The 68,428-nt window shown below is 28.5% G+C and overlaps 3 protein-coding genes and 1 long non-coding RNA gene across 5 annotated transcripts; all 4 read right to left on the reverse strand.

Annotated features, from left to right (window-relative positions):
* Positions 1-5,997: 5,997 nt before the first annotated feature.
* Positions 5,998-6,927, reverse strand: LOC129316854 (21 kDa protein-like). The gene has a single exon (XM_054961223.1). It carries the CDS (start codon positions 6,893-6,895, stop codon positions 6,248-6,250), a length of 648 nt encoding a protein of 215 aa, XP_054817198.1. The 5' UTR covers positions 6,896-6,927; the 3' UTR covers positions 5,998-6,247.
* Positions 6,928-11,899: 4,972 nt separating this feature from the next.
* On the reverse strand, positions 11,900-12,746 carry LOC129314858 (21 kDa protein-like). Its single transcript, XM_054958342.1, has one exon. The coding sequence runs from the start codon at positions 12,741-12,743 to the stop codon at positions 12,084-12,086; it is 660 nt and encodes a 219-aa protein (XP_054814317.1). The 5' UTR covers positions 12,744-12,746; the 3' UTR covers positions 11,900-12,083.
* Positions 12,747-21,343: 8,597 nt separating this feature from the next.
* LOC129314879 (pectinesterase inhibitor 4-like) lies at positions 21,344-22,352 on the reverse strand. The gene has a single exon (XM_054958365.1). It carries the CDS (start codon positions 22,324-22,326, stop codon positions 21,601-21,603), a length of 726 nt encoding a protein of 241 aa, XP_054814340.1. The 5' UTR covers positions 22,327-22,352; the 3' UTR covers positions 21,344-21,600.
* A 24,281-nt stretch (positions 22,353-46,633) lies between these two features.
* Positions 46,634-50,364, reverse strand: LOC129315016 (uncharacterized). Of its 2 annotated transcripts, XR_008594361.1 has the most exons (7): positions 49,956-50,364; positions 49,510-49,593; positions 48,885-49,008; positions 48,518-48,608; positions 47,407-47,466; positions 47,084-47,295; positions 46,634-46,993 (listed from the first exon to the last, which is right to left on the reverse strand). It is a non-coding gene; the product is annotated as an uncharacterized LOC129315016 (long non-coding RNA). The 2 variants fall into 2 exon arrangements; XR_008594362.1 differs by lacking the exons at positions 46,634-46,993; positions 47,084-47,295; positions 47,407-47,466 and adding an exon at positions 47,694-47,749.
* Between the last annotated feature and the right edge of the window lie 18,064 nt (positions 50,365-68,428).

Genomic DNA, 68,428 nt, shown 5'->3' on the forward strand with positions numbered 1-68,428 from the left:
GATAATTGAAGAGTTTGTCGAAGTGGAAGACCAGGTGGAACACAGTGCCTTTCACCAGTCATATCTTGGGTCTCCGATGGACTTTCTGATGAAGAGGGAAATCGTGTGAGGGATAACGAAGCTCAAAATGAGAACGAAAATGGAGATAGACATTAAGCTTCTGCAATACTGGGGTCTTGCAGAGGAGCGGAAGAAGAAGGGGCTAGAGTCAAAAATATCTCTGGTCAAATCCGGTCAACGTTTTCAAATTTAGCGATAGGGTGAAAAGGCACATTTTTTAAGTTTTAAATAAAAATTTAAAATATTAGATTCCCAAAGAAAAAAAATTTCAAGGTTTTTTTCCCCTTCAACCCATTAATTAATAGTAAAATTTTAATTAGTCAAATAATTGTGTCTCATGCAATGTCTTGTACTCTCTTTATCCCAAATTATAAAATACCTTTTTTGGTTCTAATTATAAATTATTTTTAATATTTTTTTATCCTATTAAATATATATACTTTAGAAATAAAATACTTTAATACTTAATAATATTTTTGACATTTAATGGGGGCAAAAAGATAAAAATAAACACAATAATAATTGAAGTACTATATAAATAGGATCAAAACAAACTCTCTTTGCTTTATAAATAGAATTAGAAGAGTGACTTTGGAGGTATTTCATTATTTTAAGATATAAGTTAATTTAAAAAAATAAGGTTTCATTAATATGATGCTTTTCTAATATTAGTGGAAAGAGGATTAACATAATTTAAATATTATATTAAATGAATGATATTTTTAAAATTTTATTTTTTTGAAAAATATAATTATAAATTGTTATTCTTGAGTTTTATTTTTCTTTGATGAAAGAAAACAAAATTTATTACTAATGAATAAAGACTGCAAAGGGCAAGCGAGAAAAGAAAACACCAATGTCATGTTGCAAAAGTTGCAACTGCCATGGTGCCAGTAATTAAGTGTCCGTTAATAAACTGCTAAAAGGAGCACTTAAGTGGACGAAGGAGTTAATAAAGGTTTGAGAAGACAAGAAACACAATGCCTGCTGCACGAAATTTCCAAACATGGACCAAACCAGTATTCCGTGTAATGTTGATCCATAAAGCTATACAAGAACCCTCGGGGTGTTAGAACCATCAATTTAGATGGGCTAGACTTATTCAAGTTAAGTTAGCTCAATTCAAGCCTGATTTATTCAAGTCAAATTTAAAGTATTTTATTGTATAAAAAAAAGTTTATATAACTAAGTTTGACTCTAATTCCTTGTGTTTTCAAACTTATTTAAACTGGCCCAAATACCCAAGCTATGAACTATTATTTTATTTTTTATTTTGTTGTCTAAGTGTGTGTTTGGATAGCAAAAGGAATCAATTTTTGATCTAAAAAATCAATTTTCTACAAAATTATCCAAACATCCACTTTTTTGATTAATCAATTTTTGGGCTAAAAAATGATTATTTTCGGAAGTTGAGAATCGAAGCTTCTATGGAAAAGCTTGTCAAAAATGTTGAGGACAATTACAAAGAAAAACCCAAAAAAAATTACAAATAAAGCACATAATTTAATAAAAATAAAATCAAACTCTCTTCTTTTCTTTTTTTTCTTAATAAAATTTAAACTTTGTATCTTCAAAAAATTAATATCTGGTATTTAAAAATTAAATTATCTAGTAATTTATATAGCTAAAAATTAATTTTGATTAAATTATCCAAACATCTTCAATTCTATTAAAATTAATTTAAGAAAAACAGTATTCAAACACATTACGTTATAACATAACAATTATGATTAAAATTTATCATTTAATTAATTATTTTCATAATCTATTATACCCAACTGAAATTCAAACGGGCACTAAATTCAATTTTTATGAAAAAAATTAATATTTTTAATTTTTATATTATTTATTAATAATAAAAAAATTTGATATTTGAGTTAAGTCCATTTGAGTTTGAGCATTGCCTGAATTTTTTTGAATTATTTAGAGTTAAAAAAAAAAGCTTTTACATTTTTTAGACTTGGTCCTAAAAATTTTCGGGCTTGCTTGTAGGCTTGACTCATTATCGCTTCTGCTTGCTGTATGTTACCAAAATCCACCAACCAAAAATTAGGATATCACAACAACGTACGTGGTGGAACTGGTGACTCCTTAAAAGATCCTGATAATCAACGTTGAGAGTGCTTAAGAGACATTGGACTTCGAGAATTGAACATACAAGTCATTGCACGTGGATTCGCTGTTGATATTGCTTCTGTCGGCATAAACTCTTTCCCTGCAACTTTAAACAAATTTTGGTTTCGGAAAGACCAGATTGCCTCCAACATATAAAATGGGAGAAGATCAGATACACCAACATCAATTTGAGCTGATTGAACAATCAAGTATTGATTAATCCAACACATATCAGCCATGCTTGTATAGTCCATTCAGGATGATCATTAATTTGTAAGTTCAATAAACCGCCAAACCAACAAAGGCCCTGCAAATGGACAATGCAAGAAGACGTGGGAAAGAGTCTCTGAGTCAAAATAACAAAACAAAGGGGGGGGGGGAATTTCAAACTATAATTTGAGACGGAAAGAATATGTAACTAGATAAGTACAAAGGGTGGGGGGAAGGTTTATTTGGGGATTTGTGAACTAAAAACACTTCTAATTCTATTTATAAGTTACTTATATCATTAATTTTTGATCATAAATTTTCTTTTACCTTTCATTAAATGTTAGAGAGAGAAAGTATATTTTGTTAAAATATGTATATTTAATAAGAGCAAAGTTGATAACTTGCTCACTCTAATTTTATATATAAGGTATTTTTGATAGAATCATATATACCAATAAATGTTTGTTATTTAGTTGAACTCACATAAAAACATAATGATTTTTTTCAGTTTTACCCCTAATAATATCATAATTAATATCATGATGGTAGTAGGAAAAACATACATTAATTATCTATTCCATTTTCCAAGACAAGGGTAAAATTATCTAATTATTCAAAAATTTCATTGCCACCCTTATATTTAGGGACAAAATAAGTTTTTAAAAAATACTTTATATATGGGGATGGAGGGAGTATTCAATTTTTAGATAAGAGTTTTAAGGTTTTTCTTAATTTTAATAAAATATATTTTAAATAATTCATAAACAAAACTGGACGAGTAAATTAATAAAACTAATAGGGGATTGGATAAAGTGATAACAAAAACAAGGAAAAATGTGAATCGAATTCAGTGCTTTATAATCATATGCTTTGCCGTTAAGTTCTCTTCCTTTCTGCTACGATATTGCATTTATTGCCCACAGATCTTTTCTTTGTAGTGTTTTTTTAAGAACATTGCCCACATCTTTTCTCATGAACTTCAAAGATATGCGCCTTCAATTTTGATCAACTGTTACGTCAGATCATGTGAATATATTCTTCTGCAATTATTTATAAATCACTTTTAAATATATTTCATCATAATTGAAAAAAATTTTAAAATTTATCAACTGTATTTAAAATTTTTAATTATACTTCTATTAAATATACATCATTTAATAATAAATTTTCTCGAGTTCCTAGGACAAAGCGTCTTCTAGAAGGTTTGGTCCTTAATATATTAATTAAGTCCATAAAAGACTTGGGTACTCAGGGACTTATGTACTTAATTAATATACTTTTATCTAATTATTAAATCAAGACAAGTATATTTTAATATGTTAATAATATCAATAAGAGTATGATATAAAATCCATCATGACTTATGAATGATACACATGTACTGATTTAATTTGCCAATCCTCACAATAATAACTAAATTTGTAAGTCATGATGGAATTTAATCCTCCCCCTTCCGCATCCAATGTGAACTCAAAATTCCACTTTAATTTGTGATTAAATTCGCGGTAGAATAGCGTTAAAGTCTCATCAAAAGATCAAATTAATGACAATTGGACCATCCTCAATAAAAATTTCTGAAAAATGAGTGGTGGATGTTGATTTACATAGTTGTAATAAAAGAGAGTTATATTTAGAATTTAAATGTTTCATTTGTAATTAGAATTTCTGAGTTTGTAATTATTTAAACCGATATTTATAATTTTTTTAAAAATTTTTATTTAAAACTTAACTGTAATTAATTTTTTTTAAAAAATTTCACTGTGATTTTCTCTAAATTCTTCCAGTTCTGACTGTCATGTTTGAGGACGTATGGCCAGTGTTCTCTTCTTTGTGTTTAGATATATATAAATATATATATATATATAGAGAGAGAGAGAGAGAGAGAGAGAGAGGTGATTTTATTTTTTGGTCAACAAGAGGTGATTATTTATTAATGTTGGATGGTTCAAATACATTGATCTGCACACTGTTATCACTAGAAATCAAATTCGATCACAGGATAGGTGTCTACAGCAAAGAAAATTAAATTCATGATTCATAAAAATTGGTGTTTAATATTCTAATGAAATATTTGATAGATTGAAAAATATTTGAGAGAAAAAAAAAAAAGAGAAGCGCATCAATCTGATTTTCTTTCTGGGTACATCTATCATTTCCTTTTTGGAAAAATAACTCCCTGTGTACTAGATATGTTATTAATTAATAAATTTGTGTAAAATGTTTGACTCTTCAATTCTATCAAATATGATATGATACTTAGAAAGCACCAAGTCTCACTTCTCATATTAGATCAGATTAGATCGCAAAACAAATTCATGGCTGTTATGAATTTTTGGAGGAGACAACATGCATGAGGAGTGTTCTAATTGTAAGTGTTATTATAAAATTTTACAAGAAAATGTATTTTAATGATATTCAAGTGTTGATGAAATATAATAACTATATTTGAGACATTTTATTAAGTAAGTGAATTTGTCAACATTGATGCAAATCCCATCCCACGATCATCATGTAGATTGTTTTATACAGCTCTCTCGTATCTAGTACTAATTAATGAGTAAAATTTGAGTGTGTATTTATTGTCAACTTACTTAATAATTTTTTGGCCAAAATAGTCAAACTTAATTTAAAACAGATCTCCAAATTTGCAATATGATTTTTTTCTTTCCACAATTTAAAATAGTCCCAATATGTTTGTTTTTTGCTACTGGTAAAATTCCAAACCCTTCACCTTATACTAACCAACCCCACCACTACTGGTTTATATTTTCAACATGCTCCAATTTAATATAATTAAGAATAATGAGTATAATGCTCATCCACCAAATCTGCACTCGCCTTGCCACTAAGCTAGAATTTTAATATATAATAAATTGCTGGAATTTCAGCACTTTCATATTTAATATTTAAATTAAACTTTGGGGTCTCCAATACCATATATCATGGACTCTGGCTTATATATGTACAGTAAGAATGATACATAAAGCTTAATTATCTGCGTATATGGAGCAGCAAAGCACGTGTATAGAGATCCATCCGAATATTGAAGGAATTCAAGGGTATGGGGATCTGATTTTCCTTTTTTTAATTTAAATCATTTAAAACGTAATCTGGACAGAAAATAATTTTAGGAAAGTTATAATTTTTTATTCTTATAATTTCAATCAGTTTTACATTCCCCCCTTATATTTTGTATATCTTGTAATTAGTCCCTGTAAATTAATATTATATTTAGGTAAAACATAACTCACATCAATAAAATTTAACAGGATACTTTAATAAAAGAAATTAATGTAGTGTTTGGATTTATTATAATTTCTTTACAATTTTAAATTCCCTATGTACTCTATTTATTTAAAATTTTAGTCACTCTAACAATCATTTTGTTCATGTTTTCATTTTTTGGTGTCTCTATCACTTTTGCCTCTTCTCTTGATGTTCTCACTCTGGTCTCTCGCCTCTTCTCTCAATTTTTTTATTTTTGTTTCAAATCTCAATTCATCTATTTTTTCTTTTAAATTTTTTATGCTATCCAAACAAATGCCTTTAAATATATGAATTTTAAAGGTGAAATTTTAAATCTAAAATCCAAATCTGAACCATCAATCCAAATTCCACCAAGCAAGATATTGAGAGAGCTTTTTTTTTGTGTGATGATATTGACAAAGTTTTAACTTGAAGAAAAACTACATATAAGTACTTAATTTCAAATTCATAATTTATGAAGACCAAAATAAAACTCAATGAAGCCACAATGATCACAAGTTATATGATCAAAAATAATAAATAAACATCACAAGGATACTTTCCCATTAGCTTTTCAGTCCTGTAATCAGCTGTATCACAAGATCAGGATTCAAGTTCAATAGTTGGTGAACTTATTGACGACAGAGAGAGCATTGCTAGCCAAGTCATGAGCTTTCATGACTCTGCTTGAGATCATCTTCTGATATGAATCACTTAACTTCTTCTCTGCAAATTCATCAGTGCAGGTCGTATAACCAGTAATGGCGGCACTCATCCACGTCTTTATGTTACTCCACTCGAAAGCCTCATCGTCGGAGCTGTTGCCGCCTTTCAGGCTCTTGACGGAGACGGCAGATTGCTTGACCCTATCAAGGGAACTATAAACGTTCTCGAGACAGTCCTTGATCACTACGGTTTCATTGTGAGTGAGATTCTTGAACAAAGACAGCGATCTGAGATCATACGATGACCTGCTGGTTTGTTTCAGGGCAAGATAAATAGAAGCTCTGGTGAGAATTAGAGGGCTTGTTTTGATCACAGAGGCATAAGGAGAGAGAAACTTATAACAATTTTTAGGGTATGTGGTGGAGTTACAGTAATCTTTAATGAAAGTTGTGTAGGTGTTTAGGGTTTTAGCGGAGGTGGATGGAGAAGATGATGCTGATGACGAAGATGAAGCAGCGATGGCTATGTTGAAGGTTGAGACGATTAAAGAAAAAGAAAGAAGGATTGGAAAGAAACTGATGTGATGATATGAAGCCATGACTGTTTTGTTTGTTTCTTTATTTTTGCTTTGATTGGCGTGAAGAAAAGGTCCTTTATATAGGCAAATTGTGCACTTGGGTGTTTGAAAATTGAAGCAAGTGAAATAAAAAAAAAACGAGAGAAGAAAATAGAATGGGAAAATAAAAATTTGCTCAATTTTTAATTTAATTCTTTTTGTTTAAAAAATTTAGAATGAATCGTCAACGTTTGAACAATCTCGTCAATATTATACCATCTATATAAGAGATCTTAATTGACTATAATGAATCACGTAGATTTAGAATGTGAAGATGATGTCTATTATCTTTTCAAAATTTGATCTAGTAAGAAATAAACTAATTTTTTTGTCAATTTTATTAATTTAAATATAAAATTTCAAATTTATATAACTAGGTTTTTAAAATATTCAAAATATATAACATTATTGAGTATTATTATTATTATATATAAACTTTTTCCCATAGATTTTCCCTTTTCTTTCAGCTTCCCAAATTGCGCTTTAGACAAATCCGAACTCGAATTTCAAATAATGCTAAAGACTGTTTTTTTTTTTTTTTTGCCACATCATCTTCAACTACTTAGCCGCCGTGATTAGATTTTCCTTCAAGGACTATTTGGTACTTATTGATCATTGACCTAATAATTAAGATTAGTTTATTATTTTTTTATGATTGCAAATATAACTGGCTTTCAATTAGGCCAGAAAACACAAACATCTTTGTCTTCAATTTCTTTTAAAATATTTATTTTAAATAACAAAGACTTTAACCTGAAAAACATGCGGTTTCTCATATTATTATTAGTTAGCAGTTTGAGGATTCCTTAATTAAATTATACATCTTCAAATTATATTATTAGAGATTTGTATAATTATTGTATTTTAATTTTAATTGACATATTTAACAACAAAAATATAATAAACTACATTATGTCTGGCCATTTGTCAACCCCCTCAACACAATATAATAACTTAATTTGCAAGTTATGATTATTGGAATTTGATTATCATCCTTCCACAGCTAATGTGAACTCCGAAATAATTTCAAGCACTTTATAATTTAAAATTTCTACTATTTCTGATCTGTGATGTTTGAAGACGGGAAGCTTCTCTTTTCCATTTCATATGTACAGAGAGAGAAAAAGTATGATTGATGTCAAAACCCCAAGGGGAAGAGAGAGTAGGTCGGGAAAGTAAAAATTCTTATTATTTAGTAAATCCTCATCCCATATTATACTAATGAGACGTGTTTTTGAATTAGAGACAACTTTGTTTAAGGCAAGATCAAACATTAAATGTATTTATTGTACAAAGAAAATTCAAATATTAATTTATCACATTGTGAGAGACTAATTCTAATTTTCATTGATAGAGGTTATTATTTATTGATGTTGGATATTTAAAATAAATGAGATGTTACATCTTAAAATATTAAATTAATGACAATTGTTAGACCTATGACAATTTTCTTTAAAATAAGTTATAAATATTGATTCAAATAGTTACAAATAAGAATTTTAAATATTATTTGATAGTTACATTTGAAATTTAGATATCATATTTGCAATTAAAACTTTCGAATGTGCACTTGTTTAAATCAATATTTTCAAGTTATTTTTTAAATTTTTTTTTGCCAGAGACCTAAATGCCATTAATTTAAAGTTTTGGAAGCAAGTGTCATTCTTCATACTATATATTAGATTAGATTCAAATATTATTAATTAATTAAAAGTGGCCTTCCAATGTATGGGTTAACTCTTTTTCACTATAGCTACAACTAGTTTTATCGTCCCTAGTTAAAAAAAAAAAAACCCTTTTTACATTAGTTATTATTTTAGCTTGTTTACCACGGTTTTAGAAAGGACGCAAAAACTAGGGACATAAAATTTGACTGATTGTATTTTTTTTTTTAAAAAATGACTCATTTGTATGTTTGTTAAAAAAACCGACGATTTTGGCAAGCCCCAAAAACTAACAATGAAATTAAGGTGGCACTTTGAATTTTTTTAAAAAAAATTAATCATTTAATCCTTATAATTTTACCTAGTTGTAATTCAGTCTCTTAACTTTGACTTATTCTAACTCAATCTCTAAAGTTTTGACTCGGTTTAAATTAATTTCTGAACTTTGCTTCTTGCAATTTAGTCCCTGAAGTTTCAACTTCTTAAATATTGGGTCCTTATATTTTAAAAAATAAAATTATAAAGATTAAAAATATTTTAAAGATTAAAAGGATTTAATAATTTAAAATATTAATAATAAATTTTAAAATATTTTTAATCTTAATAATTTTATTTTTTAAAATTTAGGGATCAATATTTAAAAGGTTGAAACTTTAAGAACTAAATTGCAAGAAGCAAAGTTCATGGATTGATTTAAAATTGAGTCAAAACTTTAAAAATTGAGTTATAACGAGTCAAAATTTAAAGATTAAGTTACAACTAAATTAAAATGCAAATACTAGATGAATAATTTTTTCTGCTTTTTTTTATTTAAGCAAAAGCGGCACTTTCAAAGTTGAAAGTGACAATTCCAATATGCGTGTTCATTTTTTATACATTTAATAAATTAATAATAAGTATACTGCTCATCCACCAAATCTGGCACTAATGCTAGAATTTGAGCCTTTCATGTTCAAAAATCAAATACAGAGCATTTATAATTATTTCACGGTTCTTAAAAAGAAAAAGTTGGGACCTTAATGAAACTTTGGTTGGTCTAAAATAAAGGATAATAGGTAGTTTTTATTATTATTTTTTAACTATATTTCTACTTCATTTATTACTCTAAAAAATGATGTATTGAAATTTTAATTATCATTATTAAAGCACTTATAAAGGACATATAATGAGAGTATAATAAAAATATGTAATTTTTTTAAAGATATTAAAGGCCTGTTTGATAAGCTGTTTTCAAAACAGTTTTTTTATTTAAAAACATAAAAAATTCTATAAATTAAAATGTATTTTTTATCTGTTTTGAAAAATTAAACAGTTAAAAATTGATTTGAAAAACTAAGAAACCAGAACATCTTTTTCATGTTTTGTCACTTTTTGTTGCAAAAATAGAAAAGAGACAGAAAATATGATGTTTTCATTTATTAAAATTATGTTAATAAAATAAATAATTATTTCCCTCTTTATTTCACCACTTTGAATGCGTTTTTTCATAATAGTGATTCTAATATTTTTTTTTCATTTTTTTTTCAAAACTCATGCTAAAATTTTTTTTTATAGAATTGTTCTAAAAAAAAAAAACAAAATCAAACAAGCCGCGTGATTTCATCAAGCTGTTTTTTTTTTTATAACCTCAAAGTAGCTAATGACCTATATTGTAGTTTAAAAGGAGTAAAAAATTTTACATTTTTTTAAGTATATTCTCATTAAATATTTTATATAAGTGCCTTCAAATGTAAATACATTTTTTTACAAAGAGTAATAAATGAAATAGAGGTGTATAAAGTTAAAAAAAATAATCATAAAAAATACTTAGTATCCTATATTTTTGACCAAATATAATTTTTAAAAGTTGTTTTATATTACGTTTTGGATAATGTATATAATAAGTTTTTGGGCCTCCAATACCATTATGAACTGCAGCTTTTGTATAGCGAGAATGATACATAAACCTTAATTATCTGCGTATATATAGCATCAGGCACATGCGCATAACTAAGGATAAACATCAATCACATGCTTATATGCAATGATAGAGTCAGGATCCTGAGTCATGGAGGGATAATAACGGAACTAGGATTCTTAGTAAAAGGAAAATATTTTTATTTCTTTCAAATCAATTTTTTTTTCTTTTTTTCTTTCTTTCTCTATCTAGCTTTCAATTGTAGATTTGTAAGTACAGTGAGCTAACGAAAAACATTCACCTAATTTGCTTTTGAGTTTTGAATCTTTATTATTTATTATTGCCTTTTTTTAACTAGTTCCTGAGTAGTATTCAGGATGAGAAACGAGTCTATTTAGTCATATAATTTTTTTTATTTTTTAAACAATTAATAAATAATATTGGTATTTAGATATAATAAAATTGTAGGCTAATATTCATGAGGCTAAGTTAAAAATTTGAATAGATCTGGGCTAAAAAAGTAAGATTGAAATGAGTTTAAAGTTTAAAATATAAAAATAAGGGGGTGTAAAGTATAATAAATAAAATGTGTAAATTATAACATATAAAAATCTATACTTCCAAACATATCATTTTTTCCAAGTGGGCTTCAATTACATATGGCTCTGCCACTGCTTATATGTATACATATTTTTGCAGTGAAATGTTGCAGGAAGGGCAAGACTTAATTTGTCACTATTTCTCAGATTTGAATCATTATTTCAGACGTAATCATGGACAGAAAATAATTTTAGGAGAATTATAATATTTTATTCTCATCATTTATCTAAAATTTTAATTTCTTCCTTATGTTATAAATATTTTGCAAGTTAATCCCTATGAGTTAATGTATTATTTTATTATTTTTATTTCTTATTTCTTTAGTAACTAGCTACTTCTATAAAAGTTCACAGATTTTGAATAATACTATTTATTATACGGACTTAATTACAGATTTCTGAATTATAAAAATTGATAAAAAAAATCAAGGGAACTATGGTATAGAATAAGGTTCACAAGTACATCTCGGAGAATGATTAGAACGACAGTTAGGCCTCGATTGACAATTTTGTTAAAAAAAAAAACAAATATTGATTTAATTAACTGCAAATTCATAAATTTTAATTATAAATAAAGTATTTAAATTTTAAATGTGACTCGCATTTTACATTGAGATTCTTGTTTTGTAACTTTTTAAATTGATATTTGCAACTCATTTTTTTTTTAAATTGTTGGGATTTAACTGACAGAGTTAAATTTACTGATGTATATATACATAATTTTGTTAATTTTATTATATTGAGTAGGTAAACTTACTATCATAATTTAAAAATTCAATATAAGAAAGTAACATATAGTTTTATGTACATGTTAATAATCGTTAAGTTATGGTCATATTTAAAAATATTGAACTAATGTTACATACAGATGAAACTTAGGGATCTTGAAGCAAATAAAAAAAAGTATAAAAACTAATATCAAAACACACTAAAAAAATATAGGACCAACAGTTGTAATTTCCCTATTCAATTTGATCTGTGAGCTCTGAGAGGATCCAAATCTGATTGCCTTATAAGAAATCAGTGAACTTGTTGACGACCGAGAGAGCATTGCTAACCATATTTTGAGCTTTTGAGACACCACTTGTGATCTTCTTCTGCAACGAATCACTTATCTTCATCTCATCAAACTCATCAGTGCAAGTCGTATAACTTGTAATGGCAGCACTCATCCACGTCTTTATGTTACTCCATTGGAATGCCTCATCGGAGGTGCTACCGCCGGTCAAGCCCTTGACGGCGATGGCCGATTGCTTGACTTCATCGAGTGAATCGTAGATGTTCTCGACACAGTCCTTGATGACTAGGGTTTCATTGCGAGTTAGACCCTTGACCTTGGAGAGCAATTTGAGAGCAGAAAAGGACTTGCTGGTTTGTTTGAGAGCAAGATAAATAGAGGATTTGGTGAGAACTAGAGGGCTTGTTTTGATGATAGAGGCATAGGGAGAGAGATACTTGTAGCAATTTTTAGGGTATGTGGTGGAGTTACAGTAATCTTTAATGAAAGCTTTGTAGGTTTCTAGGGTATTGGTGGAGCTTGAAGAAGATGAAGAAGAAGAAGCAATGGCTATGTGGGAGGCTGAGATTATTAACGAAAAGGAAAGAAGGATTGAGAAGAAAGCGTTGTGATGAGAACAAGATCTTGATGAAGCCATTGATTGTTTGGTCATCCTTTCTATGTTTTTTTCCCCCTTTGAAAGGAATGAATTTGGCCCTTTTATAGGCAAATTGTGCACATGCGAGTACAGAAGGAGGAGAAGAAGAAGAAAACAGGGAAAATAAAGGAGAAATTAATTTTACTTTCTATTCTTATTATTTTACTCAAAATTTTAATTTAATCTTATATATAATTAAATGCTCAGAGTTTGAATAATTTTTATTATAGTCCCTATCAATATTTTTTATCACCGTGTAGCCATGCATATAATCTCACTTGATTAGTTGATTATATATATTTATATATATAATCTCATTTATTGAAGTAATAAATAATATATATTTAGAATCTCAAGATAATACTCCCTCCAGTCTTTAATATAAGGAGAAATTTTAAAAAAAATTTTGGTATGCTTAATATAAGGCAAAGCTAGAGTAATTAATTTTATTTTCTAATTTTACGCTTTTCTTTATTTATTATGGTTTGAATTTATGGATAACAATTTATTATTGCTATTAATTGCAAAGAAAGAAAAAATTGGAAAGTTACATACTTTATTTAATGATATTAAAGATATAACTATGATTTTTTAATAAGCTTGACACTGAATAAGCTTGTCTTATATTAAATATTAGAGGGAGTATATAATTATAGCTAGGATTTGAATTATTATAAGAAATTAATTTTAATTTTTCAAATGGGAATGCACCAAATGAAAAATTGAATGAATTTATCATTAGAGCAACCATAAAAAAATCAATTTTCTGGAAAATCAATGATGCATTAATTGTTAATTATCATATTTCAGGATGAATGCTGGTTAATTCCATATAAAATGGAGATGGCACATGGAGATTCCTTGTCAGACATGTCTAAATGCACATAAAATAAAATAAAATCCACATGCCGTGATCATTAATTATTTTGACATTTAGATTTCCGTGAAAGCAATGGGTTGGCACTGACTTTCCAAATTCACATTTCACGCATGTGTTAGAATAATACTCCTTCGATACTATTTATCGGTAAGAATGGAATATTTATTCTAGTCTCATTTATAAAAACTTTAAAAATTATTGTATTTGTCTTTACTTTTTTTGCCTTTGTTAAATGTTACAAATGTTATTATATGTTATAATATTTTATTATTAAGTTATATATATTTAATAAAAGTAAATTTAAAAACTTATTAAATTTTTAAATAGAATTCATGAGATTTAAGATTTTCTTTAATCCAATATAAATGCTAGAAGCGATTTATAAATAAGATCAGAACAAACATATAATACTCTCTTAACCGTCTACCTAATTATAAGATCCAAATGTTAGAGTTGTCACATGACTTATAAGTTCCATAATAAAGTTAATTTTAAGGAGAATTGTATTGAAGTCCTACATAAAAAAATTAATTATTATAAAATTCATTGATAATTAAATTAAAAAAATTAACAACTGATTGTGTTGTCAATTTTCTTAATTCAATTGTCAATAAACCTTGTAATAATTAATTTTTTGTGTGGCACTTAGATGTAATTCTTCCTTAATTTTAAGAGTAATCAATTTTTTTCTCTAAATACCTTGTATAACTGAGGAGATTTAATTGAAATTGAAAAATTTAAAATGATGATATTCGATAAGAGGGCAAAACAGTAAAAGAAAAATAATTTTTTACACATCAACTAAATAGTTCTTTTTTTTTTAAAAAATATTTGCATTTAGATAAGTTGAATCTCATAATTAAGGAATGATGAAATATTTAAAAAGTCAAGGAAAAATATAGCTGATAGTTTCTATACTTCCAACATATTTTGGTGTTTAGTCCTTTATAAGTTAGTGAGTTGATAAAATTATAAGCTGTGTGTAATGTCTTATTTTTTTTTCTACTCATTTTTGTACAACTTATTTATAATTTTGATCAATCAGTGTAAAAGGTAATAAAATTTATATACATGTTGATCACTATTAAATTTTTATGGTCATATTTAAAAATATAAAAACTCACATTATAGACAAATGAAATTTATGAATTTGAAACAGCAGAATAAAAAGCATAAAAATTTACATCAAAACACGTTACGAGTATTAGGATCAACAAATTATATTTCTGCAAAAACTTATTGTAATAGTAGGCTTGGATTGTGATCAATTAATGAGTTCGTGTCTTTTAGCCTGGACTAAGGACAACTAGTAATATATTAATAATTTTCTAGCACGAAAATCAATTCAAACGAATCAAGTACGAGATCATGTACCCAGCCGAAATCTAGTTAATGATTGTATTTTTTTCAGTCTTTTCGAATTATAATAAGATTTTTTTTAAAAAAATTACGATCACAACTCACCTTAAAAAATATGTAGTTTTTGTCACACATTAAATGATGAAGAATTCACTATATTGATCCCTGAAAAAAATATATAAATGTATATACAATTTATATTATCTTTATTATAAAATGCTTTCAACTATTTCATCAAAATTAAAAAATGATAGTTAATTCATTAATCTTTGTGCCAAGTTAACTCATTAAATATCTTAAAATGATTTTTTTTTCAATTTTAGTCATAAAATTAAATTTACAATAAGGTTAACATTGAAAAATGATAATAAATAACATTTCATTTATCTTATATTAAAGATAAAAATTGAAAAAGTATATATGTTTATGTATATATTATCAATCACAGATATTTTTCTCTCATGAAAAAATTCTTTTTGAAACAAGGTAGGACACTAAATGTGGCACCCCTTTAAAGTGAGATTTGAACCTTAATTCATTACATTATGTGAGACTAATCACTTTTACTAGCTAGACTCAGCCTTTATATTTACCATTAAATTAATTAGTCCATATATATTCACCCGCATGTAATTCACTATTGATAATTTATCAGAAAAGAAATAAACTAGATTAATTTCAACATGTCAATTGACTCGTCATCTATTCCTATGTTGAACTAGATACATGAACCCAAACAAACCCTCTCATGTAATTATGAGTCTAAAATACAAACGTGTTGCACTAGTATCACTTTATGCCATACTTCACATTTGTAGGCACCCCTCCCATCTCCAAATTCTTGTATTTGTGCCAAACTTAATAATTGTTTGAATCACTTTTAGAATTTTCTTTTTATAAACCCGAAATGTCTAGTTAGATTATTTGTGGGACAATATCAACTAAAAACCTTGAAAGAATTTAATATTGATAAGGATTTCTAATAAGTTAATATTAACAAATTAATAATTGAAGTTATTATTTTAACAAGTATCTAATTAGTCTAATGTCCTTGTTGGAAATTAATTTTTTTTTTCAAGGATACTTCATTGATATTCTTCCTAGATTTATTTTTTCACAAAAAATATTAAATAAATATGTTAAACAAAGTGTAACTATTCAATTCTATATATACCAATTGACTAGAGAGCTGATTTAATTTAATCAGAAGTCTCGAGTTCAAATCTTAAATACATAACAATAATTAAATTTTGGGGGGAGGTATGCCTATCAAAGTGAAGCAGCACAAGCTGCATGCCAAATTAGTTTGGATTAAAGGCGAGTACCGAAGCAAAAGGAAAAAAACAAAAAAAGAACTACCAACAAATAAAAAATCCCAATTTTTTTTTATGTGTGTGGTCAAATACTGCTAACCCCCATGTTAGCGCTTGAATTGTTGGCGGCTTTGAACCGGCCGCAGTGAAATTATATGGTCAAATCTTCACATTGGTGCCAAACTTCTTTAACGTCCCCTCTCTCTCTTTTTCCTGACATTACACATCTTAACCAAACATTTTGTGTATTCAATACGTTTCTTTAGTTCTTTCTGTAATCCATTTACTTCTAAAGTAGAACTTTTCAATTCACTATTGAAGCTTATCCAGTATCAGGAACTCATGAAATCCTACATAGACTAACCAACTATATATATATGCGACACCTGAAAATAAATTTGTTAATTTGGATGGGTTGAGTATATTTAGACCAGATTTATTCAAGCTGGCTTGAATAGCCATTCCTAGCCTAAACTTCTTTGAATAGGCTCGAATATCTGAATCATTAATTTTTTTAAATTAATTTTAATTAAATATTTGAATTTAAAATTAATTATTTTTATTTTATAAAAAATATAAAATATATTTTTTGGAATACTTAAGCAATGTAGAAGATTCAATTTTTTTTTAAAAAATATACGAATCTCAAAATTTACAAATCAATATTAAAATATATTTTAAATATTATTTTGAGATATTTATAGGTTAAAAATAATAAAATATGATAATATAAATATTTTTATTTTTTAAAAAATATTTATAATAATGTATTAAAATATATGAAATTTTAGTGCAAAATAACTTAAAACTTAAAGAATTCATTAATACTTAATATATTGTATATGTTTTTTAAAATAATTTTTTTTGTATTCAGGTATTCGATTTTATTCAAAACAACTTAAATAAGCATGAACATTTAAAAAAAAACCATAATTTTACTAAGTTCTGTTCTAAATTTTTTTGGAGTTAACCCAAATTACTAGCTGTTCTTGAAAATATATACACCTCAGTCTTCACAGTTCTCGGTGCCAAACTTTCTTCAAACTTTGTTCAAACTGGCTTTCCCGAAAAGTATCATATATTCATGAACTTGGCACTGCACATGCATGTACTGTCAATTCCATTTCTTTCTCATGCGGGGACATTTTCTCTCATATGCTTATTTCTGCATGTTTTTTAGTGTATTCTTATTTATATGAGTAGATTAGTGTGAGTCTTATAAACTATACGAAGTTGAGAAATAAAGTGTACTGTTAGGTCATGAATACTTTGACATATTTCATATATATTACTACCTTCCTCCCAAATTATAGAACAATTTTAAAAGAGTTTTTTCATTTTAAAATATATAACACTTTAAATAGATTGAAGTTGTATTAAATACAATTATCTTTTCTCTCTCTATAATTAATTTTCATCTCTTCTCTTTTCAATATATTAAATGATGGATATTTTTAAAAATTTATATTTTTGTTTTGAAAAGATAAAGTTATTAAGTGTATTTAATAAGATTTATTGATATATGAAATTTTGTGTAAAAATATCTTATAATTTGGGACGGATGGAGTATTTCCTAATGTCCCTATTATAAAGTACTTCTACCTCATTTTAAAAACGTAACAAACTTCCATTTTTTCCTCTATTTAATTAAATGAATTTTTTTTAAATTTGTATTATATTCTCTTTCATAATTAATGAATTTGAATAGGGATAATATTGAAAAAATATACTCCCTTCGTTCAAAAATAAAAGGTATTTTTAACCGAATCTCATCCTCAATAAATTAATTATATACTTTCAAACTAATCCTATTTTTTTATATTTGCCCCTATTAAACACTTTACAATAAATATAAAGTTATTCATCAATAGAGACACTTTAAAAAAAAAATAATGATTACACCTCAAAAGATTAACTCCTCAAAAAATATATTATATTTTTTAATGGTAGGAGTAATTAATGCCAATCAAGTTCCTTATATTAAAGACCAAAGAACTTTTTAAAAAGTGCCCCGTAGTAGGAACCAGATGGAATATATACAGATTAATTAGGTTATTTCTGCATAAATTGACTTCATTTAAGACCAACTTATTGTTTATTTTCTATTTAGGACTTTTGGTTCTTTCATGTTAAACACAGAAATGGAAATTGTAAATGGTTCGCGCGTACTTGAGTGATTAGTTTTAGAAAGTAATTGAATCACTGCACGTAATGACGTTTCCTTTTTCATTTTTTGCGGTTAATTAAGTGTTGGAACATGAGTTGTAAATTCTTTGATTGGCTAAAATATTTTTAATCCTTTAACTTTTTACAAGATTTATTTTGATCCCTTAATTTTATAAAGCATATTTTTAGTCATTTAATCCTAACACTGTTAATTTTACCATAAAACTTTTTTACATAAAACTTTCAAATAGTGACAAAATATTTTTTAAATGTTTACATATTAAGTTTAATTATTTTAAAATAATAATGAATAGCACAAAAAAAATAATCATTTAAAACTAACAATGTTATAATTAAAAAATAAAAATATACTTTATAAAGTTAAAGAATTAAATTAAAATCTTATATAAAATTAGAGAATCAAAAAAATACTTTAGCCTTTTTTAATTTGGAGTGTCAAATTGTGAATGTTCAATGTTAAATGGGTTAAAAGATATTTTTGCCTCTCAATTATTTAGGTAAAAATATTTGGTATCCTAAACTTTTTGGTGGTGCAAAGTCCCTCTCAACATTTGAAAATGGTATATTTTTGCTCTTTTCCATTAAATAAGTTAAGTTTAACTGTTATTTAACTTAAAAAATACCAAAAAATCTCAAAAATTACATAAATGACCTTATAAAAAATTAATATTCATTAAGTTCATTAAAGTACAAATAAATTCTAAGAGAATAATGTTGCTTCTTGCCCATATAAAAGAACAAAATACCATTTTGACCAGTCAGTTTATCCAACTATTATCAGATTATCATTGCTAGCAATAACACCGGTAAAGATTATTAATTATAAAAGTGTTCATGTTTTAATAAGATATCATTAAAATGAATATATCATTTTTAATTAATTTTTTGACGTTAATTCTAACCATGATGATTTGATAATCATCTAATAGCTTGTCAAAGTAGTTGGTTAAAATAGTATTTGGTCTTTTACATAACATGGAATAACATTTGTCTCTTGGTATTAGTTATAATTTAGGAGACTTAATTAATTAGTATTAATTTTTTTATACGATACTTATCCATATTTTTTGGGTCATCTTTTGTCATTTTTAAATCTTTTTTGTGTTTTTTTAAGTCAACTAATTGTTGAAATTAATCTATTTTTTATCTTTTAGATGTGGGCCTTCTTTCTTTATCTCTAATATTCCTTCTATTATTTTTCTTCTGTTTTCTTTTATTTTTTTCTTGATTTTTTTTCATTTTCTTTTTTCTTCTTGCCTCTGCTTGTGCTCCTTTTTTTTTTCTTTCAAGTTTTAAAGGCCTCAACTCTATTCAATTTCTTCTTGTTCTTCTTGTTCTTCTTGTATTTTTTTTATTTTTTAATCCCTTGTTTTTTTTAAATCTTTTCATCTTTCATTCATTCTTTTTTTCCCTCTTTTGTTTTGTTTTTCTTCCCAATCAAATATCTCATGATATCATTTTAAATTCTTTATATTAAATAAGTTTAAGGATAGTCTACACTAAAATATTGTAAGCCATTTGGTTAGACATATTCTAAACTTTATATATATATATATATATATATGTATGTATGTATGTATGTATGTATGTATGTATGTATGTATGTATGTATTCTTAATTTATCTTCTAATTACTAGATGTATGACTTATTTATCTCTTCTATCTCTAATATTTCCTCTACTACTCTTCTTTTCTCATTTTTTTAAATTTCTTACCTGGGATTGTACTTATTTTTAGTAATCTTCAGGTTCTAAAAACCAAAAACATAAAAAAAATTTAAAAAAGGGTCATTACAATATTAAAGAGGGGGGTATTAAAGGAACTTAATTAGCTCCCTTTGTAGGGGTGAATTTTATACATCGGATCGGTGTAAGGCCAGAGATGCTACATAGCAGTGAATGTTATGTTGAGAATATTGAAAAAGCAACATGAGCATAAAATGAGGTAACAGAGATGAAGATTTTGAGATAGATGTGTGGTGATCAAGAAAAAGATAATATACATGTAATAATCATACAAGAGGACAAGCTAAGTTGGTGTGCCATCTATCAATAGGGGCGGAGCTAGGATTTAAGAATAAGGGGGGTCAAGATTAAAAAACATATATACTACAAAGTTTTCATAAATTTTAGGGAGGCTGAAAGTATGTAACAACAAAGAAAATTTTAAAAAATTGGGGGGCTATGGCCCCTATTGGTCCCCCCTCCTTCCACCACTGTTTATCAAGAAAAAATGATAAAAAATTATTTAAGATAGTTTATTCATGTACAAATAAAGCCATTAGAGGCATCGGTATGGATGAGTGAGCAAATATAATCTTTAGCCATGTGAGAGGTAAATATAGACCTAATTAATTAAGAAGGACACTTAAAAAGAAGTCATTCATTGAGATCTCTTTGCTAATAGTTTATCCGAACAATTTGTTTTGGGAAAATAGCAATCAAGGACCACTAACAAAAATTTATATTAGTCAAGGATCAGGTGTTTTTAGAGCCCGAATGGATATTTGTGGATTTAGATTAGTCTTTTATCAATAAGTATCTATTTAGATTTTAACAATAACTCATTCTAAATTAACAACAATCCATTCAGGCTTGCTTTTTATTTAGCTTTTAACAACAAGTGATCTTTAATTGATATAAATTTTTGTCAATGATCCTTGATTGTTATTTTCACATTTGTTTTTGACATGGTACAATGGCTCGTGCAAGTCATGTAGCTAAATCCATTTAATAGGATGAGAACCTTTTTTGTTGTTGTTAGTCTCCATTTAAGGGATGCCAAGTATAATTTGAACATTATTAAAATTATATATGCAATAAAGACAATAATTCAGAAAATGAATATAACTTGAAAATCATAAACCGATCTAATTGTCCAACGAAAAGAAATAACACAGCAGAAGACAAATTAAATAATTTATATACCAGATAGAGAAAATCCCTTATGAAACAAAAACAACGCAAGAAAAGCCCTGCAGATAGTTATGAGGCATAAATCAAAAACACTTAGGAGCCATGTAGAATGTAGCCAAAAAAAAAAAAATCATCAAACGCATCAGTCTCTTACTTTGACTTCATTATATTCATATCTGAAAAACACACTTTTCCTCCATTGATGCTTGAACTTTGAATTAGTAATTGAGATTGTTGATGAAATACAAAGCATTACTGGTCATCCTCTGCACATTCAACAAACTCTCTCTGACTTTTTCCCTCACAGAAGCATCCACGTTCTCTTCATCTAACCCATCAGAGCAAGTCTCGTGATCAGTAATGGCAGCACTCACGTAGGTCTTAATCGTGCTCATCTGAAACTCCTTATCAGTACCATCCAAATGGTTCATCCCATCCAGAGACTCCTTTATCTCATCAATTGAACTTCTCACGTTATCAAGGCAATCATTCAACACTGCTGTAGCACTAGTCTCTGATATATTTTTCTTCCTCATAAGCTTTGATATCAGTGAAGACGTTTTCTTAGCCTGTTTTAGAACGAGAGACAGAGAGGAATTACAAAGCATGAAGGGATCAGCTTTGATCTTTGAGGCGTATTGGGATAAGTACTGATAGCAGATTGAAGGGTATGTGGAGGATTTGCAGGAAGTGAAAACAAAGGATTTGTATGTGTTCATGGTGTTCTTGTGAGTACTCACAATTTGGTTTGATGATGATGAAGGATTTGTGTTGTTCTGGGAATAGTTATAATCACTGGTTTGGTTGGAATAATAGGAAGGAGGATTAAAGGTGGAATTATTATTGCAGGCTGAAGCAAGAGAAAGAAGGGTGAAGAGAATAAGAAGATGAAATGAGAGAAATGTGTATGAAGTTAGACGTTTGATGAAAGTGTTGCCTTCCATGTTCTCTAAGTAAGTCAACAATTTTCTTTTTCTTCTGTTTGAATGAGTATCAATGACTTGCAATTCTCAGATTTATATAGACAGAACCTCAGGTAGGTTTTTGTTCTTGCTTTTTTTTTTTTTAATTCCTTCTTTTTCCTATTCAATCAACCATGTATAAAATATTGAGAAAGTGAAGATGTCAATTATAGGATTATAAGAAACATAATTATTTTTTCCCTTTTTTAATTACTCTTCTTTCCTGCTCAATGAATCATGTATATACATATATATAACATTGAGAAAGTGAAGTTGTCAATTATAGAGTTATAAGAAACATAATCAATTTCTTTTCTTTCCTACTCATACTCAATGAATCATGTATATATATAATATTGAGGAAGAGAAGTCAAATATAGGGTTATAAGAAACATAATTAATTTTTCCCTTTTCAATTACTTTTTTTTCCCTATTCAATGAATCATGTATATAAAATATTGATAAAGTGAAGTTGTCAATTATTGGGTTGTAAGAAAACTTCAAAGACATAATTAATGTTCTTAGGGGCAAAACGATTATTCAACTCAAATTATTAAGGCTCATATAACTAAGGAGACATCACAAATATTCCAGGAAGTTATATATTAGACAATAGTTGGCATGTAGTGGTTGTTATATATGAATCCATATATGTTATTATCTCCATGTATTTGTTTATTATGATTTTTTTAGACCATTGGATAAATCTGATGGTTGCAAATGACAATGGAATAATTTGTATAACTACAGTCATAATGGACCCATGCCATCGCGTTGTGATCCTGCAGTAGAGAGGATCCAAACATATAACTAGACTGATATTTTTCCCCTCTTGTTATTATTATTGATTCAATAACAAAAATTTTAAAGAAAAAATTGGAGACAATAACTTAGTAGAAAGGATCCAAATAATTGTGTAAAACATAAGCCCTAAATTACAAGAATTACCTCGCTTCTTTACAAAATCATTCACCTTACTATAAGGTATATTAATATACTCCCTCCAAATTATAATATAAATAATTTTTTTATAAGCATTGTTTAATTCAAAATATAAGGCATTAATTAAGTAGGTGTTATATATTTTTCAATTACACCCTTACTTGATTGAGTAATTAATGATGGTGTTTTGAATAAGTTAAATGTTATACTTATTATACTTAAGGGCACAATTGAAAAGATGTAAAAATTTATATTAAATCAAAATTCTAACCAAATTTTTTTGAGAAATGTAAATTAATTAACAATTATGTACTTGTATTGTGGCCCAGAGGGAAGCACATATATACATATATATTGACTGCTATATAATTTTTTATGATTACTGAGACCTCAACAATAGAAATACAGGCCAGAAAATAAAGAAGAAAAATAACATAAATTTGATACGGTATAAGCGTATATATACTTCCTCAAATTAAATAGATTTATATATTCACAATTTTCTATATCTGTAATCTATATATGCATAATTTTTAAGAAAGAATTATGAATTATTTCTCATAGAATTTTAACTAGGAAATCTTTAGGACGTTCCTGTTCCAAAAAAATTGATTTTTCTTGGCCAGCTCTGAGCTCTTCACATAAATTAATTATACATTTTGCATATTCTTATCATCTTATGCTTAGTTGTGATTCTCAAAGAACTATAAATTTTCTCATTTTTATTTTGCTATAAATATTCTGAATGTAAATAATTAATAGAAATAAATACATATTATCATAGATTCGAATGAAAATAAATACATATTCAATTAATTGAAAAGGTTTAAAGTGATGTCGGTCAAAAATAAAGGAAAGCTTTAAAGTAATGAAATTAAGTCTGAGGAACACGTGCAATATGATGATCATTAATGATTCATGTTTGCACAGAAAGGTCAAAATTCAGACTCAACAAGTTATTATATGTATATGTACCTCTTTAGACTATTGAAGTTTGATTTTCATTTTTTTTTTCCTGATTTGATAACTTCCAATACCAAAGTTAGTTAAGGGCCCCCCATGTAAACAAGAGACGTTGATATGTGGAATTGTGGATTCATTAACATGTAATGTATCAGGAAAAAAATTTAAAAAATAATGAATAATTGAAGAGAAAAAAAAGTAAAACCAATACAAATACATCAATTCTTTTATAAATTATATCGTTGTAAATGTACTTGTATATATAATCAATTAATAGGATGATTAATTTAAATATGAATCTAAAAATATAAGCAATGCTGATTTATGAATAATGCAAACTTAATACACACACACACACAACCTATTGATGTATTCATAGGATCCAATAAAAATAGGTTGCCGATTATGATTTTTTTTGTAAGGTTTATGGAATTATATTATATATTTTGTATATGAATTTATAAAGGGGAATGAGATTAAAGAACTAAAGGTTTAAATTGAATTTAAAGGATCAGATCTGAAAGAAGGACCAAAAAGTGTTTTAATGATTAAAGTGATTTAAAAATTTGCTACTCAATTCCATAATTTGCAATCCTCAAGATAAAACTTAGCAAGTGTAATTAATTAATTTTTAAAGGTAAAGTGGTAATATATTTGATAAGATTTTCATTTACAAATTAACAAATTTCAATTACAAATTCTTGCTTTAATGATTACAAATTTTGTAATGAAAGAAATAATTTAAACCAACTCATTAAAAAATCTTTAATCCTTATTTCACACAAAAATTTAAGTTAACAAATACAAAGATAAAATGAATTTTTCTTTTTTACATATATCAGGTTGCTTATATTTTGAATCAATATTAGTTGAGAGAAAATACTTATATTTTATATTAGAGAGAGTAACCTTATAGGTATTTTGCTATGTCTCAAAATATAACATAATTTGATAAAAATAAAATTTTATTTATGATGCTTTTTCAAGATTAACTTTGAAAAGAAGAGAGAATTTGAAATAATTGTAATACAATGATTAAATGTGTAAATTTAAATTTAAAGTTATATTAAATAAAAATTATTTTTTAATATTTTTAAATTTATATATTTTTTAAAAATATTAAATTTGTAAAATATTTTTATTAAATTTTATTGATATATCTAATCGTATCTTAAATTATTATATAATTTAATATGAGAAATATATTATCTTATTGTCATTTTAAGATATATTCTCCTGTATTATAGCTTCATAGCTGCATCATGCATTATCATTCCATGGCATATCCAAACAGTCGCAAGACTGCAAGAGGCCAGGGAGAAGCACGTGGCTAACGCCTCCGAGAATGCCACGTGTCAGATAGAGAGGACGTGAGATTCATGAAGTCAATTACTTGGAACGTGCGAAGCAGAATCACATGACAGCCCACTTCTCCTAACTTCTTTGCGTGAAACGTTGCAGGATGAGAGGCGCTGTTCGTGGGGGCCGATGATGACGTGGCTTATCTTCAACAGCTATCGTCTGCGACGTCACCACAATCTGCTTCGCTGGGCCGACAGTTATGTTCCGCACAACGTGCTCCATCTCATATGCATGGGAATTGGAAATAATCTTAATTTTTTTTTTTGGCCAACAACATAATCACAATTGGATATTTGCTGTCAATATTTTTTTTGAATAAAATTACATTCAGATTCCACATAAAAAATTATTTATAATTAAATCTCATAAAATTATGAAAATACTTATAATGTGAAACTTGATTGTAATTAATTTTTTTTTTGTATAAAAAAATTAAATGCGCTTGAACTCATTCCTTTTGATTAACACCAACACTTGCGGACCAATCAACGTCAATAAAAAATGAATTGAGTTCAATGACATTGGGGTGTGATTACAACTAAGTTATATGAGATTTAGGAATTTTTTATAAATTTATGGAACTTTAAATAAGTTTATTTAATTTTCCCTACATTTTTTCCCTATTTCCATACATATTACTAGTTTCCATTTTATTTAAAATTACTTCCAACATACTCTTTTTGTTTTCATTTATAAAAGAAACTATCACTTTTAGCTTATTTTTTTATATAAGCAAAATCACATTTTTAAATAAGCATTTATTGTCTGATAAAAAAAAAGCATTTATTGCAAACTTCCTAACTCGTCCCTTAAAATTTATTTATACATAATCATAAGAGATAATTAATGAAGGCTTGATTAACACAATTAATGAAGGATAATGTAGTCCAATTTTTTTTATTTCCAAACATAATTAATATAATTAATTAATTTTTTAAATTGTGTGATATAGTTTTTTCTCTTATAAATAAAAACGGAGATAATATATTATCATCATAATTAATAAAAATTTAAATTTATTAATTTTATCTAAAAATTTAATAAAGTTTTAATTTTTCTTATTTTAAATATACATAATTCAATAATGCACTTTCTTTCACCAATATCTAATTTTAAGATGTAATAGTATAACTTATTTGAAAAATAATTTATTAATGTAAGAGAGGAAAACAAAATTAGTGCACCCCTTTTTAGTGGCATAAATGAAAAAACTCAACGGTTTCGTAATTACTGGCCAAAAAAAAAAAAAAGGGTTCGTAATTCATGAATGAAGTGAACTGCAATTTGACTCCATTGAATTATAAAAGGTTAGGGAGGATATGGTCTCCACGCTCCACAAGATAATCTAATTTAAATGACTATCTTGTTAAATGTAGACAAGTATATGAGAAATACTTAAATAGATTAAGTGCACCATGTTATTTATAGTATATATAATAAAAACATGATATTTAGATCGATGATATTAAATATGAATTGATTATGATATTAATGATAGTAGAGAGAGAAAAGGTAAAAAATTAAATATGCATTTTGTTATAAAATAAATCAATTTAAAAAAAATGTCACACAAGATTGATTACTTGAAATATTTTAATTAGACAGACTACAAATGATGTAGTGCATCTAGTCTACCTAAGTTTTTTTCACTAGTGTATAGACCATAGTAAACTTTAAAGTATCAGACCATAAAAAATTTGCAAAACGTTTTAATAAGCTTCTAAGCTCAAATTTTAATAAAAATGAATTTGACTTAAATTTAAAGAGATTGTGATAACCCAATAATTCAAAATAAAAGAAAATATTGTCACCTGGTGGCAGATCAATTTCCCTCACATAACAACAAAAGGGAAAACACATTTAGGAGAACTATCTCCTTGAATCCGACAATGCTTAAATATAATCCAATAAGAACGTTATATCAAAATTACACACACACACACACACACACTTTAATAGTAATTTGATTGAAAATATAATGAGCACAATATACTTAAGCAATTATTCATTAACTCTGGTTATTTTCCGTTATGCTCTCCAATACCAAGATTTTATTGTTAACTGATTTATTGGGGAATTAAACTACATAAGATATCAATAGAGTTGGGTTTAGTGAAAGGGATTAGTCTATCACAATGTGGTGAATCAAAGTTTGAATCTTCACTAATAAAGATGCCTACATTTAGTATTCGACTGTACCTCAAACATGATTGATTCCAATGAAAGAATACTTATAATCAATAAAATGAATATAAAAGATAATTCTCATTTTGATTTGGCAAGTAAAATGAAATAAAATATAAATATAATTTAAAATATATAATTTTGACTCTAGCAAACCACATTAATTATTTGGGTACCAAATAGTATGACTTAGTGTGTACGACTTTTAGACTTGATGTGTATGAGTTACGTTTTTCTTTATTTGTTCACTGATTAATACTCTCTTTTTTTAAAAAAGTAAGATATTTTTAACTAAATTTTATATCTCAATAAAATAGTTATCTACTTTTCAACTAACTCTATCTTTTCATATTTACCCCTATTAAACACCCTACAATAAATATAAATTCATTATCAATAGGGGCATTTTTGAAAAAAAAAGACAATAATTACATCTCAAAAGACTAAAAATGCCTTACATTTTTTAACATCAAACTTTTCAAAAAATGCTTTATATTTTTGAACGAAGGGAGTAATGATTAATTATTTTATAATCTAATTGGACACTAAAACTAGTGTTTATGTATGACAATGGACGAGCTTAATTTACATGGTAATTAACGATCGATGATAAGGATAAAACGTTATTTGATGAGATGTGTAGAAAAGAAGATTGTTCAGAGAACATATCCTATATATTGTCTAAGGTTATAAATGTAATGTCCACTTTGATATGATAAAAATTTCACCACTATCCTAATATATAATGGTAGTTAAGAGTCATTAAACCCCTAAACTTATCTTAACTAAAGAAGGGTGAAATTAGTTTATAAAATTTCAAAAAACCATTTGAAATAAAAAAAACCCTTTAAAAACATGTTTAAATTCAGAATATTAGGTTTACATGTACAATGGAAGCGAAGAAGAATCTAAAATCACAATACATAAGAAAATTGGGGCAAAAAGGGCCTTTTTGTCTAAAATGGCACATATGCCACGGCATATGGTACAAAGAAATAAATTCTCACTTTATGCCATGTGTTGCAGCGTAATGCCATATGTTGCGGCAGATATGACAGCAAATGTTGTTATAATAGCTCACCAGGTCAAATTTCTAATGCATGGCATTTTTATATATGATGTCTGATTGGAGTGATTCAAGTACTTACATGAAACTCATTCCATAACCTATTTAATAACACAAGTTTCACTTCAATTCGACATTTCACTTGAAAAATAAACCCTTGAATGTAAAATGATCACTTTTATGTCATTTCTCAACAAATGAGCATCCCAATTGCCAAACTTGCGTCATTAGCTACTTCTAAGGTCTCAACTATATCCAAAGGACTAATATACATCTGATTAAATAGTTATATCAACAATCATACATCTCAAATTAATTTGGCCACTCAAGAGCCCGACTTCTCATAAAATAGGGTCACATTATATATTTACGCTTAATCAACTACTTTGGCCAAATTCTATGCCACATATCAAAACAAATCTCCTAACATGAACTTGTACTAGTATCTTAGCCCTCTAACTTGTTCAGGCTTTATTGGATAAGTAGATTTGGAGAGTGCTTAAAGATGAAGAGCATTCACTTTGGGTAACATGATCAAAATTAAGTATTTTCACAATTTTGATGGGCTTCTTTTTAAAATACCTTACAATGCTTCTTAGTTTTGGAAAGGTATTCTTAAAGCCTCAAATTTGATAAAAAAGTATCTTATTTGGCAGGTAGGGAATGGAGATTCTATCTCTATAACCCATGAGACTTGGTGGAAGCTTTCCAACAGAGGTCTTGCCGATACCATAAACATCTCAAAGGTTTTAGATCTTATAATTCCTAATCCAACTCCTTAGGTGACTGTTAAATGGAAGGCTCCTCTCATCACCAAGCTCCGTGGTAGGGATGAGGCTAATTTCATTTTATGGGCGCATATCTCATTTACCAGTCTAGCTAATTGACTAATATAGGGTTTTGGCTCCTATTCAATTAAGGATCGATACTCAATAATTGCTTTTGCAAATCAAGATAGGCCCATAGCCAGGGAAGATTTTGGGACTTTCAATGAAAACTTCATCTACTTCATTTGGAAAATTATTCATGAAGCAATTCCTACTAAGGATGTATTGAACAAGCATCATCTCCAATTAGCTCCTCAATAATAGACAAACTACATAATAAAAGTCAGGACCCTAGCTATAGTCAATGTAGAGCACCCTTAATCATGTTTCCAGAAACATAATACATAAATTTTTGAACTTACATCAAAAGGAAGGCATTTCCAAAATGAATATTCACCAATCCAAGCCATAAGCCGCTTAGTGATTGGTAGGAGGTTTAGTGTTAGCTAAAGAATCTAAGATGACATTTCAGTGAATAGCATCCTAAAAATATAAAATTCAAAAGAGTAAAAATAATAAAATCAAATAATTATGTAAAATAATTGAAAAGAGGATAATTCAATATGATAAACTCACTAAATCTAGAAATCTTAATTATAACCATAACATGAGAGTGAACTAAAATCACTCTATTCTATCATGCTTGAGGAAAACAAATTATTCCTATATGGATCAAATTTAACTAAAAATATTGAAATTTTAGATACACAATTTGTTTAAAAATTTAGAATTTTCAAGGCTTAATAGAAGAGGTAACAAACGTGGATATATAGTCCATGAAGGTAAATAAACAAACACAGCTTGAACCACAAAAACAAACATGGCACATAATCTATGAGGGTAATACTAACCATATGTCGCTCAAAGCCATGAAATCAAATGCAAGTATAAGATCCACAAATAACAAATGTGATAATAGAATTTACGAGAATCAAACTAGCTACTCATTAACTATAGCTACAGATTAATCAAATTGTCATTAGCAACTAGTGTTATGCTTATAGTTCTCTTAAAAACCAAATTTCAAATAGGCAAGATAAATATTCATTACTAAAATGAAATTTTTATTTTCAATATCAAATTTGCATGAATAGTTTTGAATCTCAAAACTTGCCAGTATAAAATTTTATAATTAATGCCCAAGCTTACATTTATTGAGTAAACAAGAATTACTAGAGCTAAATAAATAAAAATGCCTTCATCAATTTTTAAAGTATATTTTTTAAGAAAAGAAATACACGCATAGGTCATAATTTAATTACCCTTCGCCATTATTCTATAATTTTCAAATATAAGATAATTTAATTAGCAAAGTACCCACTATTTATCATAGTTATCATTAAAAAATGATCTACATAAAAATATAATATTTTCAATGAAAATTTTTTATTGATAAGTTAACTGGGGTGTTATTTACTTACCTAAAGTGTTTCCAAAGTACAAGGTTCTCTCCTCTTACCACTTTAATTGAGTTTCTCTTCTTCTAAACACCCTATAAATTAAGATTTTAATAGACTTTCAACAAATTCAATAATTCCCTTCCAACATTATCACCACCAAAATTTAGCTATAATAAATTTGAAATTTTAAAATGAAGACTTTATGCAAAAAAGGTCCCTCAAAAGCCATAGCTAAATACTTTATTAAAATACAATCTCCTCTTAAGCTTTCTGTTAAAACACTAAATGTACATCATTTCAAACCATACAATAAAGTTTTTTAACATGTAAACCTCTTGTCCAACAATTTTTCAAGAATTGTATAACTTTTTTTTAAAAACAAAATTTAACTAGCTGTGCAGTACCTTCATCATCAAATTTCTACACAACATTACGATCAATTCACAAGATAACAACATCCAAATAGTTATGTCTCCCAAGAGGTTTAATGAGATTTCAAGAAGTACAAAATTAAGCAACTCCCTCTAACAAACATTTCATCAAATATATTGTAGGCACCAATTGTGGCACCAATCTTTAAATCATAAGTCTAGGCTCTTCCTTCCAAATCTTATTCCAACCATTTATTTTCCATAAATTCTCCAATATCAACATTTAAATTAATCAAGCTTCTTAATATCATTCCTACAACATAAATCAACTTTAATAATCAAAGAAAATCAAAATCCCAACTCCACATTAACCACAGTAGGTGAAAAAGGAAAGGAAAATTCCGTAATCTTAACCAACAGCACACACATATAGCAAATAGGAAGAAGATTGAAGCTTCTTACCTGAAAATCACCAATGATGGAAATGAGGAGAGAAGAGGAGTTCACGATGTTGAAAAGGGGAGGAAATCTGGCACGACACATGGAAAAGGAAGAAGAATAGAGCCAACAAAACCAAAACAAGAAGAAAGACTTAGAGCAGCACCTCCAGTTCTGATGATTTAGCTCCCACGCACCACTAACAACGCAACTGTGAATGATGAGGATAGAATAGCAAACGGAGAAAACATCTCTGTAATGGCAGTGACGAGCACTTCACGGTCATTGGCGATGAGATGGGAGTCGAAGAGGAAGGCAATGATGATGAAGGTCGCAGGGTCATGGTCCAAAGCTCTCTTTCTCTCACTTTTAGTTGGATCGAAAATGAAATGAGGGAGATATGGGGGGAAAAAAACAAAGGAAAGTTTTGCTCTTGGCCTCTTAAGGATTCGTAATTAGAATCTAATCTAATTGATATATGATTGGCACATACTCCACGACCAATTCCTCTAGTTGAATTTGCTCCAACATTTATAAAAATACAACTCAAATAGCTAGCCAAAATGATGATGATGATGATGATGATGATGATGATGATGATTATTATTATTATTATTATTATGATTATTACGATTATGATTATTATTACGATTATGATTATTATGATTATTATTATTATTATTATTTCACGAAAATTTTTGGACTATTACATAGGAAGCCACTCGATCCTTAGCCTTCAAACTCTATCTTCAAGCTGCCTTGAATCATCATGAAGTTCATGAACACTATAGCATTCTTCATGGAGAATTCAAGCCATGGATCCTCTTGATTCCTTAAGGGTTTGGACAAACATTACTAAAAAAAAGCTATAATATAGTGCTTTCTATATAGCAGTTATTGAAAAATCACTATATATTTGAAGCGATATTAGGAAAAAGAAACTATATAATGGTTATCCAAAATAACCATTATGTAGTCTTGAAACTATATGTAGGCTACTTCAAAGAATCGCTATACATTCTCTGTTTTTTTTAAATTTTTTTCTAGAGACTATATAATGGTTCTTTCTAAATAATAGCAAATGGTTATTTTGAACTATATAGCTATTATTTAGAAAGAATTTCTATAGTCTCTTTTATTTTTTAATTTTTTTCCTAGAGACTATATGTGAGTCTTTCTAAATGACCGCTATCTAACATTATATACACTACAAAAAAATAACTTTTGACAGTGACTTTTAGCAGTAACAAAAAGAAGTCACTGCTAAAGGTCTACTTTTGGTGGCGACAATTAAAAGTCACCACTAAAAGCAGACCTTTGGTGATGACATTTTGTTGCCGTTGCCAAAAGTAGATTTTTAGCGGCAACTTTTAAATGTCACCACCAAAGGCCCTCTTTTAATGGCGACTTTTAATTGTTGTCACTAAAAATCACTTTTAGCGGAGACAAACTGTTGCCGCCAAAAGTATTTTCATAAAAAATTTTAAAAATTAAAAATAATTTATGTAATTAATTTTTAGCGGGGAGAGTAGTATTTTTATAAAAATAAATAAAAAATAAAAAATAATTTATGCTTATTTTTAGCGGCAACATTTTGTCTCCCCTAAAGGTATTTTCATAAAAAAATATTAAAAAATAAAAAGTAATTTATGTAATTACTTTTAGCGGTGACAAACAATCGCCCCCAAAAGTATTTTCATAAAAAATAATTTAAAAATTAAAAATAATTTATGTAATTACTTTTTAACGGTGACAAATTGTCGTGCACTAAAAGTATTTCCATAAAAAATAATTAAAAATTTTAAAAAAAATTTGTGCAATTACTTTTCACGGCCATAGTTTGTCAGTGTCAAAAGTATTTTCATAAAAAATAATTAAAAAATTAAAAAATATTTTTGTAAAAATTGATTTATATAATTACTTTTAGCACCAAAATTTGTTGCCACTATAGGAATTTATATATGGAATGAGAAATAAATGACATTAGAATGTTGAAGTTATATATAAATACTTATTTACTTACACACATATACATGAATAGCATTAGAATGTTAAAGTTATATAGATATTGCAAGATGCAAATGACATTGCAGATTACTTGACACATTGCACATTTGATGCTTGGCTTGGTATACACATGATGTCTACTTCGTTTGTGGAGCTTTACTTTTTACTATCACATGATTATTTAAATAAGACACTCCACGGTTATTTAACATAAGTAACAAATAAAATAGGTGTAGAAGACTTGACAGTTTTTTGAATTATGAATGAAGTTATGTATAAACTTATTAAATTTTATTTATTTTAAATTGTAAAGTTATTAAAAAGTATTTTTAATTATCTTTAGATTGACTCTATTAAAGAGACTTTATGATGAAAGTCCAAATTAATTTAGATTGAGTCAAGGCAAGATTTTTTCTCTTTTGATTATGAAATACCCCACTTAGATTTTTAATTTGGAGTTTTTTTTTGTTTGGCATCTAGTTTTAGTTTATCACATGTCCACCCATTTTCTGTCTCAAAGATAATAAAGAATAATTATTTAAAATGACTATTAACAAAATTTATATACTAAAATGAATTTTTTATTAAAATATTTTTTAAGATAATTGAAAAATTATAGACAAAATTTATTTTTAATAAAAGAAGGGGAAGCATTTAACTTGGGAGAAAATAAAAGTTTAATAATTTATCTATTAATATTTGAGAAAAATATGGAAAAAAGTAAGAGATATTTAATGTAAACTAATATAATCCATACTTATAAATAAATTATGTACTTAATTATTTTCATTTAAAAAAGAAAATTTAAAATTTGGTAAAAATGTTTATAAGAAAATTATTTAATATTTTAAAATCATTTCATTTTAAGTTCATTTTCCTAACAAAAATAATATTTTATTAAAGAATATAATATATATATATATATATATATACATTCATAGAAACTATTTTAACATATTAATAAATGAAAATAAAATAAAATATCTATGTATATATTTTTGATAATATATTATTTGATATATGTGTATGTGGTTAAATAATATATATTTAATTTTGCATATAATAACTACAAGTGCATTTTAGTTTAACTGGCAAAAGAAAAAAAGGACTTAATGCTTAAGAGGTGGAGGTTAAGGGCTCAAATCCTATCTTGGGCATATTTCACAATAAATATGTGACGTGGCATGTGGTGATAATATGGTATGATGTGGCACAATTTATCAGGTGATGTGGCATGACATGACACACACATGGTGGGGTGACATGACATGTTACCCTATATGTGCCATGGCATAAGGAGCTGCATATGTGGCAGATGATGTGGCACAAACTATTAGTTGACGTGGCATGAGGAGATGCTAACGTGACATGAGATGACTCCTTTATTTTTTTTAAAAGACTTTTGGCAGTGACTTTAGAGTTGCTGCTAAAAGTTTTTAGTGATGACTTTTCGCCACCAAAGGGTCAACTACAAAAACTATTAGTGAATAGATTTTTAATGGGGACCCTTTAGCAGTGAAAGTTTGTTGCTAAAAACCTTTAACAGTGACTTTTGGACTTTTGTCACGAGTCATTTTTTTTGTAGTGATAGTTATCTGATTTCAAAAACTTTTAAAACACGCATTTTAGACAACACATGGATTGATGATGTTATTAACTCTAAACCATTGATTTTTTTATATAATGACACATATACTCTCTCTCTCTCTCTCTCTCTCTCTCTCTCTCTCTGTGTGTGTGTGTGTCATTTCCCACATTGAAATTCATTCCTCACGCTTCGCCTTCCTGACACTCAATGCTCTCCCTCCCTCCCCTCTCTCTCATATAACCTCACTCATCCACTCTAGACTCTGGAGGGGGTGAAATGTGTCAACCTGACATGTATCAAACAAAAAAGGGAAAATAAAAAATTAAAGAATATTAAAAAAATTAAATAAGTGAAACAAAAAGCATAAAATTTAAAACCAATATGATATATAATCTATTAAATAGAGAAAATTTCATATGCCTTTTTAGTTCTATATAATATAATATATAACTACACATTGCATAGATATTAGATATATGGCATTGGATTAGAATTGTTTAATCTCACACCTTTTTTAAATAATGTTGTTGTTACTCTTGAGTGATCATTTGAACTAATAATATATTTCTCAATTATTAAAGCTGGTGTCATTTACAAGGTAGAATAATGATGATTTTTTTTATTTTGCATGATTAATTAAATACAATAAATTAGAAAAATAAACAATGATGAAGGAACCTACTACATATAAATAATTATTAAGGTATGATTATAAACAACATATTATTTAACCTTCATGTATCAACATAGCAAGTTTAACTTAAAATGCTTCATATAAATAAAGTATACTGCTACATATATGTTTCATTAAATAAAGTTTTCAAATAGATAGAAAAAGTTTAAGATAAGATATTATATTAAACATGATAAATAGAGTTTTCGAAAAAAAAATTTAGAAAGTTTAATAACATACCCACTAAGTAATTATTATTCATTTTCTCCTGCTTTCTTATCTACAATAGCTGAAATATTGACAAAATATAATCCAAAATGATGGATAAAAATTGTCTTAGGATGCAACTTCACAGTAGTCAAGTATATAGAGCTAATCTTGTATGAATGGTTCATTCTCCAATACAATACAGAGCATTGGGAGACCCTAAATTTTAAAATTTTATATATTTTAAATGGATGTAACCTATCTCTAAAACATCTCACAAAAAACTTTTAAATGACTGTAGAAATTCAATCTCAAATAGATTTATTAAGTATTATATATCAGACGTAATTAATGGGTTACAACTGTAAAAAAGAAAATATGAAAATCATAACTCCAACATTCTGAAAGACCAATTCAACACCGGTTGAAGTCTTTAGATGTATTTCTACCTGGCAATCTCCACACATGATGAATCACCAAACAATAATATGCCAATCCTTTTTCATTGTATTGATGGTATGAATTGCATGGATCTTAGATGTAAAAGCCATGGATTTCATGAATAATAATCGAGAGGAGAATAAACATAATGCAGTTGTAGGAGTGAGTCAAATGTAGAATTCTGAAATGTAATATTAGCCTAGCCTAATAATTTATAATAAATAAGGCTAAATTGGGAGGAAAAATGAGGGGTGATTTTTTAAACAGATGTTAAGTATTAATTTTTGTGACTAAATATTTAAAGTGATTCCAAATTAATTTGAATTTAAAAATTAATTATCACTTATCATATATATTTTGCAAATCATAAACAAAATTATTATTTTTTTAAACCATGCAATATTAAATATGTATATCAACCCATCAAACTTAATATTTTTAAAAATAAATTATTGATGATATAAATTTCCGTAAATAAAAAATATGCACTTTACTATTTTTAAACACATAATCAGTTATTAAATATTTAGATAGATAGATATTAATTTGACTTCAAATAAAAAGATATTTATACTTTATTATATGATACAAATTTTTTTGAAATCATCAGAATAGATGTAAATATTTAAACATAGATTCTTTTTTTAAATATTTAAATAGATAAATATTAATTTAGATTTAAATTCAAATATATATATATATATATATATATTTGATCATACAAACCTTGATTTTTGGCAAATCTTTATAATTGATGAAAATGTTTGAAAATCCATGATGATAGATGGAAATTTTTAAACAAAAGTTATTTTTTTCTAAATTTTTAAATAGATAGATACTCATTTGAATTTAAATATGTTCAAATTTAAATTTCAAATAGATAAAAATGAATTTTTATATCCATCTAAAAGTTAGTAATTAATCCTGCACCTAACTCCAAGTTTGAATAATATATTTTATATATAGTAAAAAATAATAAATCATCCCAAACTTGACTCCAAACCTGACTCTGAAGCACATAATCACAAGAAAAGCATCCCGAAATACAAAATTATAGCAAACCTAAAAATGAATACGTGGCATTCTCTCATAACCTTTAACCCTACTTTTATATATATAATGATATTCTTACAATGACAAAATAAATGAAGATTAGTGATAAATATTCTTACACAATGAAATATGGAGAGATTAGTGATAAAAATTCTTACACAATAAATCTATATATGCGATAAATATTTTCACACAATGAATCTATATATGCAATCAATGTTGATTATTATTATTATTATTATTATTATTATTATTATTGAGTTATAGATTGTCTAAAAATAAAAATAAAATTGTTTGCAAATATTTTTTATCACCTGTTTTGAAAAAAAATAAAATGGATAAAAGTTGTTTTGAATCTTTTTTTTTAATAGAACATCTTTATAATATTTTATAACTTATTGTTTTGTAAAATTTAAAAAAAAATAAAATAGAAAACATTATGTTTTAATTTATAATAATTATTTTAATAAAATAAATTACTTTTTTATCTTTTATTTTACCACTTTAAATATAATTTTTAAATTAATAATTCAAATATATTTTTTTAAATTTTTTTTCCAAAATTTATTTTTAAAATATTATAAATAAAATTACTTCATGTATTTACAAATAGAAAACCAAATCAAAATAGTCTCAAATTTATGTATCTTTTCTTCTTCTCTTTTTTTTTTAAATTTTCTTTTTCCCAATAACTTGTTTATTCATTTCTTATTTGAATATTCTTTTAATCATGAAAACTTTAGGTAAGTTGAGTTTGAAACTCACCAAAACATATTTTCATATTCAAATAGTACTTATAGAAATAGTTACATAAAATAAGTATTTTACTTTTAGAATATGAAAAAAAACATGATTTTAGTTCTTTAAAAAAATTTCAAATGTTCATATCTTAACACTAGTATGAATTATTATGCTCTAAAATTAAATTCAAATATATAAATTACATCAAATAAATTTATACTTTTTAATTTTAATGTATGACGTGTCATATTTGTTATTATTTTATAATTTTTAGAGTTTCAATTTTTTTGGCCTCGAATGAGCATATGTGATTGTCATTGGGTATGGGTTTATACTTTAGCTGTAACATCTGGGTATGTGTTTAGACTAATATATGTGGTTTCTATCTTTAAAAGCTATTTTCTTCAATGTTCATGTGTTAAAAAAAATTTTCTTTATTAGTTATTTTTTATGCATTTGATTAAAATAAGAAAGTATATAAAATAAATTTTCATTTGTCATAAAACCAAAATGGTAGAATCAATATTTATTCAAGTAAAGTTTAGATTGTGGTACATTTTTTAGTGAAAGGTTTGAAGTTTATATTAAAAGATTTGAGTTTTTGAATCCAACCAAAATATCCTTTTATAGAGCTACTTTATGATATATATTTTCTAAATTTTTATTGTTTTTTGCATCATATCCATCCTCATTCCTTCTTTCTCTCTCGTATGCCTTAACTCTTTGCTTTTATTTTTATCCGAATTTGATAAATTCTCAAAGTATTGAGGAGGCTTTCTCTTCTTTCAATGTCTTATTTTATAATAATTTTTGATCTTATACAATTTAAATCACTAAAATTTTAAAATCTCTTACATACATGAAGCATTATGACTCTTAGTGTTTGGATTAATTATTATTGTTATATGGGTCAAATGATGTATATAATAGTAGTATTCCTCATTTCACTTGGTATCAGACTTTGATACCAATTGATGGAGAATCCCTTAAATATGAAAATACAATAATTTTATATAAAAAAACTTACTAAAATATCAAGTTAAGTTCTTTAGGGTTAGTCTAGCTTTTAAACTTTAAATTGCGTGGCGCATAAAAGTCTTTTATAAAGCAGGCCTAATTTCGTTTTAAGTTTCAAACACGTGAGTAATAATAAGTTTACAGGTTTCAAGCAAAATTCAGCACTTATACCACTTGTTAAAAATGGAGAGCGACAATTTACAACAAAGGCAGAGATGAGACAGGTAATATGACATCCTAAAATTTAACTTAAATCACTAAAATTTTAGGATCTCTTATACGTATGAAGTATTGTACTATTTTTATTATCTTTTATGAATAAAAAAATTTAATTAATTGACATCAAATTTAATTATTCTTAACATCTTAATTAATTGTTACTGTCATGTGGGTCAAATAATACATATAATAGTAGGGTTTCTTATCCCACTTGATATCAGACTTTGATATTAATTGATGAGAAATATTTTAAGTATAAGGATGCAATCTTTTCATATAAAAAACTCTCCAACATATTAAGTCCTTATTATTTAGGATCAACCTAGCTTTTAGGCTTTAAATTATGTGGTACACAAAAATATTTTGTAAAGTAGGTCTAATTTCATTTTGGCCTTTAAACATGTGAGTAATAACAAGCTTATAAATTTCGGGCAAAATCTAACTCCGATATAATTTGTTAGGAATGGGGAGTGACAATTCAAAATGTGAGCAAAGGTGAGATGGGTAATATAACATCTCAAAATTTAACCAAAATCATTAAGACTTTAAAATTTCTTGCACGCATGAAACATCATGCTACTACTATAACCCTTCATGAATAAGCAAAGTCCAAGGGATTGACACCAAATTTTGTTACTCTTATCATCTTGATTAATTGTTACTTAAATTGTTTGAAAATGAAAATATAATATTTTTTTCACTTGTTTTGAAAAAAAATAAAATAGATAAAAGTTGTTTTGAATCTTTTTTCAAAAAATAGAATATCTTTATAATATTTTAATAATCATGTTAATAAAATAAATTACTTTTTACCTTATATTTTACCACTTTAAATATAATTTTTAAATTAATAATTCAAACATATTTTTAAAAATTTTTTTCCTAAACTTTTTTTTAAAATATTATAAATAAAATTATTTTATGGATTTAAAAATATAAAATTGAATCAAAATAGTCCCAAATTTATATATCTTTTATTCTTCTTGCTTTTCAAAATGTCTTTCTTTTAATAACTTGCTTATATATTTTTTTTTGAATATTCTTTTAATAATAAAAAATTTAGGTCAGTTTAGTCTAAAACTCATCAGAACATATTTTTATATTCAAATAGTGCTTACAAAAATATTTACAAAAATGGGTATGTGACTTTTAGAATATAAAAGACATGATCCTAGTTCTTTAAATTTTTTTAAAAATATTCATATCTTGACCTTAGTATGAATTATTATGCTGTAAAATTAAATTCATATATATATATATATATATAAATTAAATAAATAAATTTATACTCTTTAATTTTAATGTATGACGTGTCATATTTATTACTATTTTGTAGTTTTCAAGGCTTCCATTTTTCAACTTCGAATGAGCATATGTGATTATCATTAGGCATGAGTTTATGCTAATGCAACTAATTATTGTCTTTATTATAAAATCATAACATGAAGCCACTATTTATTTCATGATCTAGTCATGTATAATACAATTATTGATGGCTTTTACAAGGAAGGACTCATAACCAAAGCCACTCATTTATTTCATGAAATAACTGGTCATAGAATATTTCCTGATGTTGTGACCTACAGCTCTTTGATATATGGCTTTTTTCATGGATAAATGGGTAAAAGCAACAAAATTGTTTAATCAAATGAGAATTGAAGGCATCCACCCTGATGTCCTAATGCATTCTGTAAAGAAGGAAGTGTCACTAAAGCTGAAGCTATTATTAGGATGATGATAATGAAGCATGATATAAAACCTAATGTAGTTATTTGCAACACTTTAATGGATGGGTACTATTTGATCAATCATGTTGAGAAGTGAAGAGAATTGTTCAATAAGATGGTCAATAGTGGTTTGGCTCCTGATATTTTTAGTTATAGTATTTTAATTAATGTACTTTGTAAAATCAAGATGGTGGATGATGCCTATGATCTCTTTAAAGAAATGAAGTGCAAAAATTTGTTTCCTAATATTGTCACCTATAGCTCTCTTATTGATAGTTTATGCAAATCAAGAAAAATGTCATGTATGCATGCTATTATTTATGAGATGTATGCAAGTTGTCATGCCTTGAATATAATATTTTATCAAATCTTGTTTGATGGATTGTGCAAAAATCATCATCTTGATGAGGCAATTGCCTTATTCCACCGAATTGTTGACTAAGTAATTCAACTTGACACATGTACATATACCATACTTCTTAATGGTTTGTGCAATGGAAATAGATTAAATGATGAGTGGTAGATTTTTTAGTAGCCTTTGGCTAGCGTCCATCCTTTGGATGCCTAGGCATATACTACAATGATCAATGGTCTATATAAAGAGGGTTTGTTTGATGAAGTAAAGACCTTGCTTTATAAAATGAAAGAGAATTGATGTTCATATGATTTTGTAACTCTTGATACAATTATTAGACCTCTTTTGAAAAAGGGTGAGTTGATAAGGCAAAGGATCTTTTGAATGAAATGTTCACTACAGGTTAAGGTTGGATACTTTGTTCTAGATTTTTTTAGTCATACTCACTTTTTTGATGATTTTTTTTAAAATTTTCAATAGATTTTTTTCGTTTTAGTAAACTTTGTGGACTGTATAATGGCTGGTTGCAATCTATGATGTTATTTTTAATCATGTGTTTGATGTATTTAAAATTTCTTTACTTTTCATTTTTTCTAGTTGTCCCCCCTAAAACTTAAAATTATGCCATTTAAATGGTTATTTGCACTAATTATGGCCACAAGTTAGAGCTTGACTTGACGAAGTAATTGATAATTATTGCCATAGGTCTAGTTCTACCTTGTGGCCGTAATTGCTTCATTTTTACTATAGTTTTGCTTCAACCTATGGAAAAAATTATTCTATTACTACCACTTACACCAGTGATGGCGGCATCCATGCACATAAAATGGAGGAGAAGCGATGTACATCATGCTAGAGACCATGGCCAAAGTTGATTGTATGTGTGTTGAAGATGAAGATTCAAAGTCAGGGGTAAGAGAGATGCTTGAGTAATATAATAGAGAGGGTTTGACCATAATCATAGTAAATACCTATGGCCATAATTGTATTTTTTAAAGAAAAAGAATCACCTTTTGTAATTATGCAGCCTTTACTTACAAAACTAGCAAAAATACATGATTGCTCTAGACACTAGCACGAGTATATCCAACACAAATCAACTAAAAATATACAGTTTTCAATACAAATATATGTAAACCATCTACTCTAATCTTTTTTTAATAGAAAACCATCTATTTTAGTCTTGTTAATTCTAAAAGAAACTAAACCAGATTATGGTGATAGTCCTACATAGGGTTTTCTTTGAGGAGGCGAGCTAAGGGAGGGAAGGAACTACAGCCCTGTTTGGTACAAAGCACTGACAAGGTGGGAATGGGATTGGTATTGAACAATCTCACTTTTTTATATTTGGTATGGGGTATTGAGAAATTTAATCTCAATCCCTATCCCACTAAGGTGGGATTACTTAGTACTACCTACCTCCTAGTACTAGAAAATTAATCCTGGATTGATTGTTATTGTGGCCAAAATTCCTTCCACTCCTCGGCGATGGTGATGGCGATAACGACACAAGCACAATACCAATACTTGAACCAAGAAGAAGAAGAAGACCAATGATAACACAAGCCTCTGCCCTACACCCGCTCTCTCTCTCTCTCTCGTCACTTCCTTCGTCTTTTAGCCTCCACCCCTCCTCACAGTCACAATAGTGATGGCAATGGTGATAGGGACAGTGACAGCGATAGTGATGGTAACCATACACAGGCGTAATGCTGATACTTGAACTAAGAAGAATAACAACAACAATGCAAGGTGATGACAATGATGGGTTTAGGCATAAATCGCCAATGACTGGAAAAAGAGAAGAGGAAGGTCTTACTTAGTCTATCTACATTGTTGGTTTGAAAAGAGAGAAAAGGAAGGTCTTTGAGTCGATCTGACTGATGTTTATCACCAGCGAGACGTTGGAAAACTAGAGAAATCAAAGAACCACCTTTTGTAATTATACATCCCTTACTTATAAAACTTGCATAATTAACACTACTACAAAAACAAACATAAATGATGATTATTTTTACCTATAAATGATGATTAAAAATAGTCATTTATTAGGCTGTCATTTAAAGTCTATTCCTTTATATGATGGTTATTTTCCTGTCATATATACTTGATTATATATGACGGTTATTATAAATAACCGTCATATATTGGTAGTATAATATATGACAGTTATTGCAAATAATTATCATATATTCTAGCAAAAAATGATAGTTATTTAATAACTGTCATTTTTTACTTTTTTTTCTTGTAATAAGGGGTTGTTTTTACAGCAACCCTCTATAAATAAATAATAGATATACAAAATTTATATCCAGACAGTAATATATTAATATTTTTAGAAAAGAATATCAATTGAATTAGAATGGAAATCAATTCAAAAAGAAACAAAAATAAAATTCATTAAAATTATTAAATCATATTATCATTAAAAGCACAAGAACTTAATTAGCTGTTCATCCATGGTTGCGGACACAAAAAACAAATCCATGGCTGTAAATATTAGATTCTCTTTTCATTTTCATTTCGATATTCAAAATTGGACATGTATTACTCAACAATATGATGAAAATGTAGACTAAATAACATGTTATTTTTTACTGATGAAGACGAGGCAGCACGTAGTATATAATAACTATATATTAACATATTATTATTTTACTGAATATTGATTAAATTGATAATTCAAATAGCACAAATAGAATATTCCGAATATGGAGCCTACTGAAACTATTTTTGACAAATATAATATTTTTTGGCTAAAGAACAAATTTCAATTCACTCCCAACAGTAACAACTAATATATCTGGTCAAAAGAATAACAAATAAATGGTGACAAGATTATTATAAATAAAAATTATGACTTAAGAAAGTATTAACCATATACAATATCACGAATAGAAAAGAATGAGATTTTAGATTTTACCGATTCATCATATAGAGGGTAGAGTGAATTTTTTCACTTACATTTTGAAAGAACAATGAGATCTAATTTTTTTAAAGAAGAAGAAGAAGCAAGAATTAAAAAAGGAGGAAGAAGAAGGGATTGACCTTAACGTTTAGTCACTTGACCTTACGAACAAAAGCACGAGAAGGGTCAGCCTTGGTGAAATTGGTGGAATCAGAGGGGTACTTCAACAATGTCGACCTTTTTGAGTTAGGCAACTCAAATGAGTTGATGAATGATAGTGAGTGAATGGACAATGAAAATGCAGACTGAGCATAGCTTTGAATGGACTAGGTAGATCTAGATGAGCATGGTGAAATCATGTTGAATCTGGGCAAATGGACAAGTTGGGGGGATGGAGAAGAAGAAAGGAAAATACCGGCGCGAATCTGAAAATGAACATGAAAGAGGAAACTAAGCATTTAAAAAACCACCATATATGACAGGCTTTTAAATCCTTGTCATATATTGTTACACACATCAAACACTCGTCATATATAGTGCTATTAATTTTTTAAATAAAAATTATAATTTGAAACATTAAATTTGAAGGAAATTTTATACAAGACACTGGTTGCTAACGGCAGTTTCGTTAGCCCTTGGCGTGCCATGATCAATGACTAACTAGTTTGATTTTTATGAGCTCTATTCTCATGTTTGTTATTTATGGGTCTCGATTCGCGTTTGTTTTTGTGACTTTGAGCCGTGTTTGGTTTGTATTACTCTCGTGAACTACGTGTCCACATTTATTTCATAGCTCAAGCTGCGTTTGGTTACTTACCCTCGTAGACTGTATGTCCACGTTTGTAAATTGTTCTGATAAATTTTCAAAAATATGAATTTTTAATTAACTGATTATTAATGATTTTTAATTATAAAATGTTATTATTTTTATTTATGTATTTATTTAATAATTTTGACTTGTCAAGATTAAATGTCAAAATTATTTTGTCATTATAAATTTAAAGTTTATTGATATTGAAGTTATATAAAACTTATTCCAAACTTACAAATTTATTTACATTATGTTGTTTTTTCTTTAATTTATGTATATGTTATAGTTTATTCATTTTGAATGTGCAAAATGTTATAGTTGGAACGTTATTCATTAAAAAATATTTTTGATTCCAGATCAAATCATTCAAGGGATTTGCTACTGGATTGAAGTTGTGACGCCATTTTAATTAATTTTTATTTTTTTATGTAAAATTTTAATTTATCTATTGTACTTTTATAAATAATGTTATAAGTGCTCCACATAAACTATGGTAAGGGTCTTTATTTTATAAATATTTTGTCTGTTGGCTGGAAGCAGTTAAGCTTCTAAATGTTACAATATTTTTTTAAAAATTTGTATTGTAAAATTTTAAGAAAATCCTGTTCTGAAGAGAGATTTTGTTAGATATTTCACAAAAAATATTAAGGGTTTATGTAAATGAAAAGTATTTTTAAAATAAAACATTTCTTGAATTGGGCATAAGGAATGTGTGTAGTTGCATCTCTCATGCCGATCATTCCCATATTTTGGAGTGTGACAATTAAACCTTGAAACTTAAATCTACTACAAACATATCATCGAGTTCTAAAAATTTCCACACGATCGGATCAAAACAAATGCATATCTTCACAGCCTCACATATGATCAAACTAACAGTCCATGCGCAGAAAAATGTAGTTAAGCTGTCAAAAAGTAATCAGCATATGATCGATAAAGGGTCATAACTATTTCAGGAACAGCCAACCAAATATATAGATCTTGCCCAGCAGCTGAAACCTGTCTTACATCATTTAGATCTCCAAACAAGATGATGCAGTCACTATTCCCTCTGCTGATATCTGAGTTATTATGATTTACAAGCTCCCATAAGAAGTGTCCAGGAGAAGGGTCAAACAAGAGGAAGTGACTTTGGTTGAGAATCACGATATGTCCCTCTGTTTATGCTTGGCATGCTAGAGTTGTCTTTGATTGGTTTGTCATGGTGGGCAACCCAAACGACACTCCTAACTGGGATGTTTTTGCACCAAATTACAAGATATCGATTTCTGGTACTACCTGGAACTACCATGTTTTTGTACCTGGGCTCGTGAAAACAGTCCCATCTAGCCCCTTGCCGATAAGTCTAACTGAATTAAGAATAAGGTAAGTTCACCCAGTCAACAGCAACACCAAGTTTGAGAATGCAAAAGAAGGAAAAACATAGCTTTGAGAAGTACTTATCAGCAACACCAAGCTTAACCTCGAACAACAGATCCATCATTTTTTCCCATCTCCAGGTCTTCAGATCAAGATATGACATCTCTAAATGAACAATACCCTTTCTACGTTGAAACTTGTTTTGAATATTCTTATCAAGGTTAACACTAAAAGTTGAAGTATCGATAACATGCAAGAGGATTATACATGACGACCACCTACAAGAAACCCCCTGGATATTGAGAGAAACATTTTCGTAAAAAAGAGTCATATCTCATTAAAGATCGAAGGGATTTTTTTTAATGGTTGACTATTACTAACATACCATACAATCATAACATACCAGCTTTTTCTGTCAGGCAAGTTAACTTTTGAGGGAGTGCCCATTACTTTGTCAATATCTCTGCAACATGAATGTCAGCATCACATGTTGAAATTTTATAATTATCATGCATCAAGATCAAAATCCATACTACATGGTACTTGGTGAATTCAAGGACTTGTTTTTGTAATATGTAAGAAGTTATGACTACTTCAGCACAAGTCTTGAGTTCATTATGTGAAACTAATGTACTTTTTTGCATACCAAAAGGAATCCATGAGCAAAGGGTAATCTAAACATAGTTCCTCTGTGCATATAACTTCATGTTTTCAGAGTGAATGCAATCTCAAGCTTCAAAACCTATCTACGGTTCCACACCACAACCAAAAAGACAAGAGGTTAAAGGAGCAACTTAGATGTTATTTTATATTCTAAATTGAAAAACCCAAACTATTTAACATGCTCATTATCGACTAGGAGAACATTAGTCATAGCATGAGGGGACACCAACAATTCCATCATAAGATCACCAACAACTCCTGGAGAAAGTCTGCTACTCCTTTCATTTCCTGACACTTGAAACCACATTCCTCAAACAATTGGAGTGCTTGACTGCACAGGCCATGATATACAATCTTCCCCTTTGTTATCAGAATAAGATAATCAAATAATTCAAAGGTTTCAGGAGCTGGCAGAAGAAGTAAAACCACTACAGTTGCATCTACGATGTGTACCGACCACTGGAGACACGTAAATTTTGTTTTTTTTTTGATACAGAAAAGGGACTAAGCCCGAGAAAAAAGATTATATAGCTGGGGATTTAGATCCCAAGTTGTCATTGTGCACTAGGTAATTATTTGAGAAGTTGTAGAACCGTCCAAACCAGTTGATATTCCGTCCATAAACAGAGTTTTTATGGGACCAGCAATGAAGAAAAAAATTATCTGTATGATGAACATATTTATTTCAGCCAGGGCAAAAGGTCTCAGTAGCTCTTCATTTTAATGTCTAGTAAAGAGGGGGTGCTTCTATCATATTTTTCAGTCATGAATGAAACTTATTACCTGAATCTTGAATGTTTTGAATTTAAGAAGTACAAAAAAAAAAAGTTAATTTGTGAATTTCTACATACCTGTTGTAAGCCTGTTCTTCTGTCCACCTGGAATGCCTTTATCTTATGCATCACCACCCATTGTGTCAGCGCAGATATCAAGCCCAAGAATCTACAAGGTCAAAAGAATAGGAAGATCTTAATTGAGCCACTTAATAACTTCATTCTGCAATCTTTCTGCGCTTGGAAGAGGGTGTATTTTTCTGTAACTTCATGCTTACAAAGAAATTATGACCAATTTAAAACCATAATTCACTATGCCTAAGCCTTCTACTGCAGTGCAAGTTGGTATTACTTGTGAAGGTGAAAGTAGTAATAATTCACGACGCCAAAGCCTCCTCCAAGTAATCATAAGCCAAATAATACTCAGATTTATGTGTAAATTTACCATTTCTATTGTTACTATCTTCAACACCATTTGCTCCTGTCTCATCAATGCTAGGATCAACATCCACTGATTCAGCATTTAAATGATCATTACCCTTTATATCATCTACTTGATCATCAGTCAACTGAAACCATGAAAAATTTTATATGCACATCACAGTAGTTCCGAGAGTAACAATGTGAAATTTTATTTTGAGATCACTGTCTTTAGATATGCCAAATAAAGCTCACCACCGAACTTAGTTTCAAAACAACTATCCTCTTTCTTGATTTAGTCCCTATTGTTGAATTTTTGAGATATTTGTTAGTTTTGGTTGACATAATTAAATATATATCATTTTAATGATTCACGATAACAAATACAACAAAAGAAAATTTATTCGCATGAGTCAAATATTGGATAGAAGTATAAAACGTAAAAGTAGAAACCAAACTAATAGCAACATGATAAATCATATACAAGAGCCATCAAGGTTCCCTGAAATCATAATATTAAACGAACTCTCATATCATCTATTAGTAATTACTAATTACATGGAAATACGTTAAAAGATAAACGTGGGACACGAAGAGATGCAACTGATCAGTTTATAATTGCGTCATATCATGCAAAACCGGATACTTACTGATATTGATGATACAATAAATCAACCTTCTCTGGCATCGTGTTTCAAAAATCAGACTTGAGTTTGGAATGCGAATGAATTAAACTAAAACAAAAGAGAGAGCAATCAATGACAAAATTGGCACAAGAATTGAAAAAAGAATATACAGGTAAATAACAATGCACTTATGGTGAATCAAAATTGGAGAGGCTGAGGACAAAAATCAAACCGCAATCGGATCCTTAATCGCCAGGAGTCAAAAGTCAAACCTTTCAGAACAAAACAATATGGAAATACAAACAACAGAAAATTTCTTCACAGAAAAACACATATTACACCGATTGGATTGAACGACGCCAGGTAAGGAAGAGAAAAACAGAGCGGAGAAAAGATCAGGAAAAATGATGGAAAACTTTTTAAAAAATAAAGAAAGTATAAAAATGGAAGGAAGAATAGATGAAAAGAACCTGTTAACTGGATTCAAGACACAGGAATACTCCCTTCTACAAAGCACAGCTCTCTGAATGATATCTCAGTGGGAACCTGCAAGGGAAAAATATTATGAAGTATTTGAAGAAGAAATGGAAGAATGCATCAGGAAAACCTACAGGCTAAGAGGAAATAGACTAACATGAACAGACTTCCTCCATAAGCGAATGGAAGGAGAATGGAGAAAACACCAATGGAAGACTTTTAATAAGAAACTACAGTTTATATATTTCTAACAAAAACGGATGAATTGGAAAAAGAATTGATAACTACTGGTTTGATAACAAACGGAAAAGAGCTGCAATCATTGATGAGCGCTTAAAAGTTAAAAAGTGGAATAATTTTTAGGAAATAGTCGCAACTGTATGAAGAAACAAAACGAAAACGGATGATAGGATATATAAAACTTGACCAATAGTGCGACAACAGAGGAATCTGAAAAGGAACAGAAATGATTCAAAGCGCCGAGTGACATGTTATACAAAGCACGGGTTCCCATCTCTCCACTGTTGGCAACAGAACCATCTGGTAGCGACTGCTGATAAATGATCGATGATCAAAGGCTCATCTTCTTCCATCTGGGCATGTGAAAAAGCAGATTGCTTTATATATTACTCTCAAACCCAGAGTACAGAGAGACCCAAAAATATACTTGTATTGGGAACAAAAACGCTCTCACGCAGCACATAATATCATATTTCTTCCTGTCCAAATTATAAGACATTGTTTCTGCTCATCTTGACTTAAAATATAAAATATTTAGTAAGTTTTGAATTTTTTTTTTTATGTTACCTTGTATTTATTGACTTAATTTGTTGTGTAACTTGATTGATATTTATCATATTTTTCTCACTCTTGATGATAACTAAAACTTTATTGGTTTATAAGGAGAATCATGCTTTCTCATATTATAGTACTTCATTAAAAAAATATTATCTCTCTCATTTAATTTATTATTGAGGGTTGGGAAAAAGGGTAAAAATAAAAACTTTTGATATTTATAACTAAAAATAAGGATAAAATTGAATTTTTTTAGTATTTAAATTATAATTAAAAATGTTTTATATTTTGGACCAAAATATAAAAGAAGAGAACCAACCAATGAGCATACAGAATTTTCCTTGGACCAAAATCATCCAACCAACGACTAAGGAGAATTAAAATTAATCTAAAGTGAACCCACCAATAAGAAGGAAGAAAAATTGACCAATCAGAATGCAATTCCACAAGATTTGTATATGGTACAATAGTTGATGATTGATGAATCAAACAACTCAACCAAACTCCAACCAGTTAAATTACTATCAATGTGGTCTATCCAATCCTAGAAATTAAAAACAAAACAATTATAAAGATTTTTAGGGGTTTTTTCACTAACCAAAGTTTTACCAAATGTTCACCAAAAATTAATTTATTAACCACTAGGCTTAGTTTTCGCGAAGCATTATTATAAGCAGGCTATTTAAGTTTAATTTGATATTGGTATATAAAAAGTTCAATTATTTACTCATACTAGTATATAAGGTAATATTAAAAAAAATTATCTGAACTCAAGTTCACTCAAAAAAAAAAAAAAATGAAGTTTCTCTATAAGAGTTCTTCCAACTAACTCAAACATCAAAGCAAGAATTTAGAAGTCCCTAGGAAACTTCTAACACCTTTACAAAAGTAAAATTGAGCAATTAAAATCAAATCAAATCAAATTAAATTTATTTCTTACTCTAAAGTTATCTCAAGGTACTCATGGGAGTCACCTATAACTCTAAAAATACTCCAAAAATTCTTTTAATTTTATTTAAGGTTCTTCTAACCTTAAAGTATCTCAATCTATCCCAAGGACTGTCCAAAATAATTTTTATGTTAAGTCGGTTATTACTTTTTTTAATAAATTCTCAAATAATTAAAATAAATTCTAGTTAGTTATAATTTATTATCTAGAATTACTTTTAATTTATAAATTGCTCTAAATAGTTCTAAAATAATTTCTACAACTCTTAGAGTTACTGGTTGCATTTAGATTGGTAGATTTAAGTTAGAAATTTGGATTTAAAATTTTATATTTGAAATATCACATTTAAAATTCATAAATTCATAAATTCTTTGTTTGGATGATATAAAAAATTTTAAATTATAATATTAAAATTCTTTGTTTGGATCTAAAGTAAAGTTTCAAATTTTAAATTTTATATTTAAATTTAAAAGAAACTTAGATGACATCAGCAGTCCGTTCCTAGTCAAAGTTGATAGTTCGAATCGCTAACTTCTACTGAGACCAAACGACCAATGCCAACTGGGACTATAGCATTGGCAACAACTGGGATGGGACAACCGACTTCCACCAAGACAAGACTGACGGCAACAATTGGCACTAAACAACTGACTTCAACTAGGAGGCGACCTAGACTGGATCGTCATTGCCTATTAAGATTAGGTTAATGACTTTGATCAAGATCGAATTGTTGACAATCCAGTCACAATCAGTGCTGATGGTTCAATCTTAGTCGCAAGAGGTTGTCCAATCCCAGTCAACACAGGCCGCCCACTCCCAATGAAAGTCAGTCGTTCGGTCTTGATTGTCACCATTAGTTTAGTCCCAGTGAAAGTCAGCCGTCAAGTCGCTATCAGTTCAGTCCAAGTGGAAGGTGACTATCCCTTCCCCGTCGTCGTCGTTAGTCCAGTCCCTATCATAGCCATTTGTCCAATCTTGGTGGAAGTCGACAGTGTAGTTTGGATTATTTCTTGCACTCTGGTCCCTATTGGCGTGAGAGGTTCATCCCAATGAAAGTCAGCCATTTGGTCCTAGTTGAAGTTGGCAGTGCAGTCTCGGTGGCCAGCGGTGGCCTGGTCTCAATCAATGATGGCGGCTTATTTCTGTCAGCTTTGGTAATCCGGTCCAATTACCGTTGGCAAGCTAATCAAGCCTTTGTGGATTTGGCTCAAATTACAAAAGAGATTGAGTTAGAATTTGAAATAATAAAGGTTTAGACAAAATTTTAAATTACAAAGAGGTTGAGGTAGAATTCAAATTTGGATTTAGGTCAAATCTAAATTTATACATTTTTAATTACCCAAATAATGAATTTGGCTCAAATTCAAATTCAAATCCATATGTATCCAAATATAGCATAATGTTACTTTCTATAATCTCAAGGTCTGTTTATTTTTTTGCTTTTCATGTTCAGAAAGTAAAATTTTACTTTCAGAAAGCCAAAAGTTGTTTGGGTAAAATATTTTGTAGGAAAGCACATTCTGAAAGTACATTCAAACAGTAACTGGAAGTGAATTTTTGAAACGTAACTATTTGAAGCTTTTGAAAAGTGGATTTGAGAAGTAGGATGTTATTTGACCATACTACATCAAGTTTAATATCTTATTCTTTTATTTAAGAAATAGTTAATTCATTAAAAATATAATTATTATTTCAATAATAATAATTAGGTATCAAGTTTTTAGCATTATAAATTAAATAATTAATCATGTTATTTTTTAGCATTAATGTATAATAAAAATTACAAATCTTTATCACATTTTTTAAAATTACAAATAAAAAAATAAAAATAATTAGAGATCAAATTTTTAGTATTGTAGATCAAAATTTATGTTGTTTAAATTTTTTATCACATTTTTTAAATATTTCAAATATATTTGTTTGTATAATAAAAATTATAAATCATCATAAATCAATATCTTTTTTGGTAATTGTAGATTCAAAAGTACATTTCACTATCACAAACCAAAAAACTTTCAGTGTATCAAATTGGCTTTTGAAAAAATATATCCAAATATAAATTTCGTTACAATAATTGATTTTCACTAAACTAATTTTTATTAAATAAACATTTAACAAACTAAAAACCAAACACACACTCAAAAAGGCCTAAATTTACCACTCAACATCTCTATTCAGTTCTCAAGATCCCTCTCAAATTTTAAATTCACTTAAATCTAATAATATTGGCTAGAATAAAATTTTAGGACACTGATCCAGTGTTTGAAAGCCCGAAAATACCAGCATAGCTTCTGCACAATTTTCCCTAGCGTGCGTGACGCTTTCTCTCTCTTCTCTGTGATCTCTATCGCTGTCTGAGACGCCGCTGAGGGCACTGTCAACCCAACGGTGGCCGGTGGGCCACGAGCCACTGTTGGTTTTGTACATTACTTTATTATATTTTCTTTTTATTGTTTTAAAATGTTGTTGTTGTTGTTATTATTATTATTTATTTATTTATTTTCTTTCTTCTATTTTATTTTCACATTATATATGTGTGTGTATATATATATATGTATATGACAGATTTTTTTTATACTTTTAAATCTTCTAGTATAATTTATTTTTAAAAAACCAAACATTAAATCTCAACCATATAGTGTTTCAATATTATTTAAATAACATTTAAATTTAAATAAATATAATTTCTTAAATGAGTTAAGATTCTATTTATTTAATCTCACTCAATTTTATAAATTTTCCCTTCATTGAAAATATGTCTTCAAACTAATTCTTTAAAATTTATCTCATTTAGCGTAAAATTCTTCTTACTCAAATAATTATGTGGTAAATTCAAATTATCGTGGGATAATTTGTCCCTGATATTAATTAAGTCCTAAGACTTAAGATGTTAGATTCTTTTTTTCTTGAGCTCAAACTGTCTTAAACTATCTTAAACGCAACCTCATCCTATCCTTAAACCCAAAAATAATTATGAGAGACTTCTTGGAGAGGGAGGATGTTACAGCTAATGATAGTTTTGTTAGTCTTTGGCATGCCATAATTATGACTAGTTAGTTTAATTTTTGTGAGCATCACACTCGTATTTTTTATTCATGAGTCTAACACCTACATTTATTTTTGTGACTTTAAGCCACATTTGTTTAGTATTATCCTCGCAAACTGTATGTTTATATTTGTTTCCGTAACCTTAAGCTGCGTTTGGTTACTTATATATTGAAAATATCACACTCTAAAAATAGGGGATGATCGGCACCAAATGTGAACCACCGCACATCCCTTAAGCCTCAAAGCGGGTAGTTTTTCCATGACTAATACATAATTATGCTTTAGTTTGAATTAAAACATGCTTAAATATTTTTGATATTAATAAAATACTTCAATATTTTTGTAAAAATTTTAACAGAACCTCTTCTATAAAGAGGATCTCTTAAAAATTCTACAACACAATATCTCAATCAAAAAAATATCAAGTCAATTAGGAGCCGAGCTCCTTCCAGCCAGCAGACAAAAATATATATAACAACATAAACACCCTAATCATAGACTATGTGGAGCATCTAACAAAAAGTTTACAAAATAAAATTTTATCATTAAAACTTTATATCAAGAGAAAGTTTAATCGTTAACTCCTCCACAACTAGTCAATCATAAACTCCTCAATGTTCAGTGAGTGGTTTAGCATCAGCTACACTATTTGAGACCAAAATTATCTTCAGTGAATAATGTCCCAAAATAAATAATTAAACATAAATGAAAGAAAAGTTAAAAGCAATTATGTAAATTAAAAAAACAACGATCTCCATGAAGATTTAAATAAATTCAAAATAAAATGATTCTATATAACTTTAGATAAAATCTTGAGCCATTAAATTATCATATCAAATATTATTATCACTTGATTTCAAGGAAGCTAATAAACGAAATGAGTAATTATAAATAGATTACTAATTAAAAACCGATGGGATATAAAATCATTAAATAATCAAATTCATTTTTATAGGGACTTGTCAGAACAATTAACAGATGTGGACACACAGTTCACAAGAGCAAGTAATTAAATGTGGCTGAAGCGAGGAAACAAATGTGGACACGCAATCCACGAGAGTAAGTAATCAGACATGGTCGAAGCCACGAAATAGACGTGGACACACAGTTCATAGGGGTAAGTAATCAGACATGATTGAAGCCATGAAACAGACGTGGACACATAATCCATGAGAGTAACTAACTAGATGTGGTTGAAGCCACAAAACATACGCATGTACGAGACCTGTGAATAACAGATGTGAGAACAAAGCTCACGAAAATCAACTAACTAGTAATTGACAATGGCGAGCCAGGGGCCAACAGAACTGCCATTAGCAACTAGCGTTCTGTGTACAATTCCTTTTTAAATCTATTTTCATACATGCGAGAAAATCATCACTTTCAAAATATAATTTCTTTTTTTAATATCAAACTCGCATGAGACATATAAAAACATCAATACTTCTAAATATGAAAATTCACAATTAATATCTCATAAACTGTTCACAAATTTTCATGGTTAGCTTTATCATATATAGAACTACTAGAATTTATAAAAGCATTTTCATCAATATGAAAAATATAAATCATGACTTCAAGAAGCAGAACAATTTAATTAGTAGAAGTTATAAAGCAATAGAAATATACAAATATATGTAAATTGTTGAAAACAATATTTTGATAAAGAAAACTTTCTAATATATAAATTGATTGGAACGTTATCCACTTACCTAATAAGTCTTCCCAACTTTACTCTTTATCATTTTTATCAAGATCTTCTTCCTCTAAACACCCTATATGAGTATATTTTTTTACATGTGAAGAAATTAAATCAATTAAGACAAACCCTAATTAACTATGACAATAAAAAAATTAAAAAAAAACACCACAATCCATGTCTTAAATGCTTCTCTAATATCGTAGTTACCTCATATGTATACGCCCCTTAACTAAAATATTGAGTATACTCCTATAACATACAAGTCCAAAAATTAAATCATATGACAATGCTATAGTTTATAAATTATCAAACATAAAACTCTTGAGAATCTAATTAATCTCTCAATAACTTAGATAAATTTTTTCACAATATTCAATTTAATTTCACAAATGAACAACACCCAAGTCAATTCATGTTTCTTGTGAGATCCAATAAGGTTATAGAAAAATATCTACTCAAGTATCTCCTTTTGAAATTTTAAAGTTAAATTCATAAGATAATAGCATCCCAACCAATTATATCTTTCAATGAATTTAATGAGATTTTAATAATTGCAATTTCAAGCAAAGCTTTTTTAATGAACATTTTATCAAACACCTTATCGGTACCGATTCCTTAAACAAATACCAACCTCTTCCTCTTCAATTTAATACTTCCAAATTTTTTTATATCAATATTATAACCAATAAACCAATCAAATTTAATTAGAGCTTCAATCCACACCATCATCCTCTTCCCCCTAATACCTAAAGTTTCAACTTAATGAATTTATCTTCCTTATTTAGGTACACACAGCAGCCCACAAAAGCATCAAAATATCATTCATTACAACATAAACCCATAAAGGCATGAAGACAATTAAGAGGAAAAGATCTGGAATTCCTACCTTAAACCATTAGAGCTAGAAACAAAGGAGGAGATGGAATTCTTGTGGCTCAACAGGGGATGAAGAAGACAATGGTATCTAGCTTTTAAATCTCCTAATATGAACCTCCTATGACACCAAATCAGCTCCTCACATCATCACCATGCACGAACAAAAAGAGTGGATGGAGAAAATTATTCGGAGAAGGAATAAAGATAGAGACTGCACCTAAGGTTTCCAGATTTTTCTCTCCCGCCCTATGATGTAGAAACGTGATTAATCAAGGAGAAGGAAGAGAAAAAAATATATCTAATAGGCCGGTGGCATTTTGGTAATTTTAAAGGCTGAAAATAATTTTAAAAAATATCCCCATATGCTCAAATAGATTCAAACTCTGAACCTAAGGGATACTTTATGTGCACACTTCCACTACACCAGCACTCCCTCTTGTCATAATTGTCCCAAAAATAATATAACTACAATTAAAACACAATAATATATTTAATTTAATTTTTTAATTCCTAGGTTATTACAAGAAAGGGCCTAATCTTATGTCAAGTATGCTCATGGTTTACGATTAGAAATTTCTTGAGTCAAGACTTAAGAGATGTGAAATCCTATGCATATATCCCGTGTTAGTTACACCTAAATTTTGGGATGTGACAAATCCATAATAATGCAATAATTACTGAATAAGACTGATCATTAGTAAAGCTTGGTTTAGTTTTATAAATTTCAAAAATGAATGGTTTGGCTCAAGTTTTGATTTTTTCTTTGAAATTTTAACCAAATTTGAACCATGCCTTTTATAATTTTAAATGTATTTTTTATCATTAATATTAGACTATTAGTGCTTATTTTTTTTTAATTTTTACTTTAGCAAAAGTCCAACCCGAACCCAAAATACTTTAATAGAATCCTTAACCCTTCCTTTCTAAATTTTGCTATTAGAGAGTCAAATGCATATATCCGTGTAATGATCTTTTAGATAAATTTTAGATATAGAATTTCTCCCTTTTTGATTTAAAATAAATTACTTTTCATTATATACCACAATACTTAAGAATAAATAGTATTTTACTCATAATTAAATAATTTTTTCTATATAATATAATAATACTATTTTTCTCATATTCTTAAAAATAAAAAATACATTTTATCCAAAAGTTATTAAAAACTTTGAACTAATTGGGGTAATAATTTTAAGTTAGTGGTCTAACCGTGATTAAATTAAAATCAACTTGATTTAAAAATAAAAAATATTCTTAAAAAGTTTTAGGCATTTAGGCTGATATGAATAAGTCCGAAACCTAAAGGTGTTAGGGTCGAGCTTGATTATATAAGCTTTTTAGAAAGGGCAGGATACTTTAAGCCTGATTTGAATTGATCCCTGTCTGAATAAACTCGACTCACCTCGAATTATCGGCTCTAAACTTTAGGTTGTTTTTCTTGTTGTTTTCTTGAAATTAGAGTGCTAACAAATCTTAGTTGCCTAATATATTTTACATCTTTAATTTTGATTTGAATCATTCACCACTACATTTTGCTTGTTGAACTTGAATGAAAAATGGAAAAGCCAATGCCTATTTGCTATTTAACTTATCTTTTTTAATAAGAACAATCTTAATTTGCTATAAACGATATTTACGACCTGTATACCTAGGGTGTTTATTGATTTTGGCAAGCATAACATGTCCTTCACCTCTTCAGCACACAATTATTCCGCTTTTCCCACTATCTTGATCTTTCTAGAAGCCACGGCCTCTAAAATAAATAAATAATTTCCATTAATCAAAATTGCATGGTCTTCCAAGGCTATTTGGGTCCAGCCCACCGTTACCAATTTCAGTCGGACGCAAAACAATTTGTCCATTTTAAAAGATAATTTCATCAACATTACAATATATACATTCTAATACATCTGCTAACTAGTATACCGTAAATATATATATAAAAAAATCATGAGAGAATTACCTCCAAGAACTTGATAAGAAACTTATTCATAGATAAGAACTAATAATAAATTCCATTAAAAAAAACATATTCATATTCCAATTTTAACAACAATCTATTATATATCAGTCCTTATCTATTGTGAATGAGTTTCTTACCAAAAATAATTATTTCTCCAAATGCAGTTCCATCAACAATTTATATTTGAAACAAGCATAAAACAATGGTAAACTAGCACAATTAATGATTCTTTTTTTGAATGGAAGCACAATTAATTATTTTACTGCAAAGGTTTACAAAGATCACAAATTTACCGTTTTAAATTCATCATGTATCTCCTGAGTACTTGTTTGTTCAGAGTCAAGCAGGTAAGCCTCAGCTCGATGTTTATTATCACCAGCTGAAAGATTTCTCTCCCATGAATGGTGAACTTGTGTGCAGCGTTCAATTGAATCATTAGTGAAAATTGTAGCTTCCTGTTTCAGAATGAATTTAACTATCGACGTATAAAAGTGAGGACCATGCTTAGAAGACTCAATCCCAGATAGTCTTTTATATAAATAAAGTAGGCAGGATATGAAAGCTGATTTCAGAATTATGATATCAGAAGAATTTCGGCAAATACGTACATTTTGAATTATGTAGCTAAATGAGAAGAAATTACATATATATTGAAGTACTTCACAGATCATATACTCCTAATGTTCTTATTTATAAGTTATTTTCAATGTACATATATAATCAGAATTAAAGAAAATCTTAAAACTTATTAATTTTTTTAAATATAATAAGTTTTTAACTTTGCTTATATTAAATATACATTATTTAGTAACAAATTTTCTTTCACTAGCATTTAATATATAAGGAGAAAATTGTGATATAAAGTCAATGACTTGCATTATAAATATGACCAAAACATTCCTTCTTTCTCTTTCTTATAAATAAAATTAGAGGAAGTAAATATCATACTTATTTCTATTTATAGGGTAGAGAAAGAAAGTATGTATTTTAGTCATTTTTATAGAGCATGCATTTTTAGGATTTTTCTGTCAGCCTTTATACTTTTGCCCCTATTAAATGTTAAAGTATTTTAATTTATGTATTTTTAGTATGGGGTAAAGTTACAAATGAGCCTTAAGGTTTTTCTTATAAATAGGATTATATTGGAGAGAGTAAGCATTAGTGGCACTATCACATGGCTCAGGTTGAAAGATGTGTTTGACTAAGACGGTGACTCAATGGTGTTGGGTGGCGTTGCAATGGGCTGAGTTCGCATTCAAATGCAAGAAATTATTTTATCAATGTCGTAACATCGAAATCACAGAGATATTAATTCATTATCCAGAGATTTAGAGTAATGGCTCTTACAAGTATACGAGATAAAAAATAATAATAATAATATATTATTATTATTATTATTATTATTATTATTATTATTATTATTGAGTACTTCAGGAGACAAACTCAAGCTATATAACTTTGTTATTGAATAAAAAAAACCAGTACTTTTGGGGAAAAAAGATTGAATAGCTAATTAAATAATGAAAATAAATAAAAATGATAAAAAAAAAGAACCAAATCTATTAGACAAGTGCTAAGGATTAGGATTCATTTACCGGGATGGTTTATTTTAATTTAGTTAATTGTTTTTCCTTTACTTGTAGTCACAACCATTATTAAAGTATTCTAATTACCTCTGAGTATTTCAGAGGTGTATCTATTTAAGGTTGAATTAGTTTTAAGTAATTTTACACGTTGAGATCTTAAACAAATCATGAAACTACAATCTAAACCACCATAGACCTTAAATTATTTATAATTTAGTTATTTATATTTATCTTTCTTGATCTAGGTTAACTCTTTACATCTCAATACTTCAAATAGCCCGCAAACATATTCTATAGCCGTTGTTCTATATAAAAAGTTATTAAAACAAGAGATAGAAATATAAATATAAATGAAAATTCTTGTAGACAACAAATTAGGTTCAACAGAAAAATAAATAAAAGAGCAGAATCTATTCCAATCAAGCTATTTTGGACCCTGAAGGAGTTTAAAAACCAACTCATGGAGTTCAAACTAAAATCCAAAATTGAAGACATGAACAAAATACTACAGGAAAAAAAAAAAAAAGAACTCTCAACTCGAAAGAACTCCTTCAAACTTCGAAATACACCTCTTAATCTTTAGGTATGAGATTGAATTCTTCAAGAGGCTTTTGGAAGGTTTATTTGTAATTATTTTGTCCCTCTTTGGCTTAGAATCCAGATAGATCATGCCTAAATCTTATCTAAGTCTTAAATATCTAATATCTGATTTTTGAATATCTAATTTTTCTTTATTTTCTTCAATAGTTTTAGTTTTTTCCTTGCATGTTATAAAAACGAGAATAGGAGTGGATTTTATAGTAAAAATTCTTTATCTTATAATTAAGTAGTAAGAGAAAAATATATAAAAATTAGTGAGAATTTCAAGGGAGAATTTCAATTAAAAGCCACATTAGAGACTTAATTATAGGTGGGTCTAATTTTTTTTTTTTGAAATTTTAGTTCAGTCTAGCTGAGAAAAGTTAAAAGAATTTTGATAGTAAAAAGATAAAACACCCTTCACTTGTTATACAAAATTATCAGTTGTTAATTTTTTTTACTTTACTTGTTAATTTACAAATATGAGTTGCAAATTATATGAGTTGACATGTCAATAATTATAAAAAGACTTGACATCAACTGTTCAATTGTTAGCAACAATATTAATTTTTAAATTGTTAACTTTACTTGTTAATTTACTAACATTGATTGTAAATTACTAACAGATTTTGTAATTTACAATTAATATTAGCAAATTAACAACTAATGTTACTAAATGTCTAACAAACAGATATAATTTATAAGTGATATTGAAAAATTAACAAGTGTAGTAAGAGAATTAATGACTAATTATTTTGCATAATAAGTGAAGGGTATTTTAATTTTTTTACCATTAAAATTCTATTGACTTTTTTCTCCTAAAGATTTTAGAATTTTTGTTCGACCCACTTGTAATTAAATCTCTGTTGTGGCCTTGAACTGAAATTCTCCCATAATTCAAAACATAGGAAAGGAGGCAATCACATTCTCATTCCCTTTCCATCACCCATCATTCATGCATGCCAAATGGAACTAAGAAGAATAAATCAATCTTTTTCCATTTCCCTATTTTTCTATTGGTCCATTTAACCTTTAAAGGCTTAGATTTTTTTTTCCTCAAAACTCTCTTACCCTCTCTTTTCACCCTTGGATTGAAATCCTACAATTTCCTTCTCTTGCCGAAGAATTGGCGCCGCCCTTCTCTTCATTCATCAAAAAAATTTACACCATCCTCTTCTTCCTGCCCCCTAATTTTTCTTTTCAAAATAACCCCGTTCCACATAGAACAGGAACAACTTGAGACAGGACATAGGTTATAATTTCCATCTCGTTTGATTTTTTTGGGAGAGGACACTACTTGTAAGGACTATTTTGACCCTATCCTGTCTCACAAACACCTCAAGTTTTTAGAAGATTGTGATTTAATTGGAGTTATTACTTATTAATTTATATTATTTTTGTTGTAAATATGTTTTATGAAGGGGTAAATGGCGTAATCAACTGCTTTTTCTTGGAAAATTAATTTGTATGTCCTTATAATTTTTTTGGGGAGAGAAATTATTTGTTAAAATTTTAAACTACAAGTGTCTAATTAAAAATTAAGTGAAATTATAGAGACTCAGATTATTTTTTCTAAAAAATTTTATCCTATATATTAATGTCTTGATAATAAATTTAGTTTATATAGAATTTTTCCCCCCCACGAATTATTTGTGTCACTTAGAAACTATACAAAACAACGATAAGGATGGAATGGCCAACTTCCATCGAGATCGGACCGATGGCGATAACAGGGATTGGATAGCTAACTTCCACTCAAACTGAATTGACGACCACAATGGGGAACGGTGGCCAACTTTCACTGGAACCGGACCAAGAAATTCATCATTGTGGGCACTTGTCTACTTGTCCAATAGTACTCTTCCACCTTTCTATTGAGTTAAGTTGATTCAATGGTACCAGACTTAGCCTCAATTTTATTAAAGTGGTAGAGGTTGGAGATTCGGTTTGGAAAGGTTTCAAAAGACCTCTGTAAAGGTAGGGTGAGGAATAACTCAAGTACTACCTTGGGGAATGCTGGCTTCCGCTACAGTGATGTGAGTTGGCCCAGTCCAAAAAACCCCTGGTAGGGTGGGGTGAGGACTGTTACACTGTCAATTGCTTAAACTAGATATGTGATCAATGCAATTCAAATCTAGAACAGAGATTTTTGATCCTTGAGTGAAATTTTTATTATTTGAGCATTCTAAAAAGTTTTCAAATTGTGCTTAAACATTTAGCATTCATCTATCATTCTTGATAAAGTTTGTAAAAAAGCTCTCACAAGTTTATAAGTTTTTATTTCTAATCTATCTACTCTTTAAGAGAGTTTTTTTATAAAAGTTTTTCTTATTCATCTGAAATCTTGAAAAGGAGTTTTTCAAGTATTTTTAATAACTTGCTAGACTGTAGTAAGGATTTTTGTTGATCTAGACAAGTTAAGTCTTGTGAGTTATTGTACTGTAGTGGCAAGTACCCATTAAAACTTACAATTTTAGTTGAAAATCTCAAATGTGATCTTGAGAACTGGATATAGGCCAAGCTTGGGCTTAACCAGAATAAATCTTGTGTGTTTCATCTCTTTCCTTCTCACTCCAATCTTTCACTCTTTAAGTTTTTCAAAATTGTTAAGTGTCACCCAATTCACTCCTTTTTGAGTGCCAACCTATCCAATAGATTATATTGAAATTGCCACTATAAAATGGTTTCTTGATGATTTTTTTTAAAATCAAGGATTTGGAATAGCTTCATTACTTTCTTGGTTTGGAGATCGCTCATAACTCTTTTGGCATTTCAATTTGTCAATGCAAGTTTACTTTGGATATTCTCAATGACTATGGCTATCTTCCTTGCAAACTAGCTTTTACCCTTATGAACAAGTGTGCCAAGCTGTCAAAAGACGATGGCTCTCCTAGTGATGATCCATTCACCTATTAACTTTGATCTAAAATTGAAGGCATTCTTCAATTGGAATGATGAGATTTGGAGAAGATGAGAGGGTTAGAGAGATAAGATGACATTTGGAGAGAGGAAGAAGGTATAATGAAATTCTAGTAGGCTCCCACATAGAAATTAACGTCATATGTTTGGTCAAATTTAATGGTAGGTGCTAGGTGTTCCATTATAAATGGTTTATGATTTATTTTATACTCAATAGTATAGGCTATTTCATATTCCTATAAAAATAATTCATGATTAAATTTTGCACTTTTACCATAAAAAGAAACCAAGTCCTACGAAATTGGGTGATTTAGAGGGGAATTTTTTTTGGTTATGTTAACAAAAATGCTGCTTTTTTTTTTTTAATTTAGACAAAAAAACGTGAGCCTTGAAGGCTCTGCTGATTATAAGCTAAGCTGCTCACGGCTCGCTCTAGCTTGTTGATCATTATTTAAATGGAAAAGGGGGCTTCTCAACCATTAAGAGTAAGAGTGTTAAAAATGATCCAAACCAATTACATCGAATCAAATCAAACCAAATCTATATGAACGAATTAAAATTGATCCGAAATAATGTTTGGTTTGGTTTTGTTTTAGTAAAATCAATTGTTTTGGTTAACTTTAGTTTTGGTTTTTGCCTCCAAAAACTTAAATCAAACCAAACCAAATCTTTATTACATATATTTTATGTATTTTTTATGAATTTACTTACGTTTTTTTTTTCCTATATTATTTGTTGTCTACAATAGGTTATATTAACGAAATCATGCGTCCCATATAAATATTGCCCCATATGGCCGAAATCTTCACAGATTTTGTCAACAATTTAGATGTAGATATTGATAGATTATAGATGACATTTGAATATCACCAACAATATTTTTTTAAATTAGTGAGTGTGGATAAGATAAAAGAATAAAATTGAATTACTTTTACAATAATGACGTTAAGATTCTATAAAGTACCAAGATTGATTTTAAGAAAATATCTTACCAGCCATATATATATATATATATATATTGAAGGGTAAAGAAGCGACGCATGTACCAAATTCTGAATCTCAAAACTTGGGCATGGAAGACGGTGGAACCTATCTTCCCAAGGATATCATCATCAAAATTCTCAAAAGACTTCCTACGGAATGTCTCATCCGATTTGGATGCGTATGCAAAGATTGGAAAAATCTCTTCAAGATTCCTAATACATGATCAGTATCCCTGCTACTTTAGTCCAAGATCATATCTCCAGATGAGTCGCAGTGACTCTGGCTATGGCTTGTTATGTCTTGAACTCAAATGTTGTGATATGTCTCCTAGTTCCCTTTTATCGTGGAATCCAAGGACTAGAAAGATAAAACAACTGGTCAGAGCTATGGACGGCTTTGAGGGACATTGTTCTATAGGATTTGGTTTTAGTTCAATCGTTAACGATCATAAGATAGTGCGGAAACTTATCTCCCTCGTCGAGTTGGAAGTCTGTTCATTGAGCACAAACATCAATCTATATATCTCAATTTATTATTATTTATTTTATGCATATGAGCATGTTTAGATTTTATTAACATGCTTGATAATTTTCTTTTTATTATTATCATTGAAAATGAGTATAAGATTTACTATATATTGCCGTGCGCCTCTCTCCCTTCTCTTTCCTTTCATTCTTGTTTTAATCATCACCGAGGAGCTTTGGAATCATGGACTCTTCAATGTTGTTCAAAAAAAAAAAAAAAAGGCAGAAGCTGGCGGCGCAAAGGAAACCAGATCCTAGGTTTCTGTGTTTTGGGCCCAGATGAAATCTGGGCCTGTTTCAAAAAAAAAAAAATCTGTTAATTGCGTTTCAGCCCCAGTTTTAAATTACCTATTTGGGCCCATAATTTCTTGTATTTACGTATTAGCCCCAATATATTTCTGGAAATCACAGTTCAGTCCCTTAACTTCCAGAATTTCAATTTTGACCCAAATCTCTTCCAGAATTACCCCTTTACCCCTGGATGCCTTTTAAAATTTTACCTAAGTTCTAAATTTGTTCCCTAATTCTCAAAAGACCTTAAGGACTTTTAAAATTATTTTGTTTTGTCCTAAAGTCATAAAGTTTGTGACTTTGTAAATTATTGATGATGTTTAGGATCTTGTAGCATTGATAATGGATATACCCCATAGGTATGACATTATTAATGTGATTTTGATGGTTGGTTTTAAGAATAGGCTAATAGCACTCCTTTAATGTATTAGATATTTATTGTACCCTATAGGTATGAAAATATTTAATGCATTATTTTGTATGAACTTTTGTGTGAGCTAAATCTTTATAGTATATGAGCCTTCTTGGTGCATGGTTATAGTTGCATAATTGATAATCGCTTGTTGGGAATTCTGTTTTATAATTATGTTGTACACGCATAATTAATATTTCCCATTTTCTGTTTTGCGATTTTAGTTTATGCTTTTACACAACTATCCTTTGTGAAGGCTCTCAATGGGACTAACTATAATGACTGGAAAGAGTCTCTCAATATGTATCTGACCATTTCTGAGAAAGATTTAGCTCTGAGAGAGCCCAAGCCTACGGATCTCTCTTTCGAGTCCAGTGCTTCTGAAATGGCCTTCCATAAACAATGGAGTGAGTCCAACCGGATCTGTCTAGCGATCATCAAGTACACAATTGAAAAGGAAATTAGGGACAGCATTCCTGAAAAGGATACTGCAGTAGAGTACTTGAAAGCTATTAGTAACAAATACAAGAAACTTGACAAGACTCAAAAGAACTACTATCTGTCACTTCTTGACAATACTCGATACGACGGAGTTTCTGGTGTCAGGGAGCACATTCTGAAGCTTGTTCATTACTATAACAAGCTTAAGTCATATGGGACTGATTTGGGTGAAAGTACCTTGATTTACCGCGTTCTTCAATCATTGCCATCAGAGTATGCATTCTTGAGGACTTCATACAACTCACAAGAAGCTGAATGGTTTGTTGACCAGATGATATCAATAGTCACTCAAGAAGAGGAAGCTATAAAGAAGAATTCCTCTCACTCAATAAACTATGTTTCTCATGACTCAAGCAGCAAATCTGGAGGGTCATATAAGAAAAAGGGGAAGAAACATGATGCCCCAAAGCCTAATAATCCAACCTTTAAGAAGGATGATGATAAGAGTGAGAAGTCGAGGAAGAAACCCTTTAAGGGGTTATGCAATTATTGAAAGAAACCGGGTCACATTAAAGCTAATTGCTTCAAATTGAAGAATAAACAAGAAAGTGAAGGTACAACTCTTCAAACTGCCCCTCTAGCTCTAGTTTGTTTTGAATCTAACACCATTGAAACTTTCTTTGACTCATGGTGGCTGGATTCTGGTGCCACTGTACATGTTGTGAATTCTCTATAGGGGCTAAAAAACCAGAAGGTTCTAAGTGAGGCACAGAGGTCAGTCTTTGGCATAGCAGGGAGCAAGGCATCAGTTGAATGCATTGGAACTATTTCTTTATATTTAAATTCTAGTCATGTTTTACATTTGAACAATGTCGTTTATGTACCTTCTACGAAGAGGAATTTAATTTCAACTTTTGCATTGGATGTTTGTGGCTATTCATTCTTCCAAGGAAATGGGAAAATTGACATTTGTTTTGATTCCATTAATGTTGGTGTCGCTTCCTTGATATATGGTTTATATCGATTGAATGATTGGTCACTTAAACTTCCTAATCTTTATGTCAATGCTGCTATTGGGCATAAACGTCAAAGGCCCAATGATAATTCCTCTATGTTAAGGCATCGTCGTTTGGGTCATATCTCTAGAGAGAGATTGGAGCGCATGATCAAGCAAGGTGTCTTACGAGACCTTGATTTCTCAGATTTTGAGACTTGTGTTGACTATATAAAGGAAAAATTCCCTGCTAGAGCTAGAACCAAAGGGGCAAAGAGGTCTGAAAACACTTTAGACTTAATCCATACTGATATCTGTGGACCTATCACGCCTCCGGCTATGGGTGGTTTCAGATATTTCATCACCTTCACGGATGATTACTCTCGTCATGGATGGATTGAAC

This window comes from Prosopis cineraria, unplaced genomic scaffold (assembly GCF_029017545.1).
Source record: "Prosopis cineraria cultivar Desert tree isolate PC_DT_omini unplaced genomic scaffold, ASM2901754v1 PC7, whole genome shotgun sequence".
In the NCBI taxonomy this organism is placed as follows: domain Eukaryota; kingdom Viridiplantae; phylum Streptophyta; class Magnoliopsida; order Fabales; family Fabaceae; genus Prosopis; species Prosopis cineraria.

Coding starts and splice junctions, on each gene's coding strand:
- LOC129314879 (XM_054958365.1), bottom strand. CDS start 22,326: ATGGAAGGCAACACTTTCATCAAACGTCTAACTTCATACACATTTCTC.
- LOC129314858 (XM_054958342.1), bottom strand. CDS start 12,743: ATGACCAAACAATCAATGGCTTCATCAAGATCTTGTTCTCATCACAAC.
- LOC129316854 (XM_054961223.1), bottom strand. CDS start 6,895: ATGGCTTCATATCATCACATCAGTTTCTTTCCAATCCTTCTTTCTTTT.